A 72,089-nucleotide genomic window follows, 5' to 3' on the forward strand; every position below is an offset into this window, starting at 1 on the left:
AAAATGAATGACATCCCTTTTAATTCCAGGCTAGTGGAATAGAGTTTGTATCATGTGCAAGCATCCCCTCTGACCAGAAAGCCCTCCAACTACTGAATCACGTAAGGCTCTGATCAGGTTATCTCTGATGTTGTTGGAAGACCCCACGTATAATTTTCCTTTGAATTTAAGCACCCCCTTGTCTAGTTGATAATCCGGATCTGCATTGGGATCTATTAGTAGCTGAGTTATTTTCTATTAAGCTTCTGCATCCCTATTGTAGCTCCCAATAAGCTCTTGCATCCAAGTTGGTTGTACTGTGGAAAGGGCACACATGTAGTGTGTTATGGCATTGCTTTCTCTAACTTCTTCTATTTTTCTTCTGGATAGAGCATCAGCCACCCCATTGTTTGAACCTTTCTTATACTGTATCTCATAGTCTAATCCTAATAATTTGGTGAGCCACTTATGTTGTAGTAGATGTGTAAGCCTCTGCTCCGACAGGTACTTGAGAACCTGATGATCAGTCCTAATGACAAGATGATGGCCAACCAGGTAGTGCTTCCATTTGGTCACAGCTAACACCAAGACATAAAGCTCCTTTTCATACACAGATAGCCCCAGGTTCTGAGTTGATAAAGCCTTGCTAAGGAATGCTATAGGATGTCCTTGCTACATTAAATACCCAATGCCTACCCCACAAGCATCAGTTTCTATTACAAAGGGAAGTTCAAAGTCTGGCATGGTCAATACTAGTGAAGTAGTCATAACTTTTTTGAGGTCCTCAAAAGCTATATGAACATTATGGTTCCATATAAAACACTTCTTCTTCAATAGCTGAGTCAAAGGATTACAAATCACCTCATATCCCTTGATGAACCTCCTGTAGTACTCAGTCAATCCTAGAAAACCCCTCAATTCCTTGACTGTGCTAGAGGTAGGCCAAGTCCTTATGCTTTCTATCTTAGCTGAGTCCATACTTACCCTAGCATCAGAGATCACATGACCTAAGTATTCTATGGATGTTTGAGCAAAAGAGCATTTGGATCTCTTGCAGTAAAGTTGGTTATCAGCTAAAACTCTGAGTACAGTTTTTAAGTGTTGTGCATGAAGTTCTAAAGTGGGGCTATAAACTAGGATATCATCAAAAAACAAATACTAGCACAAACTTCCTCAGAAACGGCTGAAATATCCTGTTCATCAATGCCTGAAAAGTAGCTAGTGCATTTGTCAGTCCAAAAGGCATTACCAAGAATTCAAATGTCCATGATGTGTTAGAAAAGCAGTCTTGTGGGTGTCTACTGTCTTAACTCTCAGTTGGTGGTAACCAACCCTGAGATCTAGTTTGGACATATACTTTGTACCATGTAACTCATCTAGTAATTCATCAATATTGGGGATGGGAAACCTATCTTTGACAGTTACTCATTCTGTTTTCTGTAGTCTATACACAACCTCCAGGAATTGTCTTTCTTTTTAACTAGCAATACGGGTGAGGCAAAAGGACTTGTATTGTGTATAATGGTTCCATTTGTGAGCATCTCAGCAACCTGTTTTCAATTTCTGCTTTGTGGAAATGAGGGTACTTGTATGGTTTGAGTTTAAAGGGTTCAGCCCCTGGCTTAAGGATAATCTGATGATCCAGCTCCCTTTCTGGGGGTAGCCCTTTTGGAGTAGCAAATGCCTAAGGGTATTGTTGCAGGACCCTTTCTATTGGCTCTAGAATAATTAACTCTCGATCTCTTTTGAGTTCTGCATGCAGTGGTGCACAATTTCTTTGTTTCTCCTGAATAAAAGATCTGAGATCTTTGCCTCTCACTAGCTCCATTGCAGGTTGATTAATGAAGCCTTCGAGGTGAAGTAGCTCTCCCCTACTGCTAAGAGCAATGCTGAGAGAGTGAAAGTCAAAAGTAATAGGATTGAATTGACACATCCAACCTACACCCAGGATGATATCCCATCCTTCCAACTCCATTACCTTCAGATCAAACTGGAACTGGTAATCTTGTATTAACCACACCACCTTAGGACAAATTGCTCCACTGGTTATGTTAGTCCCATCTGCCAAGGTCACAATGAAGGGATTTATAGCTTGATGGGGAGATGCAACAGATTAACAAGCCTATGATGAATAAAGCTATCAGAACTTCCTGTGTCAACTAGGATCTTAACTGGCAAGCCTCCCATATTACCCATCAACATAATTGACTTTCTCTTTATAGCACTAACAAAGCATTCAAGGACACCTCTGTAAGTTCACCCAATCTGCCTGTGTGTTCATCTTGCTCCCCTACTGCATTCTCAAAGTCAGCCTCTTCCTTTTCCTCAATACCCAAAAAGTTCAGGTTCCTTGATTTACATTGATGCCCAATTCCAAACTTCTCTCCAGACATGTAGCACAAATTGTGTTTACATCTGTACTGCAATTCTTCAGCTGAGATCCTCCCAATCTCCTTGTGTACATACTCATTCTTCTTGGTATTAGGGGTAATTGCAGGAAGCTTGTATGGGTTAGAATGGCTCTGACCATTGGCATGATTCTTATACATTCCAAATTTAGGTTCTACTGCAACTTTCCCAGATGGTTTAGATTGTTTAGACTGAATTTCCAAGGCATATTCCTGTAATTCAGCCACTTCAAAGGCCTTTGGCAAGGCTTGTGGTTTGAACATCTTCACCATAGGTTTGATTTCATCCTTTAGGCCACTAATAAAACTGGAAACGAATTATGACTCATCTAGTCTGGGTTCCTGGTGGGCATTAGTGTTTTTAGTTCTTCAAATTTTTCCTCATATTCCTTGACTGTCCCTTTTTGTTGTAGTTTATTAAACTCCTCCACTATGTCAAGGGATCCTTTTCTAGAAAACCTTTCGCACAACAGTTCATTAAATTCTTCCCAGGACAACCCAGGCCTGGCTAGTTTCACTCCTTGGAACCAATTATCAGTTTTTCCCTCCAAAAACATTTCAACCAGATCTACTTTCGGGTTCGCTAGTATTTGATGATTCAGAAAATACTTCTGACATGTCCTCAACCATTCCCTAGGGTTACCAGAAGAAAACATAGGTAGCTCCAATCTTGGCAAATTAGGTAGGAACATTTTACCTCTGTCTCATGTTGGTGGCCTAGCAGCTCGGTTGGGGTCATCAGTCTCAAATGTGCGGGAGGGGTTGACAGAAGTGGTTCTGGTGCCCCTTCTTCACTATCCTGAAGTCCTTTCTCCTTCATCATTACCTTCAGTAGTGTGTTGAACTCTTGGTCCATCTTGTTAAATTTCTGATCCAGATTCCCCACTATTGTCTCCAACCTGGAGTTATTGTGCTCCATTTCATCATGCAATTTTTGCTGCAACTCATTCTGACCAAAGCTTGAAGCGCGGCCATGGTTTCTACCATTTCTTGTATTCTACTCTCTTGCTTCTTAAGTTGATCCTCCAGTGATCGATATCTAGTATTTTCCGCCATGGAAATGTCTCAGCAGCCAAGGATCGGCTGTTTTGATACCAAAAGTCAGGTTCTAGGATTTAGCCGCCGGAGTTTCAAGGGAAAGACAGAAGGGAGACTGGGAAAGAAAAGTGAAGAAAGGGGAAAAAGAGAGAGCATAACAGAAAGGAGAGAGAAAGAAGAAAAAATCCAATTTGGAAGTTTTACTCAATTGTTTTCGGTTACAATGAAAAGGGGTATTTATGCAATTATTTCTAACTAACTACAATTAAGAGACTAACTATCAACTTAAGTCTAACGACATAGTTTCACAGCATCTAAACACCTAAGCTCAAAACGCATTCTTTTATGAACAAAACGACCTCTCTTATTTATGAAGTTCCTGACAGATCCCTAATGCCTAAACCAAAACAATGTGGTCCCCAAGATTTTTTATCTTCAGTTTATATTTAAGACAACTAACAGAAAGTCATGATTGCTAACAGTCAAAATAAGTTGCTGTTAGTCAAAAATTTTGACCTTACATTTTTTAAGCCGGTGTTAGTCAACAGTCTTTGACTTTACATGTTTGGTGCCTAATATTTGAAGTTTTGATCAATATGGTACTTTGTATTTCAAATAGTCATATGTAAGGCTCTCAGATGAACTAAAATGTCAATCAAATTAAAATTATGAAAATGCATCCTCAAATCTTTATAAAAATCCTCAAGGGCACTTTACAATAACACAACAATATCCTTTAATCTGAAGAGCATCTCTTGGTTAAATTAATTACAATCAAATAAAAATGCACACATAATATTCAAAAAGAAAATTTGTGGAAGAAGAGAAGGATCTTAATTTTAATGCATAACTTTATTCTAAATAGAATTACACAAAATTTTGCATGACTTCTTGGTGTAGGCTTCAAATGATTGTGGTTTAGAGTTGTGACTACAATAACTAGTAAAGGAAAATGTTCAATATTAAGTGCTCATATGAATTTTGGAAAAACTTCTTGTTGTTATTTTCTTTTCTTTTCCTCTTATTAAAATATAATATTCCAAAAATAGAGTTTTAATGCATTTATACTTATGTTCGTGCACATAGATAATTTCATTAAATTATTGAAACTGTTATGTAAAATATTTATTTCATTTAAAATTTAGTTGATTACCTGTTGAAATGCCAAAGAACAATTGTTGAATGATTAACTTCATTATCAATATAAGTTTAAAAAATGATAAAATTGATTACCAATTAATTATTCATGAAAATTAGATGTATTTATCAAAATTGAAACTAAATGTGCAAAAAAGAATAAACATATAAGGAATGAGTAGAATGAATGCATCAAATAAATAAATTTAAAAAACAAGAGAGAAAAGAAGTTTATTTAGCTTTGTCATGTTTTTTATTATTAAAAATTCTTGTACAAATTCAAAATAATTCAACCCAATCCACACCTAATTTCATCTTGAAACACTCAAAATTAATATTTGAAACTTAAGGGACTATAATGATTCAAAACACCAAAAATAAAGAACCAAAAATGCAAACCAAAACTGTTGACTAATGACTATTTTGATTTTGATCGTTAAGCAGTACCAAATTTCTTTCAATTATCCTAAATCTATCTAAAATTAGAAATTTTGGAGACTACATTTCTTTTACACAAAATATTGGGAGCCGCCATGATAACCTTTAAGAGTTGGTGGGGTGAGAGGTCAAGGATTAAAACTTTATCTCCCACCACTTGCTACTATATGTGGCTGTCACTTTAAGTGGCTTAAATCCGTATGGATGCATAGTACACCCGCCTGATCCGGTGATAGTTTAGTCCTCATCAGTTTCTCCAATGATCCAGTTGGGCCCTCCTCTTTAGTATAGGCTAAGGAGTGGATGTAAGATAGACAAATGCCGATTGATAAAAAATAATATATATATTGGCAACTTACAGGCTAAACATTGGGACCAAAATTGCACTTCTCCAAATTTGATTCACACCACAAAAGTAGAGGTATTGAAGTGTGTTTTTTCCCTTAAAGTTTTAGATAATCTCACCTTATTCCTCATACTTTGAAAACTTACACATCAACTCCTATATGATTCATTAAACATAGAACTACAAGCTGAGTGACTATAAGAATGACGATTTACTTCTCTGGAATGACATGTTCAACATTTGGTAACTATAGTTAGCCCAAAAGTAAATCCTACTGTCCCACTAGATGATGGTAATGTCTAAGCATATGGAGGAATGGAACGCAGGGCTTCTATCCCACTCTCAGGTTCACAGGTAGTATAGTAATTTCTGGACACTTGCTCGGTAATTAGATTTGATGTAAATTCCATCTGTATCAATATAAATTTCTTTTTACATTTTTTTTCCAGTAGGAGAGTGGCGGGACTAAAAGAGCGTAGAAGGGGCGGGGGATTTGAACCTAGAATCCTAATTCCTGAACCTCAACCTTCCTATATCAATATAAATTAACGTTCTTTAAACAAAAATATTAAAAAAAGCCTAGATGAGGGTAATATCTAAGCATATATTTGTAAGATGAAACATGTACATAAACTACATGACCATGATGAAGGTCTGCACCATTAGAACAACTATTGTATTGGCATGCCATTTTATACACTCTTTCGTAAAATTTAAAGAGAGAATTAAAAATAAGAATTCAAGAAGACACCAGAATGTAAGCATTCCTTCACTACATTGAATCCCACCTAGTTAGAGCACCATACACTATTATACATATTTACCAAACTGAAACTCTAAGATTTATCCATACAACAATCAATACACAGACTTTCCAAAGTGAAACTCTAAGATTTGTAATTCCATTATCTTGAAAAGTAGGACCTAGGTGATAAGAGCCTTCTTGGAGAAAACATGCCCAAATATTTAGGAGAAGAAAGGCTATCAATAGATCTTTCATTATGCATAATATAGTTATCACCATCTTCTCTAGGCATATTTGCACCATTGAACGTACTACACCTTGCCAACTTCCCAAACCATGAGGTCTTCTTTGGTGAGTTATTATGCATGCCATTAATCTTTTCACACAGATATCCTTTCACTACGTGTAACCCTTGCTCCATGACATCCATCGGGGGCGAAACGAGCGGATTTCCTTCAGCTCTCAGCTTCTGAAGCTTCTTTAGACACCCTATAGACTCTGGCAAAGTGGTGATATTATTGTAACTCACATCTAATTCAACAAGGGACAAGAGAAGACCGATGGAATATGGTAAGGTTGCAAGGAAATGGAAATTTTGGCTAACGTTGAGGACTTCGAGGTTGATTAGATTTTCAAGATCTTCAGGAAGAGATCTAAGGCAGTTTAATCTAGCATCAAGAATTTGAAGGCTGGTCAAGTGGGAAGTGGACATGGGGAGGAAGACCAGCTTGTTGGAGTTGACTAAGAGTTTCTTGAGGTTAATCAGTTCAAATCCGATAGTGTCTGGTAGTTGAGTCAGTTTATTGAAATTTGCATTTAGCTCCACCAGCGATCTGCCATCGACAAGAAAACGTCATTGAATTAAAGTTTGAATGCATCAATTAAATGGATAAATCTTTTATATACTGTCAGTGTATATACTTTCGAATTTAGATATATGATACATATGCAAAATTTAGAATTTAAAAATTTAGATGTTGTGGCATTCACTAAACTTGTCACTGTATAAAATGATTGTAGAAAAAATTAATCCAAATTAAATTGTTGTAGTTTATATTGAATTGGATAACACTATAACTAGTAGGTCAAGAAGCATGACTAGAAGGCTCGCATTTTGCAATTTGTTCATGTTTTTTAAAGGACATTACGAGTGCATATCCAATTTCATGAAGTATTTAGTCTAGTAAAACATGATTAAAGAGCATATAAGAAATATTGAAGTTAACCCCTTTAACAAGATCGTTTTTTGATAAGGAGAAAACACATGCATGCCTATTAAACCTCTTTTCGGGGCTGCATGTGAATGTTTACATTCGCAATAGGTACTCCGTTTGAGTCATAACTACTTGATTTGAAAGTACAAGCATGCTATTATAGAAAGACAAAAGTACAATTGATTACAATGCAACTACTACTGCAATCAGTTTCAATTAAAAGACCAATTTGGCCACCAAAGAATCTCGCAGATGATCATACTTTAGATAATTTGACCATTGTTGGAATATTCCGTTCGGTTTTTATGCTCGTATTTAGGATATATTTGTTGGTCAACAATTCAATTTTTTTAAATTTAATGTACTGATCGCACAGAAAGGGGGGAAAAAGGAAAATGTACTAGCGTAATATGACAGACTAATTCGTGTGCCATCTCATAACACTCAGGTAGAATATGACCAGTTGCTGTTTAGTAGTATTACAAAATTTTGAATCTAACTGTTTAGTTTAAAATCATGTTGAGTTCCGAATAAGCTATGAGATACGTGAGATTGTCTAAAGGGAGTAGAATATTTTTTTTTTCCAAGGGTCTAGTGCACTTTCTTGCGCATGATTAGTTAAAGAATTTTTAATCGCTTATGGATAAGGTTTGACTAGGAATATACAAAATATATATTATGATGTACATTTGACTTAGAGTCAGTGTACGTACCGTTATTTAGTTTATTTTGGCTTCCATTCAAAGCAATTTTCATGGTTTGAAAGGTCGGAACACTAAAAAATTGTTTAGCAATTTAACCGTTCAAGCAATTTCAAAAAGTAAGAACTTTGAGTAAAAAACCATATCGTATTTTTTATTTTAATCTTTTTACCCTCCCTCTCCTCCCGCACATTTCTCACCTCTAAACGGTAAGGTCCAAAATTTGAACCTTGAACTTGATAAGAGGGAGTAACAAACCACATCATATTGAACATTAAGGCAATTATGTAAGGGGCATGCTGCCAATTAATGCATCCTAGTCAATTTTTACTTCTACTTTTTTTTTTTTAAACTATGTGCACCATGGACTATGACTTTTGATAAAGAGGGAATTAGCAACGTCCGTTAATTGTTGTCTAAAAAGAAAGGGAAAAAAAAAAAAGATTCTTCAACCTCAGCGTTTGATGAAGTGGCATGACCAACCTGCAATTTTCAATGGTTCTGGGAAGAGATTGAAGCATGTTGCCAGAAGCGTTCAATGTCTTGAGCTTTGATAAGCACCCAATGGAGTTTGGTAGAGACTTGAGTTGATTCGAGTGCACATCTAACACCATCACGTTTAGTAGTCTGGCTGTTAAAGACTCTGGTATAGTCTGCAATCCATGTCAAATTGGATAAGAAAAAACTCAATTTTTATTTCATTGCTCTATATGGTCTAAAAAACTCAATTTGTGTCAAATTGTATTGACCTCTCTAACTTAACTTGATCATATTAAGTTCAATATTCATACCATGAATGTCCTTTATGAATAGTATGATCAACGAATATCATTTACTTTTCAAAGAATTTCTGAAGTAGGGTCACTTTGGAAAAGAGAATTTAATTATTTTATTAATTAGGAAAACCTAATAAGAGAAGGTCTCTGCTATAGCTTTATATTTTTCTTGATTTACACTTTCATCAAGTTCTTAAGAATCATGAGCCAACTTATTTTGTATGTATCATTAGTCATAATAACTCCCCAATACGTAGAGAAGGCCTTGGTTGAAATTAAAATCCCAGAACTTAGAAATTCTACGTTTCAATTCTCTTTCCCTTACTCTTCTTCTTAAATTCCACCTCTTCCCTACTAAAAAAAAAAGAATTTAAAAATTCTCCAATGCACTAGAGTTGTAGAGAAAAAGAAAATAAGTATTCGAACATGTTTAGAACAATATTTTGTGAGAGAAAGTTAAAACAATAAATATGAAGAAAGAATGTACTGTAATCAGCATATATACAAACCATTCAAATCTGAGGTTAGTCATTGCATATGCAAGCAAGTGATACTTTAAGAGATACTCTCAACTTTATTATCTTTGCTGGAAAACAACTAGTCTAATTTCTTTGATGTTCAAAATTAAATTAAACTTTGGCATATACCATTTTGCCCTTAGTTTAGCTTCTTAGAAGCTAAAAAACAAAGTGGTGAGCAACTGAGAGCTGCCTTTGGATTAAAAAACTTCTTAAAATTTGCATGACACAATTCTGGGTGATTTGTACAAAGCATGTTAGGAAAACAACCAACCCAAAATACACAATATTCCAACTGTTCTTCCTACAATAATCCCAAAAGAAGAAAAGGCTCAAAAAAAAAAACCCAAAGTTTCATTTCAAACGTCACTTAGCTAGGCCTAAAGGCCTCCATCTTGAAAAGAAACTTAAAAAAAAAAAAAAAATTGAAACAGCAATAAACCATCAAATGGACTCTTTCCTTGCCATTCCCAATCATAAACTGATGCACCAAGGTTCACCCATATCATGTATAGGAGTAGGAACCATGTGTAACTAAAAGTTTCTTCTTAATTTCATGCTTTCTATTTCCTAATTTCCCTTCTTTCTTTCTAAGAATTTTTTCCCACCAAAAGAAAAAGTACCGCAGTCACGGTAAAAGAAGAGAACACAAAACGCACACAAAAATGGAACGAAAAAAGTATATATTTACGCACGACAAAATAGTGAAAATACACATACATATAGAAAAAAAAAAACTTTATACTAGTTTGACATAGCACCTGTAGATCATTGTTGGAGAGATCTAATTTGCAGATGAACCTTGTATTGATAGAAGGATCCGGTATAGATTTCAAAGCCATGCCACTCATATCCACCATCTCAAGAATTACTTCTTCTTCTTCTTCTTTGGCTGATCTTGTCCTTTCCACCCTCTTCTTTTGATCCATCCTCGTCACTTGTCTATGGTGCTGCTCTTGGTACAACATCTATACTTGCCCGGCCCCCCCTATCGTTCCACCATTCATAACTCACAATGAACAAAGAAAAAAAAAGACGCACAACACACAGTGAAGAGAGAAAGAAACTAGAAATCATGTGTTTGTTAAAAACATAATAACAATCACCTGGTATAAATAGTAAGCCGAGGAAAGTGCAAACGACTTGTACGGATGAGCAGGACGAGAGTGCATGACGACGACGTTTCGTTATATTTTTGTTTTATGTGACGTACAGGTCCGTATGTAGCGTAATAATCCACCACCTAAAGCATAAGAAAAGTCAACCATCATTTGTAGCAATCATGTAAGGCTGCCCGCAAGTTGCGCTCATCCCGGGCATTTGGACTAAATCCTTCTCTTTTTTTTTTTTCTTTTTTATTTTGGCCAAAAAAATTTAATATTGCATGTTGATCACACTTTGGTGGCGTTGAAACTTTAATATTGGGAATTGCATTATTGAATTTGACCTTAGAACTTGGGTGTGATTATATTTACAGGTAGCATAAATTGATTATTGAATTTATTTGACTTTGAAACATGGAAGTTGGTACGGATTTACGGACCGAGGAAGTTCTTATTTTGATATTAAATTATTTTGGTAAATAAGGACAATAATTTAAATGGGTCTTGGAACTCATACTTCTTTTTTTCTTTTTCATTTTTTTCATTCTTCTCTTTTCCCTTTTTTTTTTTTGTATTTGATTGAAGAAGTTTTTAATACATACCCAAAAGAAAAGTTCTAAGCTCTTTTTTACATGGTCATCAACAAAGAAAGAATCATGGAGGAAGTTGAGTTGGCAGCCAATAAAAGTTAACATTTCAATGAAACTACTGATATAAAATGCAAGCATTTTGGCCAGTATTTTCTGCGGATTGTATTCGGACTTGTAGTGTTAATATGAAAAAAATTCCATTCAGTTTGCATTACATGATCAGCTGTTAATTTAATTTATTCTTGTGTAATTAGATTCTCTTATTATATCGACATCTTGGTGAAGAAACTCTTTTTGGTGTGTGTTTTCAATGGTTGATTTTTTGTACTTCGTGAAATCTAGGCTGTATATGAATTCTGCTCTTTCGATGTCATGTACTTCGGTTTTTCGAGGGGCTGGCGTACACGACATAAACTTTGCAAGACCCAATGGTACTAAAGGTAGGTAGTAGTTAGTACTCAAGCAAAATCAAAGTCAAAATCTAATATATAAATGAAGGAATAATCTCAAAAACCTCTCCTAGGGTGTGTGCTAATATCATTTAGAGTCCCTGAAATTTTAAAAATATCACTCACCTCCCCTCAAATCATATATTTTGTTACAATAATGTTAGTCCAATATCAGAAGCATATTAAAAAATAATTATTTAAGGATCAAGATATATTTTCATTCCTACTCTGTCCTTTTGTGCTGTCCTATTTTGAATTTTCTATCAAATTAATTGTTAGTATAATATTGCCGCGACATTTGTTAGATTCGTATTTTAAAAATTAGGGAGGCGTTTTTGTCAAATGCAATGACAATTGTTAGATTAGTATCTTTTTAACATCTTTAAGGGTTTTTTTTTTTAAGATTTCCGTTGCCTACATGACTATTAGAATTATGAGAGATTTAAATAAGTTTAGCATAGGAGGACTAGAAATAATAAAGGAGAGAATAATTTTAAAAAATAATCGTTAGAATACCAAATTTATGCATTTTTTTTATTTCTAATTTTTTGCACAAATGATTGTTAGAATAGAATAGTAATTTAATATAAGGTTGACGAACAAGGACAAAGAGTAGGTGGAACGATTTTTTAAGTGAAAGAAATTTTTTTTTTAGGTAAGTAGAATATTTGTTAGAATACCCATTTGGATTTCAATTTTTCTTTTTTTTTTTGTTTCACCTATATAAGTTTTGGAATAGCAAGGGTAAGTCCAAAAATAGTTGTTAGAATAGCTATTTTTATGCATTTTGGCATTTTCTCTTCCAATCTTTTTGCCTAAATAAACTTTAGACAAGCCAGGGTGATTTAATGTGATTCAACAATAGTTAAGTTCAACAAAGAAATTTGGAGAGGATTGTTAAGTTCAACAATAGTTGTTAAAATAAATCATTATTTTTGTTGATTCTGAATTTTTCTCTTCTAGATTCTTTTTTTCCCTAATCAATTATTAGAATAGCATAGATCTTATAATATATGGCTGGAATAGGAGGATTAACTAAGTGAGATAGTTTAACTGCAAAAAAAAAAGGTAAAATAGCCATTTTATTTTTAACAATTTGGTTTTTCCCTTTCATACTTTTTTCCCTAAAGAATTATTAAAGTAGCAAGGGTAATATTATCAATTCAAATGTTATGAGGTGATTAGAGGTTCCATCTAACTGAAAGGAAAGGTAAGTGATATTTGTGAAACTTCAAGACTGCTAAGTTCCATTAGCAAAAAACTCAGAACAAGTTTCTAAATTTATTCTTATAAATGAAAGGATTACTACAAATTTAAGAAAAATGTAGATTGCACAGTACATATCTAATTGGAATAAATGTATACATATATAGGGAGAGTATGTGCGTGAACTCAAGTGATAATGACTTTGCCTTATCAAAATTGTGTAACAGAATATCACAAAGTCAAATTTCCACAAGAATTGGGTAATCGTAGTTTAGGGTAAGCAATCCAGAAAGGAAAAAAAAAAAAAAAAAGAAATTCCAAAACTTCAATAGGATGACAAATTGTATGAAAGATATTAAAATAAAAGGAGAAAAGACCTAGTTCTTATCCCACAGAAAAAGAACTAAAATAATAAAAGATCTAGCGGATAATATTTGGACCATTCGAAGCCTCCAACAAGAGACTTCTCAAGATGGCCTCCAATTGATAAGATTAATTTAGATAATGCCGTACCATCAACAAGGTATTTGTCAGATATTAAATACGTATTAGACTAATCAGAAAATGAAAAGGAGAAGGAAATGAAAATTGAGAGGATAAAACCAAGTGCAGGAAGTCAAAAAACAATAACTTAACTCGTAGGCTTGCATTTGGGAAATGGATTAACTCATAACGACAAACATCAATTGCGTCACTTTTGTCCATTCAACACTACAACTCATACGACGCCGCCCTTGTGACGCCGTACAGCTACGAGTATTGACTTTTTTTTTTTTTTGGGGGAAAAGTTACAAGTATTGACTTTACCTTCCATGGTTCCAGAAGATATTTTCATCTACATTTTGTCCATTTACTTGTGGAAATGAAGCAGGAACAGTAGTCCGTATAAAAGGCATAGTTATTAAATCCGGCCCAGCCCGGCAGTCGAACCGGTGAACCGGCCATTGGGGCCGGGCCGAGTCTTAAATTAGATCGTTTGGGCTACGGAACCGTTGACTAGTCAACGGCCCGGCGATCGGACCGGGCTAACCGGGAAACCCGGCCGGGTTTGTCCACGGACCGTTCTCGGCCCGTTTTTGGTGAAAAATTTTTTTGTCCATTTACTTGTGGAAATGAAGCAGGAACAGTAGTCCGTATAAAAGGCATAGTTATTAAATCCGGCCCAGCCCGGCAGTCGAACCGGTGAACCGGCCATTGGGGCCGGGCCGAGTCTTAAATTAGATCGTTTGGGCTACGGAACCGTTGACTAGTCAACGGCCCGGCGATCGGACCGGGCTAACCGGGAAACCCGGCCAGGTTTGTCCACGGACCGTTCTCGGCCCGTTTTTGGTGAAAAAATTTTATTGCCTTTGTCAAGGCTCGAACCTTGGACCTCCACCAATCAATAATGCATACTTACCACTAAGCTACTCCAAAATTTGTTAATAAAAGGACTTTATTATAATATATATATGTTTTTTCAATTCTATCTTTCTTTCTCTAAAATAAATTTATTTGAAATCTTTTAATAAAAATTAGTACCCTCCAAACTCTATAATTTATAAAATGAATTTCAAAAATAACACATTACATAATTCATTTCAAAGATAAATATTAATTTAATAATTTTTTACACTTAAAATTCATAAATAAGCTACATTATTACACTAAATATAGATAAAATTTTACACTTGAAGTTTGGTGTATTACTAAATAACTTTATATTTAATTGATTCTTATATGAATTAATTATTTTATAGCAAATTAAATTAAATGAGCTTTTACTATGGCATTATTTATTACAATTTATATCATATATCTTATATAAAAAATTATGAAATATAATATTTAAATATATTTAGTGACCCACCGGTTCAACCACTCACCCACCGGTCGAACCAGTAACCCGTTGACCCACCCCCTTCGCCGGGTTCCTTCCCGGGTTGGGTTTAATAACTATGATAAAAGGTGTAATAGAGCTGCAATTATTGTGTACGATATCTACATAAACAGTGATTGAATATCGCAATGTTGAACCATCAACCTTTCGACTGGTGGCCACCACCTAAGTCTCATAAAAAAATATCACATTTAAATGATTTGTTTTTAAAAAAATTCAAGTGGGTGTGCTGTGTATCCGTCTGGTCCGGTGGTAATTCAGTCTCCTCCGAATTATCTCTGGACCTTCTTAGATCCGCCTCCTCCCTCTTAGTGTGGGATGAAATAGGTTTATCGTTTCCGAAAAAAAAACCTACGCAAGTAATTAATAATAAGTTACAATTTGTTGAAATGATATTGCATTGTTCGAGGATAGCTATATTGATAGGTGTTATCACCCCTTTTCCTTTGTTTTCTTAGTCAATGACAGTATAATAGTATATTTGCCCATTTTATATATGATACGCTTCGTATTTAGGAACAAAAAATATAGAGAATTGATAGGTGTTTCAATTTAGCAATATTGATAGGTGTTATTACCCCTTTTCCTTTGTTTTCTTAGTCAATGACAGTATAATAGTATATTTGCCCGGGTTAAATGCAAAAAACCCCACAAAGTAAATACCTAATTGCATTTTGTCCCCTTGAATGATATGTTTGGACAAATCTACCCCTTTTATTTTAAGCATTGTTATTTTTCTTTTTTCCCAATCATTTTCTTTTTAAATTCTTCCTTTTTTTCTTTAAACATTGTTTAAATAAGTAGACTAGATTAGTCAAAATTTGTTTATTTCTTAATTTTGTATGTCAATATTTTATAAAAAAAAATCTATGGAATACAAGATTTTTTGTCCAAATGTTGAAGTCAATGTCATTTAAGAAATTGAACTTTTCAAATATATAACAACAAAATAGAGAAATTGATTAATCAATTATTAGTAGTATCAATAACAAAAAAAAAATGAACTACTATTGTTGTTTATTCTTATTTTTTATTTCACTACAAATAACAATTGCTAACTTTTCTTTTTTATGTGATATATAATATGTTACTTTTATTATAAGTAGTTGAGTAACTGTGAACTCCTAATTAGTTTACAGGTACATAAATTGTTGAATTACTAGATTAATACACTTTACAATATAAGCTTCATATATTTTGTAATAATAAAGAGTTTATGACAAATTATTAAGAATGAATTTAACAAATAAACAAATTAAAAAAGCAGTTTAAAAAATATTAAAATTTTTTATGTAAGTCTTTTCACATCGGAGAGAGATGTTGGCTAGTTCCACGAGAGATGGAGAAAATAAATAAAATGAAAAAATCTAATAGAGAAAAAAAAAAAAAAGAAAGGATTTAAGATAGTAGGGGTAATGTTGTCCAAACATATCATTCAATTGGGTAAATTGCCTATTATTGTAGTTTATGGGGTAAACTGCAACTGGGTATATAGTTTATGGGGTTTTTTTGCATTTAACCCTTTTATATATGATACGCTTCGTATTTAGGAACAAAAAATATAGAGAAAAAAATACTAAACCATAAGGAGATGTAGGAGGTGCTGTTCATGTAGTGCCTGCTATTAGATACTATTTTACAAGGACGTGAAGTATTTAGATTTTTGTTCTACTAATAACCCTTAATTAGTTCTTTTATTATTTTGAATTAGGGGTACTAATTCTTATATTTAATGTTTAATTGGACCTAAGATTGAAAAAAAAATTGTTGGAAATCAAACAAGAATTGGAAATGGAGAGAAAAAAAAAAGACAAGTAAGAGGAAACCAAAAAAAAGAAAGGAAAATAAAACAATGAAAAGGAAATATAAATTACTTACTGTTTACATTTAAAAGTTAATTAAACAAATTGGGCACACATTAAAAATTATTTTGGAAACATAAATTTAAATCGAAAAAGTCCAATTGCAAGAGAGTAATAAACTAATAAAGGTGAATGCATGCATATAAATCGGAGGTATTGCATAAATTTTTTACTGATGGCTGCGATGGATTCAGCGGTTTTGCTTCCTTCGCTTTTGTCAACCATGTGTTTTAAAGGTTCTTTAATAAGTTGACATACTGGCGCAGTGAATGCATTCTCTTAAGCAAATTTTGAATAATTTTTTTTCAATCCAATCACATGTGCTTTACGTGCAGATTTTTGTTTTCTGTACCCTTTCGTTTTCTGCTCTTTTGCTTCCATGCAGCCCTTGTTGAAGAGTCTTAAAAATGGCGTTGACCTTTCTCATGATTATGCTTATGCCTTGGTATTCCACTTTTAAGATTAGTATATTTGTTAATTAGCAAATTATTTTTTCAATACTCAACGCTTGTAATCAACTCATCAATTTCAGGTGTTCAAGCTCGAGAAGGTGTTGATCAATCGTATGCACCTCGTGGCATTGTCACGGGGTGTACTAATAATAACACTGGTCATTCATTGTCTATAACCAGAATGTCATGGTCACTTTTCATGATATTGATACATTGTTGATACATAGTCGCATGTTATGGATCTAATTTTAGCATATAGTAACTTTTTGTGCACTAGCTAAACCTATACCTGACAATTGGACGGGTTGTGCGGGTTTTGGACGGGTTAATATTGCGTTTTTATTTAAATAGATTGCATCCAAATCGTCCAACTTTAGATTGGGTTAATTTTGGGTTGGATCATATTGGGTCAACTCAAACCTATAACCCAATATATTATTTAATAGATTTTGATACATAAACTCTCTCAAATACATTTTCACGTACAATAAAAAAATTTTCACACAAATAAACACATTTTCACATAAATAGAAATATTTTCACACATTAAAACACTCACTTCTTAAGCTCTTTTAAAATACTTTATTTTTATACATACAAACACACTAAAATACACTTGTGGATTGTTAACTTGCCATACTTTGTGGGATCATTAATCCTGTCAAGGAGCCAATCATAGAAATTGGAGTTGCAGTATTTGAAACACTTGAGCAGGAGTTCAAGATTGGGGAGGACAGCCTGTAGAGCATTGTCATGTGCAAATGCTAGAGCACTAGCTTGTTCAAAACAGCCAGCATGGTGGCCTTTAGGATTGAAAACTCGGTGGGCTGGCAAGCAACCCAAGGGGCATAAGTTCAGTAATCCAAATTTTCTGGCTCCGCGACCATACAGCTCCTAAATTGAATAAAGCACGTGTTTACTTTCATTATTATTTCTTGTTTCTTGATTTTAATTTGTTTATTTGGTCTTTTAACTTAAGTTAGGTAATGAGTGCTCAACATAAATACCCAAATCGTCCAAAATATATGTGAATTTTTATTATCCAATTCAAAATTGACCCAAACCCCAACTTGCCCAATCCAACCTCTCAAAGTAGTGGGTGGGTTGGATTTGTTATTGGGTTTTGGGTATAACTGCTAGATCTAGCTAAACCTATGACCCCGGCGGTTGCCTCTAGTTTAGCCAACTAGAAGCTAGTCTACAACTTTTTGAATCTTTGCCACTAATTGGTTGCTTAACAGAACTCTGACACGAATTCATTGATACGTAATGGTACTAGTACAGGCATACTAGGGTTAAGCATGGGTCAATTATCCATCTTGTGCACCATTTGATTAATCGGACCGACCAACTCTGCCCGAGTCCGAAAACACTGGAAAATATCAAGTTCTACTGATTCAATCATAGGTTCAGCTATTTATAGCCAGTAACAAAACCAAACGGGCCTAAATTTACATTACTTGATCCATCCATCGGGTTGGACTCATTAATAACTAACTAACTAATTAACCGCCCAACTAACACAAGATGGCCAAATTATTTACCCTATTTAAATGAACCAGCCAACTCAAAAGCTAACAACCCTACCAAGCTAAACGAGTTCAACTCAACCTGAGTACGGACCATAATTATTCAAGTAACAACTACGCAAAAGACTTGGGAAACTAGCCAAAGTAAATGACTAAGGACACTAGCCAAAGTAAATGACATGACTATCAATGCCGTGCCCACACTTAACACAACACAGGTCTTCTGGTCATAATTTCTCGCGCTCAGTCACAAGACGTGCCCGCGGCCTACAACACGAAAGTCTTCAGCCACAAAAACTTGGCCCATTGAATGCTCATCAACTTGAATTAGATTAATGATAGTTCCAACTAGGGTTGCAAACGAGTCGAGTCGAGTCGAGTTTTGGGCTAATTGAATCGAGTTTCGACTAAATTTTATCAAGCTCAAACTCGATGAGTCGGCAATTTAAAGCTCGAGCTCGACTCGAATTGCTCGAACTTAAAAAAAATAAAAATAATTATTTTATTTTTTACCATTTGAACTCTTTGAGCATGAGTTCTCATGACTAAACTAATTAGAACTAGAAGTTGTTCATAAATGCATTCTCGACTAGCTTGGATGGCAGCCGGATTCATATCATTGGTTCCTAATATTTAATTCAAAATAAGTTTAGACCTCAAAATTTGATTTTATGCAAATTTAGAATAACTGGCAAAAAATCACAATAATCAACTGTCAAAATCAAATTGGCATTAGTCAAAAGTTTTGACTTTGCATTTTTTGTCCATAATATTTGGAATTTCAACCAATATAGTCCCTTAGTTTCTAATAAGCATAGTTATATTTTTAGAAATGAGAGGAAAGACTAAAGAAACGAGTCTCATGGATAAATGAAATAAAGAAAAGAAGAACAAGAAGTTTAATTAAATTTCTCGTGCATATATATAGCATTTTCAATCTAACTAGTATCTCATTCCAGCTTAAAACCTCTATAATTATTATTTGAAACTTAAGAAACTATAATGATTCAATATCCAAATAATTGAGCCAAAAATGCACGTTCAAAATTCTTGACTAACAAAAATTGATTTTGACTATTAGGATTGTCGAATTGATGCCATTAGTCCTAAATTTGTATAAAATCAGAAATTTCAGGAATCAAAATTGCTTTGATCGAAATATTAGGAACTAGTTTAGCGTACGGGTTAAATATTAGAGACCAAAAATGCATTTCTATCTTACCAAAAGACTTGTTTTTACTTTTGGTTTCCATTAACATCAACGGTCACGACATGTCACACCCTGCGACTATCTTTCTTCTATTTTAGCTATATTTTTGGGACTGTAGACAAGAATGTCCGATATTTTTTTTTTCTTTTCACCAGTAAAGGAAAATCGATTTTTTTGAAACAAAAAAAAAAAACTTTAAAACTGCTTTTATTGGAGATAGATGGGCAATCTTTTATTTTCTGTATGCCAAATTGTGTAAGTTTTAAAGTTAGGTGTTTAGGCAAGAAAGCATTCCTTGGTGGTTGCTTGCAAGGCACTGGTATGAATTAAGTGGCAAGACAAAGAACTTTGGACTATCCAGATTCTTGATATTAAGTCTTTCAAGATATGATTAACACTTTTATAGTGTTATATACACAAAATAAGTTCTATATGGTACTTGTAGTTCTAATACGAACAATCACCAATTATTGAATTTTTTTCTGGAGCAAATAAATTTAAAAGGAGGTTACCCCATTTAAGTTAAATTTTTTTTAATCCCTTCCCCCTTCCCCAATTCTCTCCAACCCCAATTGACTGGCTAGTTCTAAACAATCACCAATTATTGAATTTTTTTTTCTTTTGGAACAAATAAATTAAAAAAAGGTTACCCCATTTAAGTTATTTTTTTTGTAATTTTTTTAATCTCTTCCCCTGTCCCCAATTCCCTCCCACCCCAATTAATTAGTCAAGAGATCGATCCATTGATCAGTCAACGAAAAAGGGCTTTAACCCCCTTTCCCTGACTATAATCCCGGGAGCTGGTGGTTCATTTAAGTTACTAATTACGATACACTATAAACCCAACAAGAACTCCTAACGCAATATTTGAACCTAAGCATCTCTTACGCAAATTATACCAATCTTACAAATGTAGCTGTGCTTGTTAGCTACTAAGATTTTACAAAAGCTACAAAGAGCAGAAGTTCTAAAGTGAAAATAATTTTGGGTCTACTGATTGATTATCCATTCGGCATGTGTCTTTCTAATATTTGAACAGCACAAGAAAGGACTCCTCAAAATAAAGGATTATTTGAACAAGGAAATGGAATTTGAAATTAGGGTTAATTCCAATAAATTCCTCAAAAAATACCCTTTCCTGACCTTGCCACCCTGAACATTCAATTGCACGAGACCACTCTCCATGCTATCCAAAATTTCCCAATCAATTGTAGTTGGGTCGGGTAGTCCAATTTATATCTGATCCAGTCATGTGCACCGAAATTGATTGACTTTCCAGATATAAGAGCAGGGGCAAAGAGTTTGCAAAAATTGCCTACATCGGAAAACATACCGCAAATGTCTGAGAATGCTGAATTAGAGAGGGAAAATGAAATGTTAAAAACAACTTTGGCGAGGCATGGACTTGGCGAAGTGCCAAAAAAAAAAAAAACACCATTGCCAATTTGGAATCAGATTTGCAAAATGTTAGTGGTATAGAGGGGCAATTGAAAATGGGATTAATTTGGTTATTTTACATAATCATATGAGGTGCACATTACTTGATTAGCCACAAATTGTGATGCCCAACCCAAGTGCGCTTCTTTAAAAATTGAAAAAAAAAAAAAATCAAAGAGAGAAAGAAAGGATGAATAGTTGTTTTCCACTTGCTCTCCTTAACGACTCAAACCCGTGACATGTCAGTTTCAGGTGAAACGTCTTACCAACTAACCTGCATTTCAACTAACCCAAGTGCACTTAGATTGGAAATTTGTCAATAGCATGGGATTGGGGGAGGGGGGGGGGGGTTATTGTAATTAACCCTTGAAATTATAGAAATCAAAGCATAAAAAAGATAGCATAAAATTTAGTGTATTTTTTTTCCTTTTTTTTAGATTTCCAAAATAATATACAGAATTTGGTAGAATAGTAAGATTTATGAATAACTCTATCATGGTTGCTAAAAACAATTAACCTTTAATTAAAGATTAGCCTACAGTACTGCCCTCAAAGTTAATGGTAATTGCACCTCTTTTTTCTTTGCCTGTGTATTACAATCCTCTTTATACACGCTCTACCAAGTCAGCGAATAAAAACATAAATCACAAATTTTTTTTTTCTCGTGGTGTGAAATTACTAAAGTTAAGTGCTAAAATATAAGCCATATCTTCAGTGATAAATTATTAACCAAGGAAAAAGTTCAAGCATCTGTAATCTTGACCTTTTGCAGGAATATGTAGCATCAGATTATGAAGGATGGTATTGTAAGTATACTATTTGTCATCGATTTAGTAGAGTTAGCTCGCAGAATATATTTAGGATCTAAGCCTCTGCAATTACTAATGGCAAATGCATTGTACAATGTAAATGTTAACACAACAACTATGAGCGAAAATAGAATTGATGTTGGCACTAAAACATGTAAAAACACAACTAATTTTGTTACTAAAATACCCAAAACTTAATGGCAACTACCAATTTCAAATTTATTCACCTCCCATCATAAATTGTTCTATGCAATCACAGTTGTAATTATAGGGCAAATTTATTGGTCTAGAGCAATTACTTGATAGGCCTAGTATTTGCTCCAAAATCAATAAAAGAGTGGAATTCCTCGTGAACATATAAGGGTCTCACTTAATTCTATTTAACTAGAGGTGTTAAAATAGATGATTCGAACGGGTTTGAATGAGTCATAATTGGTTAATGAATATAATTGAGTTAACCCATTTAATAAATTGATCAAAATGAGTCAAACCATTTATATCATTTAAAAAATAGATATAGATATATCTAATTATCCATTTATGACTCACTTGAAATTCTACCATTTTTCCACATATTCGACAAAAAATGACGACATTCTTGTGTTATTAAATTAGTAAGACATTCAAATTTATCTAGTTAAGATCCACTAAAAATTGAGTTTAAATGTATGATTATTTTTATTTGAATATAAACAGATATGTCAAATCAACCCACTAACCACTAATTAAATGAGTTTAATTAGATACCCATTTAAATATAATCAAAGTTTATTGCATACCTAAATCCACTTACTAGTGGACGGGTTTAAGCGACTCAATATGTCTACATTTAACATGCCAAATAAACCCTACTTAACATGTGAATAAACAAGTCTTTATATATCTACATAGAACTGATCTATTAGTCCTAAATCAACTAATAGACATGTCAAGTAGTTGATCCAAACCTACATAATAACATGCATCGTATGCCCTCAATGTTTCAATTTTACAGAATTGTTAAAGGAAGAAACCCTTTTTTTTATGATGATGATGATGAACATTAACCTCAAGGGTTTCGAAGCCTAGATACTAAACAAAATTTACAGATATACACAAGGAGTAGAATTACAAAACCTACCGAGTCTGTAGGATTAACAAATGCCTTCTTTCTTTTCCCTCTGGTTGGGGAGTTAGGGTTATGGGATTGGGGTTTACAACTAGCTAGCCTAACAAATAAGAATAACCTATGTCACAAACCAAAATCATGGACATGGCATCGCAACCATTATCCTGTGTTACCACTTGAACAAACGAATACCATTGCTGCTTTCCACAGCCTGCTCATCTGTGGAATCTGATCCACTTCCTACTGTTTCATCTGAGCTATGATCCGAGCGAAGTTGTATCCTATCGGCATTTTTGATGATCCAATCAGTGAATTCTGGAGAAGATGCCAACTCGGCCAGACCTTGACGAGTAGATTCTTGAGTGAAATCCTCCCACTCTTGCTTTGTATATTTCTTTCTGTTAGGTGTTTCGTGAAAGGTAGAATAGTGATCCTGCCAATTTCTTGTCCCTCTGCGGGCGGATGGTGAATAATAACCCTGTTGGGTTCTTGTAACCCGTTGAAATGGTGATTGCAAGCCTGCAAACAAATTGTATTCATGAAAACAGAAATCACCAATAAAGACAGTCTTATTATTTCTACCGGTAGGAAGGTGAAGAGTAAATATACCTTTAGCAGGAGAGCCTGGAAATGAACCTTTTGGGCTATTCCAAAGAGTACTATGATGATTCTTCTTCCCTGGCCTGCTGTAAAATTCAGCATGTTTATGTTTAACATTTGCTTGTCCAGATCTCCATGCCCAAAGGCTCCCATCTAGAGAAAATGGCAGATCCCTGCACAAAATAACAGGAAAAAGAAAATCAATTTTCTATCTCCATGTACAAATGATAAGTAGAAAGGATACTGGAAAATCACCAAAATCAGGAAACAAATTCTATAAACTAAGAATCCTGTTCTTCAACAAGTCCAAGGAGAGGAAACCAAGGAAGGAAAAAAAAAAATTTTTGGGGTGGGGGTGATTTGTAGGGGTCAGTGATGGATTTACTCTTGGAAGCTAGAAAGAGAAGCAGAAATCCTAGAGCAACCATCAGACAAGATCTTCCATTCTTGGTTCCCCAGCAAGGGAAGTACTCCTCTCGCCTACCTCTCTGACCCTCCACCCATTTTAACTTCTTATTCTAAAATAGCTATAATCAAGAGCAGGCACCAAATAACCAACCCAAATACAGTACACTACAACACTCGCCTATAAACTTTGACACAACTTCTGAATATTTCACAACATGACTCTGAACTATTAAGGGTTGTATAACCTTCAAAAAATTAGGTGAAGGATGTCCCAATTTTTTTAAAAAATGGGCCAACACAATGGTTTACAATACGATGCAAAGGAAGATAAACAGAAAATGATATATGAGCTTACTCAAGGTCATTCCACCTCATCGATGTAAATCCAAAGCACATCGCCAGACAAGAAATTAGCACTGCTACAGCCAAAAGAATATCAAGAGTGCTCTGCAAGCAAGAAAGATATTTAGTACCCAGAATCATTTTAGACGACAATTTGAGTAATCTACAATATCCAAGTCTACAAGCACAACACTTCAAACATGTACAAGGTAAACAAGTCACTAAAATGCAGGATGAGATGGGAAAATCATATTTTATTTGAGAAACTAAATTATATGGGCAAGAAACCACAGCACCCAAATATTATTAGCTGATAATGAGAAACTTAATCAGTGAACTACAAAACCCCACTTTCTAACAGTCAACTACAACAGCTTTCTACATGCTGAATCCTTTCAAGGATAGGAAATTGATAATAAACTATTGAAGTTTGAAGAGTCCTATGTTAAACATGCCGGAAAGCAAATTCAAGATTGGTGAAGGTGACTAATGTATGGAAGGATGGTGATAATTGATTGACAATCTATGTGACACTAGGACAGCCAATTATTAGGAGCATTCCGGTCCCAGGAAAATATAATGACCAAAGAACACCAGCAGCTTCGCATCATTTTGAATAAAAGTATCGACAAACCAATCAGCATAGAAACAATATAAGAATCACCATAGTTACAAAGAAAGACCTGGAAAATAAAAGTGACTGCAACTATTCGTATTGCCCATTTCACAAATTGAGCAATGCCAACATTAACACTGCCGTCTTCCGCAACGACGAACTTCCGAACAAGCCAATATCCTAGACCAGCTCCAGCAAGGGTAATTCCAACTAGCAGGAAAACAGAGACCTGACAGAAAATAAAATGAAAACAAAAAACATAGATGAGGACAAGAAATAACCATTATAAAACTTTAAAACCAGGAATAGACTTGTAGCCAGTAGTTTATAATACACAGTACAATAGTCTATGGACTTTTCAATTTGAGGGGCATGTTTAAATCAACAACCTAGAATCCTAAATCTATCTGGAGAAAGTAAATTGTTTTTTAATTTCCTCCAAGAAATAGCCATTATAAAACTTTAAAACCAGGAATAGACTTGTAGCCAGTAGTTTATAATACACAGGACAATAGTCTATGGACTTTTCAATTTGAGGGGCATGTTTAAATCAACAACCTAGAATCCTAAATCTATCTGGAGAAAGTAAATTTTTTTTTAATTTCCTCCAAGCATGATATCCATAGGGGAAGGGGCTTTCCAGGTAATGGCAACAACAGAAGACAGGCTAAGGAGTTGGAATTCCTAGTGACCTGAAAGATCGCAAAACCACTATGACATAAGAAATTCAGGGCGCAAATTCCTTAGGACGAGAGAAGTACAGATCAGTGAATAAAAGCAAAGGACAACAAGGATTAGCCAAATTTGAATTGCCCTAGATTGTGTTTTTCTCTAAATTGATTCCCTAGTTCAAGCTATAACCAGAAAATGAAGGTATGCTAGGAAGGTGTCTTGTTGAGTCTCCTACAAGATATAATTGTACATCTACAAAAGATGAGAAAGTTGTAGAACAAACCAATGTAAAAACATTGAATGACAATCTGCACATTTAAGTCTTGTCATTGTATATCAAGAGAACTAACGGCAATATCCATGATGTTCTTATTCTACAGACTGGAAGCTGAGAAAGCACTTACAGGATTGTACATCTCTTCACTGAGACCAAAATTGATTAGGATTGAATTGACCAACATAGAGAAGTGCCGCAACAAAAATGACCCCGCTCCAAGCTAAACAATTACAAGAAAGGCATTGAAAGTTAGTTGATCAGCAAATCTGCTTATACGTAAGATTTCACCAAACTGCACTGTCAAAAAAAGAAGACTGCCCCAGTATAAGCAAAGAAGGCTTTTCCAAGAACTAACCACTGAACCATATATGGTTAGGTAAAAGATGCTTTTCCTGCCCGTTGGTAATAACTTCATTCCCTGTATCAATCATGTGAAGCAAAAACAATGAGAAACATTTATTGTCAATCAAATAAAACTCAGAAAGATGACAAAGCAAAACAGACAGAAAAAATAAATGTTCTATAAAATAGAAACAATTATCCTAGCTTCAAATGTCAACATATAGAAACCATGAATTTTAGCACAATTTTTTTAAAAGCATTTTCTCATTCATATCTTCCAATAAGAATATCAGCATATGAAAAAGGATGCATGTGACCAAAAGCAGATCCAAAAGTTGCAAGAATGATGTTATGTTGTAAAAAATACTACATTTGCTACCTCAATCCTTGGGTGCAGATTAAGATCATCATGATCAGAGATTATCCAAATAGAGTAATAGCTCTCAGGAATGCAACCAAGATGCTATTCCACTGAGCCACCCCATAAGAACAATAGTAAAGAATTCTTTAACTACAGGACAAGTCCCAGCTACATTTTGCATTTAAACAAATATGACAGCTGCATACATATGCAAGTTGTGTTGCAGCAAAATTCTATATGCAATAATGATGCCTAAAAGACAAAGAAAAATTAAATGCTAGTAAACCACTTCCATACATGTTTACAGCTAAAATGACGGAAGTACCTAAAGATCAAACTTTTATGATCAGGGTGGTTGAACTGGATAAATACCCGCATATAATGGCTAAAATTGATAAAAATACCAAAACAGGATCTTGGCCATGGTCCGGACGAATTGATCAAGGAGCTAAGTTCATTATAGGTGGGACAAAGATGTGATGAAAGCTGAAGCTTTTATGTGTAACATTTTTGGAGGGATAAAGATCCTATTCATTGATAGTACAATAACTCATTGAAGAGTCCATCTAAGTGCTTTTTATCAACTCATATTTATGGTTCTTTGTTCTTTTTATTCTTTGCTATATTTTGATTTGTGAAGGCATTTCATTTCTTTTTCCCTTTTTTCTCTTACCTATTTTTCCAGTGTTTTTAGCTTTTGCAGGAATCTGAATCTATAAAAGGAGTTAGTTTCCTAATGGGTAATCTTAGGATCTTTATCGATTTGGATGAATAAAATTGGTGTCTTTTTCACAATTTAGAAATAAATATCTGAAATTTAGAGTATTTATGGCAACTGTAAATCCTAGTCTAGGAAAGAAAAGATCTAGAAGTCTAAGGTATATCCCTTCCTACAGGAAGAGATTTGTGTTAAAAAATTTCATGCATATTTCAATCTTCTGTTGGGATTACTGATGCAGTTTAGCCTGTAGCTGAGATGTCTAAGGGCTTCCTGAAAAATTTTCAAGCTCCAATAAACATTTCTTCTTCGTCTTTCAATTAAAACTACGGCTCCGTTTGGATTAGCTGTTTTTGGGGTTGTTTTTCAAAAACACCACTGTAGCATTTCGAATCTGAAAAACAAGTCCGTTTGGATTAGTTGTTTTTGGGGTTGTTTTTCAAAAACTATATGAAAAACTTTTACTGTAGATTTTTTTGGATTATTTTTAGAGGTATTTTTGAAACATATTTTTGAGTATTTTTAGAATATTATAATTTTTATATTTTTATATAAATATACATTTATGCATTTATAATACATTTATATTTACAAATGTATAAATGTATATTATTATAAATTATAAATTATAAATGTATAAATGTATAAATTATAATTTTTATATAAATATACATTTATGCATTTATAATACATTTATAAATAAATATATTTATATATTCATATAAAAATATATAAATGTATTATATTCTATATAATACATAATATAAATATATTTATAAATGTATAAGTGTATATTATTATAAATGTATAAATTATAAATGAATATTATAAATATATTATAAATTATAAGTGTATATTATTATAAATGTATAAATTAATATATTATAAATATATATTAATATTATGTAGAAATGTATTTATATAATTAATATAAATGTATATATGCATTAATATTATGTATAAATGTAAAGTTAATATTATGTATATTAATATAAATTTATAAATGTATTATATTATATATAATACATAATATAAATGTATATTTAAATGTATAAGTGTATGTTATTAAAAATGTATAAATTATAAATGAATATTATATAAATGTATAAATTAATATATTACAAATATGTTTTAATATTATGTTGAAATGTATTAATATAATTAATATAAATGTATACATGTATTAATATTATGTATAAATGTAAAATTAATATTATGTATATTAATATAAATGTACATTTATACAAATGTATAATATATTATATATAACTTATATAACATATAATATTTATGTAAATATATTATAAATATATAAAAATATATTTTAAATAAAATAAAATATTTATGATATGTATATGTAAATATATAATATTAGAAATGTATAATATATATAATATACATTAATATTAATATAATTTATATATAATATACATAATTGAAATATACATATTAATATATATTATAAAACAAAATTGCATAAATATATTTATAAATTTATATATAAATAAATGTATTTATATAAATATATAATATTTATTTCAATTGACATAATATATATAATATTATACATAATTGAAATAAACATATTTATATTAATATAATATATATATAATATACATAATTGAATATACATATTAAAATACATAATTGAAATATACATATTAAAATATATAATTAAAATATATTAAAATATACATATAAAATACATAATTAAAATATACAAATTGAAATATACTTATTAAAATATACAAATTAAATATGCATAATTGAAATATATTTGGAGTTGTTTTTGATATATTGTTTGGATTGGTGTTTTTGAAGTTGTTTTTGAAATACACATTTACTGTAGCATTTGGAATGTGAAAAACAGTTTTTCAAAAACAGGTTCAAAAACACCAATCCAAACGTACCCTACAGTTTTACCATAAGTTCCATCGCCAAAAACATGCAGTAAGCAATAAAATGATAGCACACAAATGCAGCAACACATCAGAAGCTCATTGCTGCATCAGGTAGCCCTTATATGATTCCAATATGACGGACTCACGATAACCGCACAAAAAAAATAGCTTAATTATCAGATGAGCTTTGTGTAAACTACAGGATAATTTGCCTTAATGCATCTAAAATGCAAGTGTCAGGACATTAATGATCTTTTCAGACATCATCAGTCTTATGCTGATGTTTCCCATTGTTTTCAAGAACTAATAAGCCAGTTGATTTCCATGCAAATGTTAAATGTTCTAATTCTTCCATTACTTTGCACAACTACCACATTCAGTTAGAGGGGAAATTTAACTGGATAATCCTGGTTTTCCTTCCTTTGGAGTTAACTCTTATTTGCAAAGTAGTTATATTCATTCATTGTTACTTAACTGTTATAGATGCCCCCTCTTTTTTAAAAATATATATATATATAACAATAACAATAACAATAACAATAACAATAACAATAATAATAATAATAAAAGTCATTTAAAGTGCAGTGTGAAAATCTCAAATCCTTCTTTTCTCCAAAAAAGTTCTAGGCATATTCTAGCAATGCAAATATTACTGGGGGTGGGGGGGAGGTGGGTGGCACACTTCAAACCATCCCTTCCACCACCCATTCCAGTGAGAGAAATGCTAAAAACTTAAAACAAGACCTATATGGCAGAAAAAGTTTGCAGCTATCTAATACAGTGGTCCCACTGCCTCAAAAGCTTCCAACTCTTGTTTAACATCACCTTATAAACTCATTAAACTCCTTTCATCCCAATTTCAGTTACCTAAGCCATCTTTATCAAGAAAAAACTGTTGAAGTCTTAGCAACATAAATATTAAGCAAAATAGGAAGCAATACCCAAGTATATCTTGAGCCATATATCGGCCAGCCAAATTGATTGAAACAAATACATTGACTTCAGAGGCTTACCAAAATACTCACTCTAATTAATACAAAAGAATATGATTGAATAATTGCCAACTATAAGTATTTCATAAAATGGTGGTGAAATCTGCAAATGAAGAATCAAACTTGTACTCTTTTAAGTACCACACCGAAACTAAGTATATTACCTGAAACAGAAGGATTATAATGACAAGGCATATTCCAATTGCCATTGAACTGCTATAGTAAAATGGAACCCAACTGCTTACAATGGGTGCCAACAACAATAACATGATACCCAAAGCCAGAAAAATCAACCGCCATCCTTGAAATTCTGTAGCACAACCAGAACAAGAACAGGAGTGAAGAAGAATCCCACAAATTCAATCACTTTAAAGGTTAAAAAAGGGAAAAGAGATGAAAGCCTTCATCTTACCTTCTTCTACTGTAACTGTGACAGAACCAGAAAGATCGCCAACAAATTTTACATCAATGTATCGATCCTCATAAGGTGATGCAACTGAGACCAATATTCCCTTTGTTACACTTTTCCAGTCATCCTTTTCACACTGACACAGTCCCAGCGACGAATTCCTGCAAATTCTAGTTTAGAAGCCAAAACCCAAAAACAAAATAAAAATAAAAAGACCATGCCAAAATTTCAGAATTCCACTCACTTGTGAAAGCAAATTTGGATCTTATTGTGCAATCTTTCCGGGATTACCACGGAAGGCGCCACGGTCACTCGATATGCACTCGAATACTTCCCAATCTTCAATCTAGATATACCAGCCACTTGAACCCTTTCGCACAATGCTGCATCTTTAGATAACCCACTCACCACAGGCAACCTAGGAGCAACATCTACAGCTGGATTTTCCACATCAATGCCTGCAAAAGTATACCACAATAACCATAAAATCCGCACAAAAAACCCAACCAGGACAAAAATTTCTAGTATAATCCACAAACCCTAAAATATTAATGAAATTGCCACCCTGACAACAAAAACAGTTAATGGAACTTTGTAAATAAAGCACGAAGCTTTGGTATTAAGGAACACTCCCGACAAACAAGAAATGCATACATTTATTCAAGTGAACCCTAGCTGAAGAAATTAAACAATAGTAAGCTCAATGAATGAAGTTAAGTAATTAAGTATGTAAAACCCTAGTGATTAAGTTTGATTGCAGTTAATTATTAAAATTATACCACAAAGGGCACAGTTTTTGAATGATAAGAGGTAAAAATGGAGGAGGGAAGAGTACCTTTGAGAGCGATAACTTGGGGGGCGAGTGCGAAGAGGGAGAAGAGGAGAGACAGGGAGAAAACCGCCATGGGAAGAAGAGTGGAAGAAGCAGAAGAGAAGCCCATTTCAAAGAATCGCTTTCTCTCTCTCTTCTCTCTGTATTTGCCTGAGGGGGGACAGAGAGAGGGAAAATGGGCGGGCTTGGCGTGGAGGAGAAGAATAGAAGGAAAAATAGAAAAAATAAATAAGAAGACTAGAAATTAAAGGGAAATTTTGATTGTTTATATGGGTACAATTGCAGATGTAAAGGCGGCAATTTTGGACCGGGGCAGTAGTGGCATTTCGGGGTGTGAACCGCGTAAAGAAACGATAGAAGACAAATGTTGAACTCGCTTTTTGGGGTTAGAATTCTGGTTGATTACACTTGGCCCCTCTAAACACTTTGGGGATTGTGACACTTCCCTGAAATTTAAAGGGAAAACGGCCAATTTCGTTCTTAAACATTTTGCGTTGGTGTCGATTAAGCCGTTAACTTTTATTTCTGGATAATTTGATACATGAATTTATTTTGCAGTCACAATTAAGAACATCTGTGGCTACAGCACAACCTAGAACAGATCTAGTCCTTAATTGATCAATTAAACAGGGGTATTTTGAAAATGTCATGTATGAAACTGTAATAAATCAAGTAAATCATGTAAAAAATTACAAGATTAAATTTTTAAAAAAGTTTTATATGGTAATCTTTTACATAATTTATAAGTTTTATCAATTTTATTTGAGAATTTTTTACACGATTTTATTGTTTTATCACAATCCTGGGAGTGATACTCCTATAATAGCCCTGTTTAGTTAGCCAATTAGGAATCATGTTAATTTTAGATAGTGGTGCCACTACGGAGATCCTTAATTAGAACTAAAAAATAAGTTTAATATCAAATTGGCCAAAAATAAAAATTAAGAACTAAATCGACACCAGAGAAAAAGTTTAGAGACGAAATCTACCATTTTTTCAAACTTAAAATAGGCAAATTAGACTTTGTGTTTATGAACTTGGGTGTGACTGTGAGTGACATTTTACACACTTGAACTGCTAAATAGATTATACGTACATTTTTCATGCCTTGTTCTTTACTATTTAACCGCTATGATTGGGTGTGTTTGGATTGCAAGAATTTCAAATAAAAATATCAAATTTTATTATGCTTGCATCATACACAGTTTCTAATCACCTTTTTATCTCACATGCATCACATCACAAAAAGTACTACAATAATTATTTCAAATAACCTCCTATCCAATTACATTCTTCGTTCCTAAACTGCCACCTTATCTTAGTTATTGTTCATTAATTTCAATTCAAACCCCTTATTTAAGAAGTATAGTTTTTAAAGCTCCCTTATACGAATTTGGTCGTGGGCATTATTAACCTCTTCGAATTTTTCATATCCTTCTCCTCGTTAAATTGAGGAAACCTCCCATCATTTTCTTCATTTTGAAGGGGTTCTTTACCTGAGTTTACCGAATCTGGGCCATAAAACATGGTTTGGACGCGTTTTTGGGTTGGAAGATCAGGAACAAAGACCAAGAGAACCAATTAGACCAAAAGAAAATCAAAGCCTTTGTTAGATGGGCGGCTTGTGATGGTGAGAACTGGGAATTCCTTAAGGGAGAAGTCTCTGCAAGTGCTAATTAAATTCCAGGATGATTCTAAATTGCCTCTTTTCTTGGCAGGGTTGCCTCCTATAGAGTGCCCCTTGCAAAGTTGCATGCACGTCATGTGTCCCGTCCTAGCCACCTCCCTAATGGTACAGTATGCATTTTCAGACAACGGCAGTACGTTTAGGTTCCTCCACTACTACTCTACTTGGGGACTTCTATTACACTTATTCATCTTACACTTTGTTACATAATTTTTTAAATTACCAAGTGTCTTGTGAAGAAAAAGATTTAAAAACTTGGATTGTTATTTTTTATTATATGATACATTTCATTTAGATAGTAGCGGTATCAATCGGGGCTTTTTGAGCATGGTTTTAGCAAGTCCAAATTCAACTCACAAGTTATATGAATTTTTGAGTTTCGAACTTTCAGGTTTCGAGCTTATATTAAAAAGAGTCAAACTCAACTCACACTATCATATGAGGTTCGAGCTCAAATCGGGTTTGGCCTAAATTCATAATTAAATACATAATTATATATAATATATATTTTATAATTATGAATTAATATAAATTTACATATAAATTATTAACATTTTATGTCACAATATGTATTAGTATTCAAGGCACACATTAATGTGTGTGCAACTAATAGAAAAATATTTTGAGTATATTTATTGAAATCATTTTCAAGAAAATTGATTTTATATTTTGAAAATACATATGTAAAAAATTTACCCAAATAAAAGTTATAAAAAATAGTTATTTGGTAGTTATTCATAACCATAATTGGTTGTTGCTAATTAAAATTAAGGAAAAATCGTTCAAAAAGTTTCTCACATTTTCTAAAATGACATTTTTCGTCCCTCACTTTTAAAAGTGTAATTTTATGTCTCTTACAAATTCACGTTAGTAAAATTTGGTTCCTACCTAGGTTTCCAACTATGTTTTCTATTGGAATCCACTACGTGTCTTGCACGTGATCATTTTTTAAGAGCAAAATTGTCAAATCAAATTTTACATAATTTGATTCATAATTCCTTACATTTCACAAAATAAATTTTTTCATCCTTCACATTTCACAAAATATATGTTTTCATTCTTCACATTTTTTAAAATTAATTTTTTTGATCCCTTATTGATCATGTGTGCGAATAATTTTTTTAAATTCATGTATATATCTATTTGAATTCACCTGAGCACTACAAATAGCATATGTATATCAAATAGAGATATATTACATGTTATTTGCACTGTTTAGGTGAAATCAAATAGATATATCTATTGGTTTAAAAAAATTGTTAGTTTTTTTTATTTATATTCATTTTCTTTTACTAAAAAATTGAAAATAAAGAAAGCATTTAATCCTAAATATTATCAAATGTTTATATCGAATTAAACTTGGACAGAAAAAATAAACAAAGGAAAAATATGACAAAAAGAAGTAAGTGATTGGCACTTTCAAATTTGAAAACAATAACAAAGCAAGTAATTCAGCTGCTGGTTTTAAAAGTGGTGAGTAGAAACTTCAGATTTAAACTGTAATTTGTTAGCACAACTATAGAATTCGAATTAGAACCCATTAATTAGATAGTTTTATTATACAACTCAATAAATAAATTATTATGAAAAGAAAAAGATCACAAATATTGAATAGATTCACATGATGAAATCATATAGATATACATAGGTTTAAAATAAAATTATTAGTTTTAAACCCTTGTATGTATCTATTGAATACCATATGTACAATTACGATTAACCTGTTTAGGTGAAATCAAATAAAAATATATTACACATTATTCGTACTATTCAAGTGAAATCAAAAAGATATATGCATGAGTTTAAATAAAAAAGACTATTTGTACACATAATCAATGAGAGAAGAAAAAATTCATTTTGAAAAATGTGAGAGATGAAAAAATTTATTTTGTGAAATGTAATGGACGAAACAATTCATTTTGTAAAATGTTAGGGACGAAAACATTTATTTGTGAAATATGAGGGACTATAAATTGGATTATGTAAAATTTAATTTAACAATTTTTTCCTTAAAAAATAATCACGTGCAAGGCACGTGATAGATTTCAGTGAAAAACTAGTCGAAAATCTATATAGGAACCAAATTTGATCAATATGAATTTTTAAATAAAGTAAAATTACACTTTTAAAAGTGAGAGACAAAAAAAGTCATTTTGTAAAATATGAGAGATGTTTTGAACGATTTTTCCTAAAATTAAAATTTACTAAATAAGTTGAAAATAGAATATGAAAAACTAGATATTACTTGATAAAACAAATCATATTGGTAATGGGTAATTATCAAAGATAGATAGATTTTTGTTTACACCAAAACTTTCCTCATCATCAAGGAAAGTTTAGGAAGTATACAAAGTGACAAATTTTTTTTTATCCCAAACCCCTTCCTCTCCCTTTATCCCTTTATATATAGTATAGATAATTATAAATTATAAATATTTTTATATTTATTTTACACATATAATTATACTCATATACAGGTCAATATTTAATTGGGCGTGAATTTAGTATAGTCCAAACTCGACTCACATTTAGTTTGAATCTAATATTTAGACCCAAGTTTTGTCCCATCAAATTAAAGTTTAGGCTTAGTGAACTTTTTTTGGCTAACTAGGCCAAGTTCAGACTGGTCCAACTCCATTTGTAGTCCTATCAAATAGACAATAATATAACAGAAATGTACCACATGAAGTTGCGACAGAGCATTGTAGACACCAAATTTTAGTGTAATTGCATTTACTTTTTATTTTTTAGTTTTTATTCGTCGTGTTAGTTTTATTCGTTTTTTAGTTTTTAGTTTTTTAGTTTATTATTACTTTTAAGTTCCTTAGCATAAAATTTCTTGAAAAGAAAAGAAAAGCATTCAAAAAAATATGCTTTAGTTGTTTTGATTTAAATTCCATGTTTTCTTGAAGGAAAAAAGAAGGGAAAAGAAAAAAGGAAAAAAGGAAAAAAAGAAAAAAAAGATTGAAAAATGGCAACTTGGTTTTAGTTTGTTTATTTTGATGTGATGTTACTTAAATTGTTGTTTTATTATTATTATTATTATTATTACTTAATTTTATTATTAATTTTGTTAAATTACTTTTCAAAAAAAAAAAAAAAAGAGAAGTGCCGCGACATGCAAAGCTGCGTTTTTGCGTAGCTTGCAAAGAAGATTGCAGCAAGGCCTTGAGGGCAATATTGAGCTATAAAGGGCCAGGTGTCTAGGACACCTCAGAGGGGGAATTCTAGAAGGGAGATAGCTAGGGTTGGCCGAAAAGGGAGAGTTTTGGAGAGAGAGGGAGAAACGGCAAAAGAAAAATGAGAAGAGAGGTTGGCGGCTGCATAAACAGAGACGGAGAGAAGTGGACGGTGGGTAGAACGAAACAAGAGAGAAAAGGGGAGTTGGGGGTGACGGCTAGAATCTGGGTTGGCGACTTGAAGAAAGAAAAACCTACGGGCAAGGGGAGGAAAAGCTAAGCTAGAAATGGGCTGGTTGAGGAAGAAAAGGAAAACAGAAAGTAAGGGAAGTCTGTAAAGGTCGGCGACCAAAGGAAAAGAACGGAACCGAGAGCTGAGTTTTGGAGGAGAGAATCAGAGAATCTAAAGGCAAGAGGGTTGCGGCTAGGAAAAGAGGTCGTGAGAACGAGGGAGAGTCTTACGACGGCCATCACCCACATGGAGAACCCTCCTGCGACAAACATCACTGGAAGAACCTTGCAGCAACGAAGCTTTTTGGGCTTTTGTTCCAGCAAATCCATACGACTTCCTCAGAACACTTCACGTCCATTGGACTGAGCTAGATTCATCAGGTGACCTTAGCCTTTTTCCTGTTGATTTTATACAACTCGTGTGAAGATTCAAGCTTAGTAAACGAAGGTTTTGTGTCATTCACTGTCTTGTTTGTCAGTATGTGGTTTGAGATGCCCGTCCTGTTGTATGTGATTAAGATGATGTTTAAATGGCGAGTCTTGGTTAGATTTCAGGTTGCATAATTGGTTTTTGCTTGGTTTGAATCGTGGGTGTGTGTTGGCAGCGTTTTTTAATTGATGAAAACCCAGAAATTTGAAACAATGAATGAATCTGGGCTGCTAAATGGTTTCAGTTGCAGAATGCTTTCTTTACGGTTTTGCTGTTTTTATGTTCAGTTTCTGGAAGTAGATCTTTTGGGAATAAATGGTTGCTTTGACACTAACCACAAGAGTAGGAAGCTATAATATTGGGGCTCGGTGGATAAACCCATAAGTTTCATTCCCAGCACTGCGTATAATCATCTTTGGTTTGCATAAGAAAGCTACAGAAGTTTTTGTTCTTCAAAGCGAGCATGTTTGCAGATCATGTTTATTGCATACTTTAGTTCAAGGGCCTGTTTTATTCTCCTTTTGCCTTCGTTTGTAAGCCTTTGCATTGTGTGCTTGAGTATGTGAAGATGTGTTGGGTCTTTGGCATGAATGTTTGTCTCGGCCGAATGAGTTGAAGCTGCGAAATTGCAGCAGAAAAATGCAGCGTCTTGCACTTCTTGCTATTTCTTCCTTGTGACTGCAGTTTGTTTATGTGGTTTGAGATGTTGAAATGTGAATTGCTTAAGATGATGAATTGGAAAGAAAACAGCTTTTTGAAGAGAATCTGCATTTTGTATGATCTAAATTCAATTGTCTTGTTGTAGAAAGCCATCAGCAGAAATGTTTGTTGTAGAATGTTTCTCACGCTACTTTTGCATGAATTTGCATGATCTCTCTCTCTAAGTTTTTCTGTCAGTTGGGATGTCAAAGTTATGGGTTGTATTGCTGACTTTAAAGCTGAGATGTTGAAGCCTTGGTTGAGTTTCTTTGATTGTCAATGAGCTGCAAAATTGCAAAAAGAAGAAATCAGCAGAAACAAAGAAAGTACTGTTGCATGCATGAAATGTTTTTCTAAAAATTGTACTTTGGCCCCCCAAGTCTCCTTTTGTTTTACTATGACCCAACCAATTGAATAATGTCCTCAATTTGGTCCTTGGCAGTTTTAATTCTACAACTTCATTACTTGTTTGTTTTAATTAATTACTATGCTTTGTTTCAATTGCACTTAAGTCATAACTTTAGGGGCTTTACGATCAAGTGAGCTTTGTTTTGCACATTTCTTTAATTTTTCTTAATAAATTGGTACCTTGACCATTTCTTTTATTTTGGAGGATAAATAAGTGACTTCACCTCATTAGAGTTCCAACTCAAGGAAGGTATAACTTCTTTTATCTTTTTTTGTCTCTCCTATGTGATCCAACGTGCTACGTGAAGATTGTATGTCTACTTGCTTCCCTTGTTTTTCTTTAATTCCTTTCATTTATTTCACTTACTTTTGCTTTTTATTTAAGTTATTTTTTATGGGGTATGTGTACACCTCTTGGCTTGTAATAGATAGGGCTTGGAAAGCACTTGATGAAGACCTATTGAAGACGTGTGCCTAGCTAGCAAATGTAATAGGTCCATTAGTTTGATTGCTTGCTTTTGTGGCTATGTGTTAATTTGCTTTATTAGGCTCTTGCATCTAATCGAGCATGCTAAGTGTTATGTGCTATGTGTTTATGAGTGTTTGGCATGTCTACTTGCTTTCTATAGCAATAGATGAATGTGATGGATGAATGTACGTCACCACACTAGTCCAACGCTAGTTGTGGCTCATTTATAGAAAGGGCTAGTCCAATGCTAGACCCAATAGGCCATCCCCCTTTCACTAGTGCATACTTGCATGATCACTACATTTCATGCATTTTTTTTAGTTTTATCATTTGGCATGCTCCTCCAATCCTTTTCCCCTCATTTTAGGCTTTTTGCACCTCATGCTAGTTATATGGTACATTTGCTTGAAGAGTCCTCTTTCGATAAGGGAAACGAGCGAGTGTGGCTACAAAATAGCCTTAGCACGCTAGTTCTCCTTTCTAATCAAAGAGAAAATTAAAGTCACAAAGTTAGGAGTCCCCGTACCCATTTTTGCTTGCATTCCTCTAGGGTTCATGCATTTCATTTATTCGCTATCCTATACACTTCTACTTTATATTCTATCACTTTTTCCACATTCTCACTTCATACTACTTTTGGACGTTTTCACTTAACTACTCACACTTTATATCATATCACTCGTACACATGCACTTTATGTTATTTTCACATCATCATTCTTTGCTCACCTTACCTTGTAAATACATTTGCACACCTCCACTTACATCCTATTATTTTTATTACTTTTCTCACTTCACACAAACTCACATTTTCACATGGCATGCATTCCACTCATTTTTACGTCATTTAGGATTATGTGTGACCTCTCCAAAGGATCATTATTGGGCTTCACAACTAATGTGATTGGCACCATTCAACCTTTGAAGAGAAATTTCCCCCATGTCCCCCTAGGTCTAGGTTTTTGCATTCATATAGTCATATCCAACATGTGATACATACCTTGAGTAGAAAAATTAGGAAACGTGGGGCTAAGTCACGTAACTAGCTTTGGCTAGGGTAAGGGAGTGCTTTAGGCGTTGCCTTTGCCTTCTCCCTTATCAAATGTGACCCCCGATCCCTTTCTTTGGTTACGTAGACCTCAAAGTTTTTCAAAAAGGGTTTGTTTAATTTTTCATTCAAAAACAAAAATCATTTTTGGGTGACTTGGTACACCCTAACTCTATACCAAGTGGCGACTCCATTTTTCATACAAAAAACCCTTTTGAACTTTACTTGACCAAAACCGTCGCATTTCACAACCCCACGGTCTTTTCTTTCACTTCTGCACACGTTCACACACACCACACACACTACTCCACCATTTTCAAAAAATAACCTTAGGTAAATCCATAGACTTAATTTCTTGATTGTATTAGAAACTAGAAAAATCCTATTCTAATCAATAAATACACTATCAGGGTTTATTTAAACTAGATCATATGTCTCTCTAACATGAAACCAATCATATTAGTCACCACTAATTTAAAACAATTAAACAATTATGAATTTAACTATCTTCACTGACATTAGTTTGTTACGTTGATTTAAATGTTGGGGCCTTTTGATATTCAAACAACAAAACATGTGATACCCCGACTTTGAGGATATTACGGTGCCTATATTTTATTTGTGTTTTAAGACATTGTTTTGTTTTAAAGATTAGAAACCCTACTTGCACTCAAAACCCTAGTTTTACTTGTGACTAACAGGTTTTCTTAAATCTCTCATATTTTAATCGAAACCCTAATTTTAATCTGTGAAATTGTAAAATCTATCATATTTTCTTAAAATTCCCTTTTATTTGAAATCTATTATCTTATAATAGCTATACTACTCATTCACCCTATAATAAGTGCAAACAAACATAGAATCAATGGTTTTTCCTTTTGTTTTCTTGTTATCGTAAATTAGAATTTTACGTCTTTTCGTAGTGTGAGTAATCGATACGGAATATGTATTAAATTTGGTGATTAAGAGTGAGTTTTAGACAAGAAAAAGTATGTGATTAGAAGTAATAAAAAAAATAAATTAGTGAATTATAAGTGAAAAACCCAAGTACGTGCGAGTTAAGAAAAACGATGAGAAACCGATATTTTTTTATTTTCTAGCCCTTATTTTAATTCTGTGCATACATTTTCTATACTTTCCTTTATTATATTAATTTTCTAGCTATTTTTATAAGGGAATTAAGTTCTAAACATTTTTCTAGTATAAGTTAGTTCATGTGACGTTAATAGTACATATTGGGCGTGGGACCCGCTAGTGCGGTTAGTGCGGTAAAATTTTAACGATTAGAAGGAGTTTTGTGCAAAAGAAATTATGTGACAAAAGGTGTTAAGAGATGATTGGAGGAGTAATAGATATTTGAATACTTAAAAGAAACAATTAGATAGACTTCCCTTGGATTTGTGCCACTTGTCAAGCACCAAGCCAATCTTGACCAAGACCATGACCAAGATTAAGCTTAAAACTTATCCAACTCAAGTCAATCACCATTTTTTTCCTTTGCCTTCCATGATGGACGAAATTTGAGAGGAGAAGAAGAGAAAAATACTCCATTTTCAGCCTTGATCTCTTGCTTGAATCATGGAAGAAAAAAACCAAGATCAACCCTAATCCACTCCAATCAACCTTAAGATAATCTTGAGGGCAAGCTCTTGGAGAAGTTTTGGAGGAAGACACCCTTGAGTTCTTCTTGCTTGGCTGTCCATCTAACTTTTGGAGGTAAATAGGAGAACTTTGCTAGAAATCCTCCCTTATCTTTGAGTTTTTTTGATAGATGATGTTATAGAAGCCAAAGAAAGGATTTGTATGGTGATTTTCATGATTTTCAGGTTGTGTTGTGCTTTTCCCAGCATTGTTTTGTGGAATTTAGGAGGTAAAATTGATAGCCACCTTATCTTTTCCACTTGTCTTTGTATCTACTTGATGGATGATACTTTATAAGGAAAAAGACATGACTTTTATGATAGCTATCATGGTATTGTTAGGTTTGATGAAATTTCTAGCTTTGATGATGAACTGCCTTGCTTCTGACCAGCTTCATTCGTCCATGTTAGAGGCCGAATTAGGCTTAGGTTAAAACATAAAAGTTGTAGAAAATGATATTTTATAACTTCTTGTAAAATTTCAACTCAATCCGAGCACTGTATCACATGAAATGACAAAATTACCCTTACTGCCATAGGTATAGTTTTGTGGTCAGTTTTGACATTTTCTCATTTTTGCTGCATTTTTTCACCTTAATTCGTATCAAATTAGCCTTTGTCCAAAACATGAAACTTTTAGCCCTATGTTTCAGCTTTCCAACGCCACTAAAAACACCTCAAACGGAATTGTGTAGCCTGAGTTATTGTCATTTGAATTCAATACTAACAACCATACTGACAATGATATTTTGGTTCTGTAATTTGTACTTTTGACCTAGATCAATTGTGAACTGGAGTGAGTGATTTTCATAAAAGTTGTAACCCTTTGTCTTAGTTTCGAAATGGTATAAAGTTCACACCAATCCGATAAATGTAACTCTAGTTGTGACCAAAAAATTATAAGATGTCGAATCTGCCATTTAGTCTTTTGCCTTCAAAACTTGATTTCCGATTGGATTATGATACTTATGTTGTACTTGGATGATTTTGAGCCTATCGAACGGCTATTGTAATGAGATTATCTGTGTGTGACTTTGGAACTGATTGAGAAAAATAATGAAGTCATAAATGGCTGGAAAATAGGTAAATGCAAAGGGCGTGTTGCCCAAATTTACACTCGAGAACTAAGTAAGGATTTGAGAACGAATACTACTTGAACCATATAGGATATTTAGTTTTTTTTATCGAGGTACATAAGTTAGAATTCGGCCGAAATTTGTACCCTTGAAAAAATGAAATTTACGACTGATAAAAATACGTTTTCTTTGTCACTTCGACTCAATGCAGATTTCAAAGTTTTACGAGCGAGCATAAGTTTTACAAATATTTTACTCATGTCCTTTAGTTTAAATGTACTCTTTTCACTTCCAAAATCATATTTATACTTTGTACTAATAGTTATTCGGATTTTCTTTGGTTCACCTAAATTTGGGATAGTTTAACCGTAATATTTTTCCTTGGTTAGGGTTCCTTGGTGATTGAGGGTATTATCCGGAAGGATACTTTGGACATTATTTTGCTTGAATAGGTGAGTGTTCTTTGTTTGTTAGGTTTCTATTAACTATATGATTTGTTGTGGATATTTGATTAAATGATAAATATTTGTTAAAAATGAATTTTACTAGGCGAGTGTGTACTTTATCACACTCGACCTAAATAAAATGTGGAATTTTCAGTGTTTAAGTGATTAAATATTAGTTGTGCATGAATGTAAGTCTTTTGGCTGAATTGGGCCCCTGCCCTTCGTTGCCGGTCGACTCGAGCCAGAACGGACTCGGTCGGACGATTTGGTGACTCTGGGTGAAAGTTTGGTATACTCAAATATTACCACGTTGTCAGGTGGAGTCTGACCAATGTCCAGAAGGGGGAATAATGAAATGAATGAATGAGTGATAATGTCAATGGAGAGGTTTTCACTTATAAAATGCATTCTAAAATGATTGGAGGAATAAGAAAATGAAAAGTGAATGAAAAAACGAAAGGCTTCATGTGAGCATGTATCCTTTTAATAAATGTTATCATTGCTTTATATTGTAAATGTTTTCTAGATTACTTGTTATTACATGACTAATGTCCTTGTTTATGTTGATTATGTGTCTGGAACATCACTGAACTTTTAACTCATTCCGTTAGTTTTGTTTTCCTTAACAGGGGATGTGAACAAGGATGAGAGATCTGTACAGACTAATATAGTCTAGTTCTTTTGAATTTTTGTAATGTTTCTTGCCCTAACGCTTGGCAAGAACTGGATATATGAAGAATTGAGAATCTTTGTGTATTTGAGTTCTATTCCTTTTGAGATAGAAATGTATATAAGTATATGTTTTAAGTTTGAAATTATTGTTACACTTGTTATTGTGGTCTTATGTTTTTCATATTTATTTGAGAACTGTAGTGAGTTCCGGTGTTGGGCAGGTAGTCCACTGAACCCTTTGGTTCGCCTTAGGGGGAGATGGAGCTATCACAGATGGTATCAGAACTCCTATCGAGCTCGTGCCGGGAGAGAATTCTCGGACTTTGGGGATTGACTTGTTAAATGTGGAACAAATGTCTATTGTTGGGGATCTTAGATATGTATGTTGGATAGGAATCTCAAAAGTGATTGATTTCCTCTTGAGCCTAGCTAATTCGAGTGGTGAATTATCATATTTTCGGATTCTTGTACCCGAATACCAAAGAGTGATACCTTTATGATAAGTCGATATCTCGAATAATAGGAGAGTAAGTTTAAATGGCGAAAGCCAAGGCACGAGAGATGCGAATAGTTTGGACTTAGGATATATTGAAGAAATTAGTGAAATTGGGGACCTTGATTATTCACGCGTACGTACTTGGTTATACTTCGTCAAATTTTGATTAAATATAGTGTCTGAGTAATACCTATGGTTAATATCCCCTAAGATGTGTGAATTGCTATGATATGTATATAAAGAAAGTATATTATTTTCAATGTGTTTTATCAATTTTCGTTTTATGATTTAAAAATACTTTTATTGAACCTTATAGCTATTTTATTTTGCTTATACTTATTTACGAATAAATATGTGAATTTACGAATAAATGTATGAATTTTGAGGACAAAATTCTTTTAAGAAGGGGAGATTGTGATACCCCAACTTTGAGGATATTACAGTTTTTATATTTTATTTTTGTTTAAAACATTGTTTTGTTTTAAAGATTAGAAACCCTACATGTACTCAAAACTCTAGTTTTACTTGTGACTAACAGGTTTTAACCCTAATTTTAATCTATGGAGTTGTAAAATCCATCATATATTTTTTTTTAAAAATTCCCTTTTATTTGAAATCTATTATCTTATAATAGCTATACTACTTATTCACCTCACAATACGTGCAAATAAACATAGAATCAAGGGTTTTTTCTTTTGTTTTCTTGTTATCATAAATTACGATTTTACGTCTTTTCGTAGGGTGAATAATCGGTACGGAGTATGTACTAAATTTGGTGGTTAAGAGTGAGTTTTACACAAGAAAAAGTATGTCATTTAAAGTAATAAAAAAATAAGTTAGTGAATTATAAGTGAAAAATCATAGTACGTGCGAGTTAAGAAAAACAGTGAGAACCCGATATTTTCTTATTTTCTAACCCTTATTTTAATTCCGTGCATATATTTTCTATACTTTCATTTATTATATTAATTTTCTAACTATTTTTGTAAGGAAATTAAGTCCTAAGACATTTTTCTAATATAAGTTAGTTCATATGACGTTAGTAGTGTATATTGGGCATGGGACCCGCTAGTGCGGTTAGTGCGGTAAAATTTTAATGATTAGAAAGAGTTTTGTGCAAAAGAAATTATGTGACAAAAGGTGTTAAGAGATGATTGGAGAAGTAATAAATATTTGAGTGCTTAAGAGAGACAATTAGATAGACTTCTCTTCAGTGCTACTTGTCAAGCACCAAGCCAATTTTGACCAAGCCCATGATCAAGATTAAGCTTAAAACTTATCCAACTCAAGTCAATCACCATTTTCTTCCTTTACATTCCATGATGGACAAAATTTGGGAGGAAAAGAAGAGAAAAATACTTCATTTTCAGCCTTGATCTCTTGCTTGAATCATGGAAGAAAAAAATCAAGATCAACCCTAATCCACTCCAATCAACCTTGAGATAATCTTGAGGGGAAGCTCTTGGAGAAGTTTTGGAGAAAGACACCCTTGAGTACTTCTTGCTTGGCTGTCCATCTAAGTTTTGGAGGTAAAAAGGAGAACTTTGCTAGAAATCCTCCCTTATCTTTGAGTTTCTTTGATAGATGATGTTATAGAAGCTAAAGGAAGGATTTGCATGGTGATTTTCATGATTTTCAGGTTGTATTGTGCTTTTTCCAGCATTGTTTTGTGAAATTTATAAGGTAAAATTGATAGCCATCTTATCTTTTCCACTTATCTTTGTATCTACTTGATGGATGATGTTTTATAAGGAAAAAGACATAACTTTTATGATAGCTATCATGGTATTGTTAGGTTTGATGAAATTTCCAACTTTGATGATGAACTGCCCTGCTTCTGACCAGTTTCATTCATTCATGTTAAAGGCTGAATTGGATTCAGGTTAAAACATAAAAGTTGTAGGAAATGATGTTTTATAGCTTCCTATAAAATTTCAATTCAATCCGAGCACTGTAGCATGTGAAATGACAAAATTATCCTTGCTGCCATAGGTATAGTTTTGTGGACAGTTTTGACATTTCCTCATTTTGGCTGTATTTTTTCACATTGATCTGTATCAAATTAGCCTTTAGTTAAAACACGAAACTTTTAGCCTTATGTTTCAGCTTTCCAACGCCACTGAAAACACCTCAAACAGAATTGTGTAGCCTGAATTATTGTCATTTGAATTTAGTACTGACAACCGTATTGACAATAATATTTTGGTTCTGTAATTTGTACTTTTGACCTAGATCAATTATGAACTGGAGTGAGTGGTTTTCATGAAAGTTGTACCCCTTTATTTTAGTTTCGAAACAGTATAAAGTTCACACCCATTCGATAAATGTAACTCTAGTTGTGACCAAAATGTTATAAGATGTCGAATCTGCCATTTAGTCTTTTGCCTTCAAAACTTGATTTCCGATTGGATTATGATACTTATGTTGTACTTGGATGATTTTGAGCCTATTGAACGGCTATTGTAATGAGATTATCTATGTGTGATTTTGGGATTGATTGAGAAAAATAATGAAACCATAAATTGTTGAAAAATAGGTAAATACAACGGGCGTGTTGCCCAAATTTACACTCGAGGACTAGGTAAGGATTTGAGGACGAATACCACTTGAACTATCTAGAATATTTGTGTTTTCTTTTATCGAGATATATAGGTTAGAATTCGACCGAAACTTGTACTCTTGGAAAAATGAAATTTACGACTAATAGAAATACGTTTTCTTTGTCACTTTGACTTAAATGGAGATTTCAAAGTTTTACTAGCGAGCATAAGTTTTACAAATATTTTACTCATGTTCTTTAGTTTAAATGTACTCTTTTCACTTCCAAAACCATATTTATACTTTGTACTAGTAGTTATTCGGATTTTCTTTGATTCACTTAAATTTTGGATGGTTTAACTATAATATTTTCCCTTGGTTAGGGTTCCTTGGTGATTGAGGGTATTATCCGGAAGGATACTTTGGACGTTATTTTGCTTGAATAGATGAGTGTTCTTTGTTTGTTAGGTTTCCATTAACTATATGATTTGTTGTAGATATTTGATTAAATGATAAATGTTTGCTAAAAATGAATTTTGCTAGACGAGTGTGTACTTTATCACACTCGACCTAAATGAAATGTGAAATTTTCAATGTTTAAGTGATTAAATGGTAGTTGTGTATGAATGTAAGCCTTCTGACTGAATTGGGCATTTGCCCTTCGTTGCCGGTCGACTCGAGTCAGAAGCGGATTCGGTCGGACGATTTGGTGATGTTGGGTGAAAGTTTGGTATACTCGAGTATTACCACGTTGTTGGGTGGAGTCTGGCCAATGTCCAGAAGAGGGAAGAATGAATTGAATGAATGAGTGACAGTGTCAATGAAGGGGTTTTCACCATAGTTATTAAACCCGGCCCGACCCGGCGGTCGAACCGGTGAACCGGCCATTGGGCCGGGCCGAGTCTTAAATTAGATCGTTTGGGCTACCGAACCGTTGACTAGTCAACGGCCCAGCGATCGGACCGGGCTAACCCGGAAACCCGGCCGGGTTTGTCCACGGACCGTTCCCGGCTCGTTTTTGGTGAAAAAATTTTATTGCCTTTATCAAAGCTCGAACTTTGGACCTCCACCAATCAATAATGCATGCTTACCACTAGGCTACTCCGAAATTTGTTAATAAAAGATCTTTATTATAATATATATATGTTTTTTCAATTCTATCTTTCTTTTCTCTAAAATAAATTTATTTGAAATCTTTTAATAAAAATTAGTACCCTCCAAACTCTATAATTTATAAAATGAATTTAAAAAATAACACATTACATAATTCATTTCAAAGATAAATATTAATTTAATAATTTTTTACACTTAAAATTCATAAATAAGCTACATTATTACACTAAATATAGATAAAATTTTACACTTGAAGTTTGGTGTATTACTAAATAACTTTATATTTAATTGATTCTTATATGAATTAATTATTTTATAGCAAATTAAATTAAATGAGCTTTTACTATGGCCTTATTTATTACAATTTATATCATATATTTTATATAAAAAATTATGAAATATAATATTTAAATATATTTAGTGACCCACCGGTTCAACCACTCACCCACCGGTCGAACCAGTAACCCGTTGACCCACCCCCTTCGTCGGGTTCCTTCCCGGGTTGGGTTTAATAACTATGGTTTTCACTTACAAAATGCATTCTAAAATAATTGGAAGAATAAGAAAATGAAAGGTGAATGAAAGAATGAAAGGCTCCATGTGAGCATGTATCCTTTTAATGAATGTGTTATCATTGCTTTATATTGTAAATATTTTCTAGATTACTTGTTATTATATGACTAATGTCTTTGTTTAAATTGATTATGTGTCTGGAACCTCACTGAGTTTTTAACTCATTCCGTTAGTTTTATTTTCCTTAACAGGGATGCGAGCAAGGACGAAAGATCTGTACAGACTAGTCTAGTTTAGTTCTTTTGAATTTTTGTAATAGTTCTCGCCCTAACGCTTGGCAAGAGTTGGATGTATGAAGCATTGAGAACCTTTGTATATTTAAGTTGTATTCCTTTTGAAATAGAAATGTATATAAGTATATGTTTTAAGTTTGGAATTATTGTTACACTTGTTCTTGTGGTCTTATGTTTTTCATATTTATTTGAGGATTATAGTGAGTCCCGATGAAAGTTGGGCGGCGGTTCGCCGAACCCTTTGGTTCGCCTTATCAATTCTTCCCACATCTAAACCATAATTGTTCTCAAGCATGAGAACAACAAATCAAACAATCAAACTCAAATAATGGCTATTATTCAAATCATCTATTGTTAAGACACAATCAAAACACATGTCAAGCATTAGTGGTTAAGTTTCAAGAAATATTTCTTCGATTAATTTTTAAAACCCAGGACTCTTCCAATTTCAAGATAATCAATTTAAGAAAATAAAATATTAAACCAACATTTGTCAGCAAATGATTTAACTATTAAATAAAATCTCAATATTAAACTCATGGATCAACAAGCTAATATTAGTATTCACACACTCTCACTTTCATGTGCATTATTCATTCTTTTTCACAACTTTTTTTCTTAACATATCCCCATATTTGAGCTCTTTTTTTTTTCAGGAAAAAAAGTTTAGTTCTTAGCGATTAAACCTTTTGATGCAAACTCCAACATCTACTAAATGAAGGAGATCAATTACTCAACTTTTTATTACTTTAGAACCATATACTCATAACTATCATTACTTTTTGACGGAAAAGTGGATACTTGCGGTAAAAACCTCCGGTTACTAGACAACAATAACTAGCGGAGTATACCTAAATGTTATTCACAAATAAACAACAAAATAAAATTAAAGATCACAAGCCTACTTTATTTCCCAAACATGGAGAACTAAGATTAACAGTTGAACCAATTTACATGAAAAAAATGCCAGACAAATATTTACAATGTCTAGAAAAGTTAATCAAAAATTGTAAAAGTCAAAATATCTCAAATATTTACCAGAGAGATAGTTTTAGACCTAACCGTGTCATACTTGACCTATTACCATATAAAACCTTAGCAATAGAAAATTTTGAAACATCTAGCCATCATTTATTTGGAATAACCACAAAAATGTACAAGAAGTGACAAAATTTGGATAAAATTTGACAAAGTCGAACAAAAAAATTTCAACAAAAATGTTTACACTTGCACTTTTTCAATATACTACTCTCCCATATCTAAATTTTACATTGTCCCCAATGTAAGAAATAAAGAATAAAAGAAAAGTAAAGGAACAATAAAACTTCCCTGAAGATGGAGAGGGGTCGTGAACAGCTACGAGGAGGAGCAAAAGACATATGAAACTCGACATTGGTTAACCGACTATCCATTTGATAAACTTGGCCACACAGGTGAGATGTCTTGTTGAGTAGTTCCCCAAGTTAGCCAACGAATAAGAAAAAGAAAGAGAAAAGGAAAGAAAGAAAAAAAATCTTCTTGTCATTTTTTTTTTCTACTTTCCCCTTGTAGGAACAAGATGTGGGCACATTGTGTTAGGCAGTAGTCTTTGGATGGCGAGTTAATTTTGAGTTCCAATGTGCACTTAAGACATGAGCACATCTTATTGTTTAGTCGTCTGCTAGAATTTTTGAAATCAAAACATGGGCTTTCCAGTCAGTAGTTTTCTGATGATGGAATTGGGTATTTGCGCCTTACCATGTGCCTCAAGGTGCGGGCATGTCCTGTCGGAGAGAAGTCTTCTAACCCTGAAACATAAAAAACAAAAATTAAGCATATCAACTATGAAAAATTTAGGATAAACATAATGAAACACATAATAAAAATGAACAAAAGATTGAATTGGGTTGCCTCCCAATAAATGCCTTTCTTTAATATTTTTGGTTAGATATTGTCAAGTTTGTTTGAGGAGAATAAAATCTTATAACTCGTTCCAGTATTTTATCCTCTATGCAATCCTGAAAACCCTCAAAAATAGAGTAATCTTTAAGCACACGAGTTACTTTCTTCCATTGACTGGTAGATGATGTCAAGCAAGTAATGATCTAAATTCCTCACTCACTCCTCCATCATGAATACTTATCAGTTCAAGATATTTGGCCATAGTAACTCCTAACTTATTCCTGCCATAAAACTGAAAAATTTCTAGTATAACAAAATCAATTTCACTAATAGAAATTACAAAATAAGAGTTAGGAGAATGTTGGTTAGAGAATGGAAGGGGTGTCACCACATTCGGGAACGGTTCACTGGATTCATTCACTAGAGCGATTTCAAGTTGGAGTCTCATTTCTTCCTTTTCAACTTTCTATTCATCTTGAAGTTCTATATCACTTATCAGGATAATTACACTTTCATCTTCCTTAAGATTGATACTGATCTGTGAGGGCAATTTTTCATAAATTGGATAAAGCAATTGGCTCATTATAGATACAAATTAACGCATTTCATTCTCTATCTTTCTAATTTTCATTTATGTCTTGTGTTGAAATCGATATGTGTTAGCAGTTAGTAATTTCATCATTTTTTCAAGAGATATATCTGACATAAATAATGATTCTTGAGACTCTTACTGTTGAAAATCTATTGGCCCTATTGCATAATTAAATTTGGATTATCCTACCATCCTTGATCATACCCGTTTGAATAAGGGTCATACCATGTTTGAGATGGGGATGAAAAATCTCCAAAAGTATTGATCGAGGTATTCGGGTAATTTTGAAATTTAGGGCACATGTCGGTTGAATGATCGATAGTTTAACAAATTTTACATGCTACAACAGCTAATTTTTCTATAAGAAAGCTCAGTATATCTAAATGTTAATCATCAGAAAAAACACCAATCTCATTAACTTTCCTAGGAATAAAATCCAATCTATCATCAAAATATTGAAGGTTAGCAGTCATAAACTAGTAAAAAAAAAAAGAGAAAACTCAAAATATAATAAGATAAACTCAAAAAAAAAATAAATTAAACAATGCCAATTCCAAGCAACGGTACCAAAAATTGACAGGTGTCGAAACCATACAATAATAAAAATCTACTCATAAGAATATTTATTCAAATATAATGGTAAGTAATGTAATTTCCATAGGGATTAGGGAGAAAATTTGTTTCTTTCCTAATAAAACCAATTGGAGGGGTTTGGAGAATTAAAAATAAAGTAAATAATCAACATGACTAAAAATAATTAAACTAAAATAAATTAAATTCAAGTCAAGAATAAACAAGTTCTAACCAAGGATATCATTTCAGAAGTGGTTTATACAACTGCTTATAGATATAATAATTATTTCATCTATTCGTTAATAAATAAATTATAGTTGCCAAACAAACGATGACAACCAACTTTTCCTTATTGTTTCGATAGTTATGGTGCGCTCGTTAACTACTTTTCTAACAAAAAAAATCTTAGTTAAACCAATAAAATTTAATTTCTTGATTACATTAGCAACTAGAAAAGTCCTGTTCTAATCAATAAACACACTATCGGGGTTTATTTAAACTAGATCATATGTCTCCCTCACATTAAACCAATCACATTAGTCGTCACTAATTTAAAACAATTAAATAATTACGAATTTAACTATCTTAACTGGCATTAGTTTGTTAAATTGATTTAAATATCGGGGCCCTTTGATATTCAAACAACAAAATATTCATGAAAAATTAAGTCAGAAAACATACGAATACTAACAAATAATAAAAATAATTAGATCTCACAGATATAGATGAGCCAAATCCTTCATTATTTCTTGGTTAGAAAAGAAAATTAGTTACTTTCCATTCAAAATAATCCACGCGATTCCATTGAAGGAAATCGCATAAACGTTCAATGAAAGAAAAAAACTACCGAAAAGAAAAGATCCCCCCTGGCACGAAAGACAAGCGGCCACTAATCTTTTTAAGGTCAAAGAGTTCGATGCAATTCTATTTCTGGCCTAAGTACTATCAAACGGGATGTCGGCTTCCCAATTCTCCTCTGTTTCTTAATTCGTGCATACTACTTAATAATGAACTCCTAAATGAAAAGGGAATTACAAAAAATAATGTCCTTGTTTCCTAATTAATTCCTATAATTAATAAAGTTTATTTCCAAATCTTCCACCAAAGGCTATCTAGAGTTTGAGTCGAATTAGGAAACCTCCACGCGCAAATTCCGAATCTTCTAGACTTGAAAGCAGGTCCCGACGTGCCATCACCAAATTAATTCTTGACATGCTAGAAAATCGCCCATTTTATCACTTTTTGCACATTTTCCTATAATTACTACCATTAACCAAATATAAGTAGAATCTATCAATTAATGCAATATTTGGCTAAAATTAAGGAAAAATAATCATAAATTAAATAGCAATTTTGCACCTAATCATCTGTGAGCCCAACTTCTTCTCTATGTTGCCTTTGAACAAATCACCACACTGATCATCACCTGAAACCCTAAAAGATTGTAAACCTTTTCGAGATTTGCAACTTTTACTCCATTTTCGTGTAGGTTTGGGTAATTCGCTATTCCAAAATAATCTACTGGTTAGAACTAGAATTACTTCGTACTCTTAGTTTTAGACTAATTAAACTTTTACTTGAAGTCAATTTAATTGTGATTTTTTAAACTATGAGATTGTTCTTCTAATTTAACGTAATTCTATAGATCGAGATTCATTCATGAAAAATATATACAATATTTGTTCCTTATTGATGAGTGGGAAATATATACTTGTCAAAATCATGTAGCCTCAGTAATTTTTTTAAGGAAATTCTGAACCTTACTGAGGAAGTAAGAAACGGAAGGACTCGGAAATTATATCAAACTCAAAGTTAGATCTTTATAACTTTTTTCAGCAGCTTTACTTCTTTTTTTTTTTTTGGAGTAGAGATTTGGTGATTCTTGTAGTTATTACTTTCTTTTTAAATTTTTTGCTTTAGTCTATTGTATGCGATAAAATTCAAGTTTGTAAGAAAATTATAAAACAAGAAAAAATATACGATAAATATGAATTATATAAATTTTAAGAAAATATGTGAGTTACAATCTCCAACATTTTCTCTAATTTGTAGAGAGTTTCCTTCTATTCTTCTCTTTAAACATTAATTCAAGGGTTTCTCAACTTGTTCTTGGATCGATTGTCGATTCCTTCAAACTTGATATAAAAGATTTGAAGAACTTGATGAACTCGAATATTTGAAGATTCAAGTCTTGATATGAGAAAGATTTGAAGAACTTGAAGATGCAGAGCCTTCACAGTCTTAGAGTTTCAAGAAGATACAAGAATATGAGATATGTTATGTGTGAACTTTGATGGAGAGACCCCCTATTTATAACTGTAAAATATGATAGAATTTAAAGACATGTATGCCACTTTATTTGTCATGTAAGATATATAGTCATATCAGGACTGTACCACTTTAAATGTTTTCTCTTTATTTTATATTTATTAATAAAGAGATAATATTAATAAATACTTTCTTGATTGGTTAGATTTGTAGAGACATATGATGTGGCACAATTTAATTGGACGAATCATTGCAATATACAAGACATATACATGAATTAAATAATTCTAAATATTATCTCTTTAATAAAGAAATATTTATTTAAATATTTATTCATAATTTTGCCAAATCATCGAGATATGTGACATAACATAATTTAATTGGTAGAGACATCTCAACAATTTTAATTGGTCAAGACAGCTCAACTTGGCATGCGGAGAGACATGATTAGTTGCCGAATAGCCAAACTTTCAAGTGTACATGACATGTGGCAATATTCAATTGGATAAAAATAAATCATAGAAATGATTTATAGACCAATGGTAATTTTTAAAATTAATTATAATTTTAGTGTCTATAAATACCCCCTCAAATCTTTTTCGTGAATGTTGAAGATTGAAGCAAGATTTGAACGGACAAGATTCGACATTTTCTTCCAATCCATTTCATATTCATATTTATATAATCTTCCAACATGACTAGTCACATTCCATTTCCAATTGATTTCTGAAATGCATACTTAATTTTCAAAGTCAAAATTGCAGTCAATATCAAATTCATATTTTCAATCCCAATCAACTTTGATCATGCATGCTCAACTTTCGAAATCGAACAAGAATCCTTTTCCCTTGCAGATTAATTAATCAATTCACTGTAAACTCAATCATTTTTCAAACCAATTTCTTAAATCTCTTGTAAACTCAACTCCTAAAGCAATTTAACTTCTCGAATTCCTCTTGGACTTTATATAATGCTATTAATATAAATAAGCGATGCTAGAACTATAGATTCACCCACTAAAAGCTACAAACAACATTTCTTTCTTGTTATTATTGTTGCTCTCCAATTGTAGTTGCTATTTTTTTTAATATTTTTTATATTATTTTATTATTTTTGGTAAAAAATTCTTTTCATTGTCTAATATTTTCTTTTACAAAATTTCAGCAACCATGCAAATTAAGGACTATGCTACACCAATGCCACATATTTCATTGACGGATGAACGAAGAAAATCTCAATCGAAGAGCTTGTCATTATATGTTAACAAACCAACAATCGGTATTTTTGCTGACTCTTTTGTACCTTTCAAAGGTTCCTTTCATTTTGAAGATTGGACCAGCAAGTGGACTAAGGAAGTTGTAGTGTCATCGAATTTTTTCATCACGTCAAAGAAAAAGGAAGTGGTCGTGTTAAATTCATCACTTTATAATAGAAATCTAGAGATAGCAAAATTCACAATTCCATTCCTAAGGTTCCACCTTGGCAAAACTACATGGAAGGCTGTTTCAATTTTCTTTGGTAAGGTGAGCTACACTTTTCATTACTGGGAATGGGTCGAGGATATCCTTGAAAGACATAAGGAGACACTCACACGTGCCGGAATATTTGAAACTGTCCATGCATCTAAATTTTCATATGATCGTTGCAAGAACATCCTACGGGCTTTCTTCAAATTTTGGTTTATTAACATGCTTCATATGCCTATTAGGGAGCTATCCATCACACTTTGACATTTTTATCAACTTAGTGGCTTTTCACTTGAAAGAGCATTTTTGAAGAAATTGTCCCATCAACTAAAGAGCTTCTCAATTTGATAAAGAAGAAAACATTTCTTCCTGAGAGTTGCAGGCATCTCTTCTTGACATATTACCATCCTTGGATAGATGATCAATGAGTGCATATTAAGGACTAAATCCACTTTTGATTTAGAGGAGAGGCGAGATGCAGAGTTCCTCCAGATAGGGCAAATGCAAGAAAAATGACATCAAAACCTAAGTTGACGCACAATCCTCTTGGGAGCGTGGAATCCTATCTTCTTGTAGATACAAAAAGTTATGATATTCCTTTTGATACCTTGAATATTCAAGAATCATTGAGAAAAGAGACTTATATTGCAACGTTCAATGCATGTTGGATCTACAAATTTCTCTTGCCAAGCAAGAAAGTCAACTGCATTCACCCAAGTGTCTTTAAGATAGCATATTTAATGGCCACTAGAAAAAAATTGTCTCATAATTTCAGTACTTATGAGTATATATCATGAGTTGAGGGAGATTGTTCATGCCCCTAACCTAGGAGAATGTGATGATGTTTTTTTTATCCATTATGTCCATGTTTTGATTGGCCAACACTTTGATGTGTATTATGAAAATAATCAAGTAAGTTACCACTATGCTGGCATGACAAGATTTAGTGGTGGGAAAATGACAATATTCTACTGTAGATCAGAATCTGCGGAAAGGCTTAAAGAAGTAAACCCTTTGACCCTCTCGAGAAATTATTGGATTGAGAAGGAAGAGATGGTATTGATTAAATAGTGGATTCTTATCAGCAAGGTTTGTTAACTGCTTTATTAGTCAGCGATTTTGTTATTTGACTTTTCGAATGAACAATGTCTTTATTGTTAATTGAGAGCTATAATCCTTGCAGATTTAGTAGGTAATTTGGTTTTTGTCAAGGCATACCAAACAACTTGAAGGAGATAACCCATGTTTATACTTTGAGAGAGCTATTCAACTATATGATTCTTCAGTTTGCACGTAAACACAATCCAAAATAATTATACCTATACAAAGGAATTATCCCTTGATCACAAAGGACTATGATGCTTGTTAGTTATCGTGATCGAACAATGTCTCTTTAGATTCTCTGAAACTCACTGTCAAATTTTTTTTTAAAAAAAATAGAAAATAATTATCATCAAAGAAGCTCAAGGCTGTCTCCGTTGATGAGCCAATGGGTAAAGACAATAGTGAAGCAAAGGAGATAAGCATGACATCAACGAAGATAACTGAAATGGACATCACTACCAATTGTTCAAGTATCAATAGAAAGAAGGAAAAATTCATTGATGCCTGCTTAAAAGGTATAACCGTGATGGATGGTTTTTCTCAGCAAGAGATAACAAAAGAAGTGAGATAGACAATTTCAATACAAAAGATGCGTGAGGGATTCCTAACAACTTCTGGGGAAGGGAATGATGAAATTAAAGTATTAAACAATCAAAAGTTTATAAAAGTTACTAATAAGAAGGCAACTCAAATTAGATTTTCTAAATCAACTCAAGAAGGAATCCACTCATCAGCAAATGGGAGTAGTAGTCAGAATCACCATTAAAATAAATCAAAGAAAAGGATAAAATTTTTAATTGTAGAAGAAATGTCCATTTCATCATCCTTGGTCAAAGTATCACCACTCGAGGTGATCAAATGTGCAAACCCATGTCATTTTTTTTCTTACATGTTTTCTTTAATTTTCAACCTACTTTTCTTGAGACATGTCGAGAAGAAATTGGAAACAATTCATCTCTTGAAACTGAAGTTGATGAAACAATTAATAAAGATCATAAAACTATTGCTACCAGTCCAAAGCTTTTTACTACCAATGGATCTACCTCATCGATGCACAAGAAAGAGTTGACCAATTCACATCAAACTCGAAAGAAGTATAATATAGTGCTGGTGTCAAATTTTCTTGGACAGAAATTGATTCAAACACATCGGAGAAAATACTTACAAAATTTATGGATGAACTTTCGTGAATAGATTCTGAACACTTCTATTGAGCAAATCTCTTTTTTAAAAGAATGTGCGGAGAAAATTATTGTAGAAATCACAAAGACATATCTTATAAATGGTCTTCCTTTGAAAGATTTGTGATATAATTATTCACGAAGATAGAGATGTATGATGCTTCAGTATCTTTATCATGGGAAAAGATGAGTAAAGAAATATATGCAAAACTTCTTTTCAAAGCAGCTACATAATTCGGGAGAGCCAAGATAAAAGAAGAAAAATTAGCTTGTCACTTGTAGAATCTTGAAGAAATCTTGAAGAAAAACTGCAATATATTGAAGATAGAAAGAAAATTCTTCAAAAGAATCTTATTGATTTAGAGAAGTAAGGTGTGAAAATCAGCTTAACTATCACCAAAAGTATGAAAATTTCAAAAAAAATCCAGAGTGAAGTATCCCAAATGCATGATAAGTTCTCTTCTCTTGAAAATGCTAGTGTTTCAATTGATAATGCAACGAAGGAATTTGAAGATATGAAGTCCGTACTTGAAGCATGCAAAATAGCTGTAGTAAATTACATGTTTGATATTTAGATTTCCCTTCATGTTCCTCTTTTTTTCCTTATAAGTTTTCTTTTCATTTTTTTGACATGCAATGAAATTTTTTTTATGTTCTTGTCAGTTTTTAAAATTAAAAAACTTAAATTTAACATTTTATTTTTAAAGAAAGAAAAAAGACTTTTACAAGAAAAAAGGATTTTGTTTAGGAGGTGTAACTGAATTTAGAACTACCTACGTATCTTAAAAAGGAATCAAGTAACACGTAATTCCTACCGTTCACAATTTAACCTCATGCAGGTCAGGAGTATCATTTGTTTACCACTTTAGATTTGGTAGAGTGTTTTAATAGTTTAACTACGTATTACACTATTGGTAGTTATTATTCACAGTTTTAGTTCATGCAAACCAAGAACAGCATGCAGTTTTTACTCATGCATTATGAAGCCTTCATATTAAGTATAATATTTTTTTAAATATTTGTCATTGGTGGAGCCAACCCTTAGTCTATCTTCAGTAACTAATTTATATGAGCCATTCGAATATATTTTCTGAAAAACACATGGGCCATCCAATTTGGGGATGAATTTTTTTGTCCACAATGAGTGAGAATGATCGATTTTTGAACAACAATTACTAATTCACCGGATCGAAAAAAAACAAGGTCAGACACGCTTGTTGAATGCTTTTGAAAGACAAGATTGATAGCATTCAATTCGTTATTGAGTTTCCAATCTCTTTTCATCAGTTCTTCTAACGTCTCAAGATGAATGCAAACATTATCTTCCTTTTTCAATCTTCCTTGAATTGCAATCCTTAATGAAGGCATTTGTGGTTCAAGTGAAAAAATAGCTTCAATACCATAGACCAATGCATATGAAGTAGCTTGTGTTGGAGTTCGAAAAGTAGTTCTGTATATCCAAAGAATCTCTCAAATTTATTGATACCAGTTTTTTTTCGATTTATCCACAATCATTTTTAATAAATTGCATATGATCTTGTTAAATGTTTCAGCAAATCCATTTGTAGCACTATAGTACATGGAAGCATTATATTGCTTATAGTTAAATTTTTTATAAAATTTATTCATTGCAACATTGTTAAAAAACTTGCCATTATCGGGGATAATATAATGCAGAACTCCATATCGATAAATTATATTAAAATAAATGAAATCTACCACATTTTCTTTCTTCACCTCTCTCAAAGGAACTGTTTCAGCCAATTTTGAAAAGTAATCTGTTGCAATCAAGATGAAGATGTGTCCACCAAAAGATTTTAGGAGTGGCCCAACTATGTTCAATTCACAAACATCAAATAATTAGGAAGCAATAGTTGGGTATAATGGTCTATGAAATCGACAGGTTTGATATTTTGTCACAAAATCAATACAATCATTTACCATTATTGGCTAATAGTATCTCATTCTCTTGATCCAAAAATGTAGTTTAGGGCCAAATTGGTGAGCACTACATATTTCAGAGTGAATTTCTTCCATTACTTGCATGGCTTCATATTCTCTTAGACATCGTAAAAATATTACATTAAATGATTTTTGATAAAGAACCTCCTTGTAATAGATGAAACAAGATGCTCGACGACGTATATCTACCATTCTTTTGGTTTTTTTGGTAATTTTTTAGAATTAAGATAATCAATGATTGATTAACTCCAATCCTGCTTCTCAATTTCAAGGATAGAAACATGGTAAATATTCTCCTTCTCGTCATTATTCTCTTTATCAAATATTGGAGGTATAACTCAACTTTGACATATTGAAATTTGATTTCGATGAGGAGGCAGTGTGAACATAGAAACTAATTTTGCCAATGAATCAATTTGTTGATTGAACCTCCTTGGGACATGTTTTATGGTTACATCACTTAAATAGCCTATGAGTTGTCTCGCATAGTTATGATATGGAATCAACTCAGGTGTTTTGATTTCATATATTTCAAGAAATTGATTCACTACTAGTTTAGAGTCGCTACAAACCTTAAGATGCAATTGCTTCATATCTACTACCATCTGAAAATCAAGAATCAATACTTAATATTTAACCATATTATTTGAGTATCGACATGTCAATGTGAAAGAGTATGATAAGACCTCTACTTGAGAAGTATAAAAAACTATTCCAATCCTGACCTCATCACGATAGGCTGTCCCATTAAAATACATTGGCCATAAAGATTCAACCATTAACATGTTTTCATTAGAAAATTCATCGGTCAAATCCTAGATGGAGGGCATAGGATGATTAGCCAAAAAATTAGCCAATATTTGACCATTGATGACTTTTGCAAGTAATAGACGATTTCAAACTATTGAAGTTGAAGATATCACCTTGCTAAATGATCAGACAATATAGGTCATGTCATGACGTACTTGATTAAATTAGTTTTGGATATGAGTCGAATAGTGTATACTTGAAAATAATATTTTAACTTTTGAATAATAATATGAGTGTCAGACACAATTTCTCTATGGAAAAATAATTCAATTTATTTGATGTCATCATTTGATTCAAGTAGTAAAAGACGTTTTCTTTGCCTCATAATTTTTTTGAGCGAGCAATGCCTCCACTGACGCTACTAATATAGGAAGACCCATGAGATAGGTTTTAATACTTACGAAAGTATTTGTATATGCCTTATCTCATTCAAAGGATACCCTTTTCTTCATTAAGTGGTTGAATGATTGACATCGTTCAGCCAAATTAGAAATAAATTTTTGAATATAAGCCAATTTTTCTTGAAGACTATTCAACTCATGGATATTACGTGGTTTAGGCATCTTCATAATGGCATCAATTTGGGATTGATCAACCTTGATCCCACGTTGATGGATAATAAAATCGAAAAATTTACTAGAAACAACTCCAGAAGCACATTTCAAAGGGTTCATTTTTAGTTAATATTTTCCAAAGCGTTGAAAAACTCTTCGAAGGTCTTGGATACGGTCTTTTCATTTCTTGGACTTCATTGCAAGATCATCAACATAATATTCCACTTTACGATGTAGCATGTCATCGAAGATTCTTTGCATTGTTCTTTGGCATGTTGTTCAAACATTCTTTAAATCAAATGACATCATTTTATAGCAATAGATTCTTTTAGGAGTGTGAAAACTGTAAGCTCTTCATCTTTTGACGTCATGCGTATTTGATTATAATTAGAATATCCATTTAGAAAAGACAACGCTTCATGTCTAGTTATAACATCTACCATCAATTCAGTAATAGGGAGCAAAAATTCATCTTTTGAACAATTTTCATTTAGATCACGAAAATCTACACATACTCAAATTTATCCATTTTTTTCCTCACATGAATGATATTTGAAATCCACATTGGGTACTTCATGACAATTCTTGGATCCAAATCAGGCATCTCTGAGTAATTTCGAGCAAAGATATGCTTAAATTCACATAGAAAATCAACATACTTTTTTTCTTCTTCAGGAGCCATCCATGAGTTTATATAGATTGTTAAGGTAATGAATTATAGGTTGGTATCACGAGTTTTATAGGTTGGTAATGAATTATGTTCTACTGCACGCTCCTCCTTTGGACGAATGAATCCCTCAAGGACAATTTTTTCATTTTTGATTGCCTCAATTTTGGTAAGTGAAACATTTAATCCTTTAAATGTGTCACAACACACAAAAAGAGATTGATCTTCCTTTCTTTTTTATTTTGGAATATAATGCAAAATAGGTGTTTTGGATTTTTGAATTTCGTCTTTCACTAATTCTTTCATTCTTGCCTCACGTTGAAGATAAAATTTAGCATTAGTAAAATGTGCCTCGACTTCAGTAAAGAGCTTATTATTTGTAACAACTTTCTTGATGATGCTATCACGAGAACATTTTAAACATTAATGTAGAGTAGATGGTACAATTTTATTCTTGTGAATTCACGGTCTCCCCAAAAGCATGTTGTAAAAAGTTTTGAAGTCAATAATATGAAAAAGTGCACTTAAAGATATCTCACTAATAACCAATTCAAGTCTTATGAGACCTATTGCCCTTTACTTCCTTAATTAAACCCTTGAATCATGAGGTGACATTGAGAGACCTTATCATTTGAAATCTCAAATTCTCTCATGGCACGTAAAGGCATGATGTTGACAGCAGGTCCACTATCGATAAGTATTATATTTATTTTTTGTTCTCAAACATATCCACTAACAAATAAAGGACGATTATGGGATTTGGAACCAAGCAGAAGATCATTATTATCGAAGATGATAGTTATTGCGCATTCAACAATGATTTTGAGTTTTTCTTCTAGTTCAACATTCATTTGTGCCACTTAAAGATTTTCAAATTTGGTAACGTTACAAGATGCATAGTCATTATCATCACTTAAATATCCCTTACGTATGAATTGTCTTAATGGCATGAGTTGATAGACTTTTTGGAGCGGTAGATCTCTTAAAAGACTTGGCACTTTAATAGCCTTTTTCGATTTCTTCATCATAGTTTGTCTTTTCATAATTTTGAATTTTGCTGGAGAGGTGCTTTTCTTCACCTTCAACTTACGATTCTTTTTTCGAATAACGAGGGTCCATCTTTTATTATCATTTTGGTTTATTGATTTTTCAATCCCTTCCGTCGCAAATGAAATATTGCTTGATAAAAATTGACTAGGAGGAACTCCTACTGGATAGTACAAAGAACCAAGCATTATTGTGCTTCAATTTGCAGACACCTCGTCTTTTTCAAGAAGAATTTTACCTTGATGGGTTAAATTCATGATTTTGTCTATAAAAATAAAATATTTTGTAAGAGGATAACCAACCAAACGATGATAATACCAATAATTTGGATGTTGACTCAGCCAAATTCCTCAGGGCATTTCATCTCAGGAAGTTCAATGAGTTTTACATAGTAGAGATCATCAAATATTTCTTGTAAATCAGAGTCAAGGAAAGGGTATTTTTTCTCTTGTATTTCTTTTAGAGTGGACTTTTTTGTTAATCTATTTTGGAAGAAATCTAGTTTTTCCACCTTTGTAACAATCTTCATAGGTGTCGAATTCATTGCCATAGACTCCTTAGTATTAAGTTTCAGATGCGACTTACCTCCTTTCTTATTCTCTTGCTTCTAGTTGGTTTGTCGAGATGGTTGAAAATGGGGAACTTAAATAGAAGGATCATCAGTTGCATTAGCTGCGATACTCAATTCCATATCATGAGTTCGAATAGCTAACTCTTTAAAAATACTTGGAGAATGCCTTGTAAAATGTAGTTTAAACTCCAATACTTTCCTCAGATGCACATTTCTATTGTAGAAGTTTCAAAAAGTCTGCCTTTACATTTGAGAATCAAACTTTTCCACCTATCGATATAGTTGACAACAGGTTCATTCTTTCATTGGCGGGGGTATTAGTTAACTCCAATATGCTAACAATTCTCCAAGTGCTATAGAAGCGATTGAGAAACTCTTGCTCAAATTACTCCCAACTATTAATGGATTCAAGTTCAAGGTCAGTATACCAATCAAATGCACTGCCTTTTAATGATCGGACAAATTATTTGATTAAGAGGTCCCCATATGTTCCAACATTGTTGCAAGTTTCGATGAAATGGACTACATGTTGTTTTGGATTGCTTTTCCCATAAAATTGTTGAAATTTAGGCTGCTGATATCCAGTAAGGATCACAAGGTTGTCAATCCTTGTAGCATAAGGTTTGGAATAAGGGGAACTTGCCCTGGAGCCACTCTCTTTTTTGACTTTGATCACATCCTCAGCAAACTTCTTTAGTTGTTCTATTGGAATTGTTCCTCTAGCAGTGATGTATACTTCCTTTATTTTATCTTTGCCTTTGGATGAGGAAGTCTCATATTCTTGTTCTTTCTTGGAATTCATGTGACTTCTTTTAGGAGCACAATCTTTTTGGTTGAGAGGTCGAGTGATAAGCGCATCTTGGTCTTTGATGTGCTTCATCATCATTTCAATCATCTTGGACGTGTTCATGATTTACTCTTCTAAACTTGCAGTGTTTGTCATCATTGTAGGCATTATGGAAAAAGTAGAAGATGTTGCAGAATTTTCAAGGAGTTTTGATTGAGCAATTTCATCTAGTAATACACCCGTTCCGATAGTCCTCGTATGCCCGACCTGTCGGCCTGGTCCCTTCGCATGGAGCCATCACTCCCTTCCTACGGTAGGAGGTTGCCATGGATTGAAAAATATGTCAGGCTGCAAAGACCTGTGAAATCTAGAGCCATTTCAGGCGCATAAACAAAAGCCTTCGGATACAAATCTTTTTTCTAATGCTCATATTCTGGATCAATTCGCTGCTGATGTCCTTTCTAGGCTGGGTTTGCCTCATGGTACCTAGTAATTCTATGATACCGATAGGAATTCAGGTCCCTCTGGGGCTCAAACCTGCAACTTCTGCCTTGACAGGGTGGTGCTTTGATCGACTTAGAACTCTTAGCTACTTGCTCCTAACTCAAAAGTCGGAACTCCTAAAGGTTCACTCTCTTTCCTCGTTCTTGATCCCTACCTAGGAGTCATTGGGTGGGGTAGGCCATCATTCGCCAGGTCTTTGAGAATGGGCCCAATCTCCTATTTGATGGTTGGGGTGGGCAATTTCAGGTGATGTTGGTGCCTCTTGAGCCTCTAAATTATCAAAGAGGTTGTCTTGGGTCGACTTCGGTTGCCGGTGCTATAGTTAGAGGTAGGAGTCAATTATGGCAGGATTAGAATTCTTCATGCTTAGAAAGTTTGGATCCAGATCCAAATTCAAACATGGCAAAGGTCTTCTCCATTGAAACAAAAGAACATCCATAGACCCTAGTGTGGGAAAAAAGATCATTTGGTGATGTTGAACCAAAGACAGGAGTTGATACAGATAGAACTTCCATACTATTTTGGGTGGAAACTCTTGTCATGCTTATTGTCACAAGTCTGACAACATGAATATTTGAAACATCATATGCAGCCTCATTAGCGGATTTGGTAACAACAGTCTTAGAACGAGTAGTCATGAATTTGTTGTTCTTCAGAGCCATCGATTGATATAAGCGGTTGGATATACAAAGAAAGGAGATGGAAGGCAGAGATGGTTCTATCGAGGGTGCCAGAAATTTGTACGCAATAAAATTCAAGTCTACAAGAAAATTACAAGACAAGAAAAATATATGACAAATATGAATTATATGGATTTTAAGAAAATTTATGAATTACAATCTCCAAGATTTTCTATAATTTGTAGAAAGTTTCCTTCGATTCTTCTTGCTAAACGTTAATCTAAGGTTTTTCGCAACTTGTTCTTGGATCGATCGTCAATTCCTTCTTGCTCTTATATCGATCGTTGATTCTTTCAAATCTTGATATAGAAGATTTGAAAATTATGATGAACTTCAACACTTGAAAATTCAAGTCTTGATATGAGGAAGATTTGAAAAACTTGAAAATGCAGAGCCTTGCCAGCCTTAGAGCATCAAGAAGATATGAGAGTATGAGACATGTCATGTGTGAATTTTGATGGAGAGATACCCTATTTATAGCTATAGAATAGGGTAGAATCTAAAAACATGTATGCCATTTTACTTGTCTTGCAAAATATGCAGTCATATCAAGACTGTACCACTTTAAATATTATTTCTTTATTTTATATTTATTAATAAAAATAATAATATTAATAAATATTTCCTTAATTGACCAAACTTGTAAAGACATATGACGTGGTACGATTTAATTGGATGAACAATTGCAGTATACAAGACATATACATGAATTAAATAACTCTAAATGCTATCTCTTTAATAAAGAAACAATTATTCAGATATTTATTTATAATTTTACCAAGTCATTGATACGTGTGACATGGTATGATTTGATTGGTAGACACATCTCAACAACTTTAATTAGTCGGAACATCTCAACTTGACATGCTTAGAGACATAATTAGTTGTTGATAGCCAAGCTTTCAAGTGTGCATGATATGTGGCAATATTCAATTGAAAAAAATAAACTATAAAAATGATTTATAGACCAATGGTAATTTTTAAAATTAATTAAAATTTCATTGTCTACATATATATCTTTTACAGGTGTTAAAGAATCTTGGACACTTTTCTCAATGATATTGATTCTTGTGGCATTTGGATAGAATTGTTATCCACGTCTAGCAATAGATTATTTGTCAAATTTTATGTGCTTCTTTTCATTTTGCATCTAGTATACTATGACGAAGTTCTGGCTGCAGCAAGTGTGTGTTGATTGACATGACCTGAGTTGAAGGGCACGAGGACATGAGTGAACTTCTGGCATTCATCTCCCTAATTTTTTTTTCTGGCAACATGCTTCATCCTTATAGCGAAAAAGGAAAAATAGAAAAACATTGCATCTATTCCCTATTATGTAACTTTAAAGCATCAAATAGACAATTCTTAAAGAAAAAATAATTCTTTTGTAATTTGAAAACATCTTACACAAACATTTATTATTTGTGTTTGCACTTTAAAAAAGCGTGTTATTTATAATTGCAACTGCTAGATTTTTTCCCTTTAGACTTACATCTTCATGTCTTTTCGTTTTTGCTTTCAACTTTTGATTAATATGTTTATAATTTTTCAAAATAGTAAGGTAACAAAAGGTCAATGTTGGAAAGAACTTATCTTCTCTTTCCTAAAATGATAATTTTAATCATATATTTTGAATTGGGTCGAAAATGTTACAAAACTTTAAAAATAAGGGACACGAGTGATTTTTTTAAACTTTAGAAGGATTAAATGATATTGTTCAGGAGAAGTTTCTGAAATTATAACTAGTACAAAACTATAAATACGCACAGCTACTAAACTACAAATATGCACAGCTACTTTAGGATTTCTTCATGCCTTTGTGTAATCTTTTGTATTCTTAGTTTCATCAATCTACTACTTTTTTTTAAACCAACAAAATTTTTCCAATGGATTTACCAAAAAAGAAAGAAAATCCCTAAAGAAAAAAAATCTTATGTAATTTGAAAACATCTTGAGTGGACTTTTATTATTTGTGTTTGTACTTGAAAAAAGCATCTTGTTTATGATTGCAGTTGCTATTTTTTTTTCACTTCAAACTTACATCATCATGCTCATGTTTTCTGTTTTTGTTTACTTTCGAATAATATGCTTTCAATTTTGTAAAATAAAAGGGCAACAAAAGTGCAATGTCGGAAAGAATTTATCTTCTCTTTATTAAATTGAGTATTTTAGTCCCATGTTTTGAATTGAGTTGAAAATGTTACAAAAATTTAAAAATATGGGATGCAAGTGATTTTTTAAAACTTCAAGGTGGTTAAGTGATACTGCCAAAAATTTTAGGGGAAATTACTAAAATTATCCCTAGTACAAATACTCACAACTAGTTGAAGATTTTTTTCACACCTCTGTATAATTGTGGTTGAACTATTCCATATAAAAGAACTTGTAATGCATTTGATTTCTGATAAAAATAATGGCAAAAGTTTTTGCATTCTAGTTTCGTCAAGTTACTCTTTTTTTTCACCAACAAAATTTTTGCTGTGGATTCACCAAAAATAATGAAAAAAAAATTCTATAGATGACTCAAAGGGTTTCTTTCACTTCTCAAATTGGTACAGCAAAAATTACTCACTTGGCATCCCTTGTGGAGCTGCATTTTTGCTTCTTTCAAATTCACTACTGTTCTTTAGCCAGTGAATCTAATTTTTGGGTACTCTTTGTGGTGTTAAATCAACTTTTGGCACTTATATCTTGTGACAGCCCCACCTTCCCCTAAGGCGAACCAAAGGGTACGGCGGGCCGTCTGCCCAACTCTCACCGGGACTCAGTCGTTCACTACAATTCTTTTAAATGAAATCGAAATAAAATCACAAGAATAAATAGGACAACGATCCAAAACTTAAAGCGGAACTTATATATATTGCCAATCCAAAAGAGAGTATGTACATCGAATATGCAAAGGTTCTCAATCCTTCGTACGTCCGGCCCGTGCCAAGCACTGGGGCGAGAACCATTAAAAAAAAACAAAAAAAAACAAAAGAACTAGACTAGGCTAGTCTATGCTCTCATCCTGCTCGCCATCCCCTGTTAAGAAAAACAAAACTAAAGGGGTGAACTAAAAGCTCAGTGAGGTTCCGAACACATAATCAAAGAGTCATTTCAATACATGAAACATGGAGTATCAATAATTCAAGAAACATTTACAACGGAAAGCGATAGTAACACATTCATTAAAAGGATACGGGCTCACTGGGAGCCGTAAATTCGTTCGTTCGTTCGTTCTCCTGACATTTTCCCTTATTCCTTCATTCTTTTGAAGATTGCATTTTTGTAAGTAAAACCCTCGTTCGTTCTTTCGTTTCATTCACCCCTTTCCTGGCCTTTGGCCAGGCTCCACCAACCTACAAGGTAATACTTGAATATACCAACGTTCACACCCAGCGTCACCATATCACCCGACCGAGTCCGCTTCTGGCTCGAGTCGATCGGTAACGAAGGGCAGGATTCAATTCAGCCAGAAGGCTTACATTCATGCACAACTAATCATTCGTTCAATCATTAAATCATTGAAAAGTTCATACGTATTTAGGTCGAGTGCGATGAAGTACACACTCGCCTAGAAAACTTATTTTGAAAATCATTGCAAGTACTAAACACATCATCAAACAATAACACAAGTCATGGAGTCAAGAATAATATAGCAAACAAGGAACACTCACCTATGTATGCAAAACAACTTGCAAAATATCCTTCCGGATATTATCCTTAGTCACCGAGAAAACCTAAAGTTAACGAGACAGAATATTTCAGTTCATCTAGCACAAATAATTAGGTATTTAAAGTGAAATGAGGACATTTAGACCCGTAGACAAAATAGTTAGGGTTTCGTAGACCAAATGTAAAACCAAACTCAAAAGAATTATAAAATTTTCTAATGTAAACACTTGAACCAAAGACAAGTCAGAATCCAACTAGATAGACTAAGAAATACTGTTTTCGGAATCGTTTATATGGTTCAAAATCATTTCATATTCAAGTAGATATTATAGACTTCATGAAAAAGAGAGAAGATAAAAATACCCAAAAAAACTCTAAACCATTCCTCTTTATTTGGTAAGAGTAAGTAAACATTTGGAGTTTTTAATTTAAGAAAGATCATGTTTTAAGATGAAAAACGGTTATAGTATTTGCCAAACAAAAATATACAAGTTCAAATAGATACTTAGCCCTCGAGCGAAAATTTGGGCAACACGCCCTTTGTATTTTCCTATTTCCAGCCATTTATGGTTTCATTCTTTTTCTCAATCAAACCAAGGTTACCCACAACACAAATTCATTTCAATAGCCGTTCCATAGGCTCAAAACAATACAAGTATAGAAATCGAGCTAATAACAAATGCGGAAATGAAACTTAACAAAAGACAGATTTGACGGGTTTTCCGTAACGGACACATCCGACGCTACGCTTATCGGATTGGAATGTAATTTATACCGTTTCGAAGCTAAGACAGAGGGTTACAATTTTGATAAAGACCACTCAGTCAAGTTCTCACCCTAACTAGGTCAAATATACCAAAACAACTCCAGATTTTCCAGGTCAAAGTGTACTACGGCAGTCCTGACTTATTCAGTCATATCTCAACACCTACAACTCCAATTCAAGTGATTCCAAAGCCATTTGAAAGATAAGATACAAGTCTATAAGTCTTAAGAAGACATTGACAGCCAAATCAGTAGTATTCCTGGTCAAAACAACCAATTACAGAAGCTGAGTAGTATGTTCGGATAGAAACAGGGCAGCAAGGGTATTTTAGTCTTTTCACAGGCTACGTTGCTCCGATTGAGCTGAAATTTTGTAGGCTATTATAAAATATCATTATCTACAACTTTCATGTTTTGTGCTAAGGCCAATTCGACCTCTAACTATGGGTAACAGAACCGGGCAGAACCAAGCAGTCATAAGTTTCATTTCTGGAATTTTAAGAAATCCATGCACTCCAATGCTAATCTTCTTATTTTTGGCTTGATTCACCACCTCAACCTCCTAGACAAGCTTGTATACACTATATACCATCCACACAAAAAGAAACATGACTGAACAACACAAAACCCTACCTTACTAATTCACCCAAAATCATCACAACTACTTGTATAGTTACCAATTTAATCAAAACTTGAGTTGTATAGTAACTTGAGCAAGAATAAAAGCACCAAAGATAAGGGATAGCCAATACCTCAATAAAGATGGTAGCGTAGAGTTTTCCTCTCCAAAATCACTCCACCAAAGCCTTTAAATCTCCTTAGTGAGCAAGTTTTATGGAGTAGTTGGTACAAACTTTGATTGGAACTCAAGATTCAAGCACAAGCTGAAGTTGGAGTTGAAGGTTTCTCTCTTGTTTTTTCCCTCCCCTAAAATTTCGGCCAAACTCAAGAAAAATGAAAGAAAATGGAGCCAAGAAGAAGATAAAAAGGAAGGAAAATGTCTTGGTCAAAGGTCTTGGTCAAGACCTTGGTTGGATTTGTGACACATGGCTTAATCGCAAATATGTCCACCAAAATATCTGTAAGGCCCGAAAACAACCAATCGAAAAGCCAATCGATAAGCAATTAAAAGATCACAAATGTAATAGTAAGTAAATAAAAAGAAAAGGATTGCAAACCAATTAACTACCTAACTCCTCTTGAGTTTGTAGATTAATTGAAACAAGTTAGTTCAAGTTGATGAATTACAATCACTCTTGTGTACAAAAGAAAGTTCACCTCCTCCTTACCCCGAACTCCACTCGGTCAAGTCAGGACGTTTTACTATCCCTCAGGACAACCCTCACAGAGTTACATTCATTAAAGATTCACTCACAAATGAAAAGCTTACAAAGAACCTCACACCAGTAAGACTACAAATCTTCTTTTTGGAGTATTTTCTCACTAAAAGCTCTCTAGATCTTTTGTATCTTCAGTGTGCCAAAGTTGTTTGAAGTGTCTGACCAACCACTATTTATATAGGACCAAGAAAGTGCCTCATTAATGTTTCCAACGGATAGAAAGTAGCTGAACAGTCAACTAGCCGTTGGTAGTGTCGGACGTCCAATAGCCCTGTTTTATGTGTCCAACAGCAGGCAGTGAGTTTCAGAGATTTTCTTCAATTCTTTCGGACGTCCGGTGCAAGCTCTTTGTGCGTCCGACAGCAAACAAAAAGATTTGAGAAATTATCTTGTTTCTATCGGACGTCCGGTAGAGACATATTCAGCGTCCGATAGTTTCGTCGACTTTGAAGGATCCTATCGGACGTCCGAAGCATGCGTCCGAAGTTGTGCAATGATTATCGGACGTCCGATCCTGACTTCTTGAGCGTCCGACAGCTTCAGCATACTTTATCATCTTTCAATTGTACTTGATCTTTGGAACTAATTTGCTTCATAACTGAATAGATCTTTTAAGAGACATTAGTAACATCCATTTGTTTTGTAAACATCAAAAGATAGGGATCAAGATCAACAATATCTCTCTTTTCCTTAGTCAATAATGGTGGCTGGCTTAAGGGTTAATTAAGAGCTAATTAGCTCAACTAAAACAAGGAGATTAAGGTAATAAAGTGGTGGTCAAGTGGTGTACTCACTTGGTAACAAACGGTACCCGTCGGTTCGAGCTGATTTTCTTAACTCACACGTATTAGGGTTTTTTTTCTTTCTATTCACTAACTTTATATCATTGCTTCTAATCACATATTATTTCTCACCTAAAAGTCACTCTTAAGCACCAAATTTAATTCTCGCTCCGTACCAGATAATTACACTACGGATACACGAAAAACCCTATTTCACTTCGATTTGAAATCGAAAAGGAAAACCCTAATTTCCTATGATCATTGGCATTTTTCTAGGGTGATTGATTAGTAAGATGGTATAGAATAATATTTTTCAAATAATTTTCAAATAAAAGGAAATTTTCAAGAAATATATAAGGAATTTGCAAGTCCTCACATATCTGCCCATTTCTGGACATGCAGACTTGTCTTGATTGCCTGTGAAAATTCAATAATAAAGGTACTTAGGTAAAAGATCAATCAAATTATTTTCTTCTTGTAGGAAATTTATGAGATGAATTTGTTAAATAATATTAAAGTATTCATACCTCCTTTTCCCAGTTGCATCTAATGGTAAT

At 33.1% G+C, this 72,089-nt stretch overlaps 2 protein-coding genes and 1 pseudogene across 3 annotated transcripts; all 3 read right to left on the bottom strand.

Annotated features, from left to right (window-relative positions):
• Positions 1-6,008: 6,008 nt before the first annotated feature.
• On the bottom strand, positions 6,009-10,554 carry LOC113691513 (plant intracellular Ras-group-related LRR protein 6-like). 2 transcript variants are annotated; one of them, XM_072053886.1, is made up of 4 exons: positions 10,407-10,554; positions 10,062-10,288; positions 8,490-8,659; positions 6,009-6,924 (listed from the first exon to the last, which is right to left on the bottom strand). In XM_072053886.1, exons 2-4 carry the CDS (start codon positions 10,266-10,268, stop codon positions 6,252-6,254), a joined length of 1,050 nt encoding a protein of 349 aa, XP_071909987.1. In that variant the 5' UTR covers positions 10,269-10,288; positions 10,407-10,554; the 3' UTR covers positions 6,009-6,251. The 2 variants fall into 2 exon arrangements, with proteins under 2 accessions (XP_071909987.1, XP_027065472.1); XM_027209671.1 differs by lacking the exon at positions 10,407-10,554 and having other exon boundaries at positions 10,062-10,386.
• A 12,241-nt stretch (positions 10,555-22,795) lies between these two features.
• LOC113691890 (uncharacterized) lies at positions 22,796-31,636 on the bottom strand. Its single transcript, XM_027210217.2, has 10 exons — positions 31,408-31,636; positions 30,817-31,030; positions 30,576-30,733; positions 30,328-30,473; positions 26,205-26,267; positions 25,977-26,069; positions 24,968-25,129; positions 24,298-24,389; positions 23,544-23,707; positions 22,796-23,453 (listed from the first exon to the last, which is right to left on the bottom strand). The coding sequence occupies exons 1-10, from the start codon at positions 31,511-31,513 to the stop codon at positions 23,104-23,106; spliced, it is 1,548 nt and encodes a 515-aa protein (XP_027066018.1). The 5' UTR covers positions 31,514-31,636; the 3' UTR covers positions 22,796-23,103.
• Positions 31,637-71,904: 40,268 nt separating this feature from the next.
• LOC113693280 (protein DETOXIFICATION 27-like) overlaps positions 71,905-72,089 on the bottom strand; it is a 5,089-nt pseudogene continuing 4,904 nt past the window's right edge.

This window comes from Coffea arabica, chromosome 6c (assembly GCF_036785885.1).
Source record: "Coffea arabica cultivar ET-39 chromosome 6c, Coffea Arabica ET-39 HiFi, whole genome shotgun sequence".
NCBI classification, from domain to species: domain Eukaryota; kingdom Viridiplantae; phylum Streptophyta; class Magnoliopsida; order Gentianales; family Rubiaceae; genus Coffea; species Coffea arabica.

What these genes read in the sequence shown, in the direction of transcription:
- LOC113691513 (XM_072053886.1), bottom strand. Translation starts at nt 10,268, where the DNA reads ATGTTGTACCAAGAGCAGCACCATAGACAAGTGACGAGGATGGATCAA. An exon ending in TCTCCAACAATGATCTACAG is followed by an intron (nt 8,660 to 10,061) that starts GTGCTATGTCAA and finishes CATGGATTGCAG; the next exon opens with ACTATACCAGAGTCTTTAAC. An exon ending in AGAACCATTGAAAATTGCAG is followed by an intron (nt 6,925 to 8,489) that starts GTTGGTCATGCC and finishes TGTCGATGGCAG; the next exon opens with ATCGCTGGTGGAGCTAAATG.
- LOC113691890 (XM_027210217.2), bottom strand. Translation starts at nt 31,513, where the DNA reads ATGGGCTTCTCTTCTGCTTCTTCCACTCTTCTTCCCATGGCGGTTTTC. An exon ending in TTATAATCCTTCTGTTTCAG is followed by an intron (nt 26,268 to 30,327) that starts GTAATATACTTA and finishes TGATTGATACAG; the next exon opens with GGAATGAAGTTATTACCAAC. An exon ending in ATGAGGTGGAATGACCTTGA is followed by an intron (nt 23,708 to 24,297) that starts GTAAGCTCATAT and finishes TATTTTGTGCAG; the next exon opens with GGATCTGCCATTTTCTCTAG.